Source organism: Protomyctophum bolini (genome assembly GCF_963924005.1).
Source record: "Protomyctophum bolini genome assembly, chromosome: 1".
Classification (NCBI taxonomy): domain Eukaryota; kingdom Metazoa; phylum Chordata; class Actinopteri; order Myctophiformes; family Myctophidae; genus Protomyctophum; species Protomyctophum bolini.
In genome coordinates, this window is record NC_137862.1 from 54,662,774 (window position 1) to 54,734,862 (window position 72,089).

General features: G+C 40.2%; 3 protein-coding genes across 6 annotated transcripts in view; 2 read left to right on the forward strand and 1 right to left on the reverse strand.

The window, feature by feature from the left end:
• Window positions 1–319: 319 nt before the first annotated feature.
• vrk3 (VRK serine/threonine kinase 3) lies at window positions 320–20,310 on the forward strand. 3 transcript variants are annotated; one of them, XM_080764658.1, is made up of 16 exons: window positions 320–459; window positions 2,094–2,308; window positions 3,471–3,593; window positions 4,860–4,979; window positions 5,558–5,746; window positions 8,824–8,967; window positions 10,267–10,313; window positions 11,792–11,858; window positions 12,169–12,253; window positions 13,918–14,017; window positions 14,943–15,035; window positions 15,914–16,046; window positions 17,523–17,640; window positions 17,853–17,911; window positions 18,841–18,977; window positions 19,164–20,310. In XM_080764658.1, the coding sequence occupies exons 2-15, from the start codon at window positions 2,095–2,097 to the stop codon at window positions 18,975–18,977; spliced, it is 1,629 nt and encodes a 542-aa protein (XP_080620784.1). In that variant the 5' UTR covers window positions 320–459; window position 2,094; the 3' UTR covers window positions 19,164–20,310. The 3 variants fall into 3 exon arrangements, with proteins under 3 accessions (XP_080620784.1, XP_080620785.1, XP_080620786.1); XM_080764660.1 differs by having other exon boundaries at window positions 349–435; XM_080764659.1 differs by having other exon boundaries at window positions 18,841–20,310.
• Window positions 20,311–23,714: 3,404 nt separating this feature from the next.
• LOC308316921 (uncharacterized protein) lies at window positions 23,715–32,388 on the forward strand. The gene is made up of 6 exons (XM_080765706.1): window positions 23,715–24,065; window positions 24,955–25,044; window positions 29,158–29,541; window positions 29,650–29,783; window positions 30,509–30,612; window positions 31,712–32,388. Exons 1-6 carry the CDS (start codon window positions 23,918–23,920, stop codon window positions 31,875–31,877), a joined length of 1,026 nt encoding a protein of 341 aa, XP_080621832.1. The 5' UTR covers window positions 23,715–23,917; the 3' UTR covers window positions 31,878–32,388.
• A 39,260-nt stretch (window positions 32,389–71,648) lies between these two features.
• The window catches only part of LOC308316227 (protein canopy homolog 3-like), a 16,634-nt gene continuing 16,193 nt past the window's right edge, over window positions 71,649–72,089 (reverse strand). For both annotated transcript variants that reach the window (XM_080764699.1, XM_080764698.1), the window contains one exon: window positions 71,649–72,089. This exon is cut by the window's right edge and continues 713 nt beyond it. The gene's annotated coding sequence lies outside the window, so the exon portion shown is untranslated.

Genomic DNA, 72,089 nt, shown 5'->3' on the forward strand with positions numbered 1-72,089 from the left:
TTGTGATGTAAACTAGTTCATATTTTTTGTCAATCAATCAATCAATCAATCAATCAATCAATCAATCAATCAATCAATCAATCAATCAATCAATCAATCAATCAATCACTTTGCAGATTTAGATTATTATTACAAAACATATGGGCTACAGTATTCAGACCTATATACGTTTTGTCTATTTTAAAATAGCCGATCTACAAGCTCACAATGCGTGAGCTTGTAGATCTGCTATTTATTTATATATTTTTGCAAGTAGCTAAATGTGAGTACTTATTTTCCATCACTTTTATTTTGAAATCTGCCGGACTTGTACAGGGAACCGGAAGTAGCCTTGACGCAGCACGCTGTTTACTTGACAGAGCATGTTTTTAATGTTTTTCTTTTGTTTTTAGTTCGTATAGTATGATTATTTGACTTGGTTTCCCACGCGACAAGGTGACACGCTAAACACAGACTAAAGTTAGTGGACCATGATGTTCTCACAAACTGCACAATTTACTACAATGGGTTTGTTATGCTGACATGCTCTATACTTTGCTGACGTCTGCTAAGCTAATGCTACGTTTGTTGAACTTGAAGTCATCGATTCTTGGATTAATAAATAACGTTATTAATGAATCAAGAACGTTCTTCATCTACAACATAGTTACAGGGCACGGGCGGGATCCATATTTTTTTATTTGCGTCATTTGCTAAACATTTGTTTAATTTGGTAAAGCTCGGCTCCTGCTTTATTATGGTAACTAAGATTGGCTTGTCAAAAAAGAACAGATCTATAAGCTATCAACGCCCTGCGTCTCGACGCGTCGTGAGCTTGTAGATCTGTTCTTTTTGACGGGCGAGTTGGCGACACAGCCACACTGCGACGTTAGATTGAGGTGCGCTGTCAACTAAATATTTGTTGTTGCTAAATGCATCAAATGTAATATGACTCGAATATTTCATCACAATGTTTTTTTAATAGTTAACTTATTGTGATTACTATTTAATTTCATACTTTGTTAGCATCCTTTTCTGTTTGTGTTAGCATCCTTTAGGTCCTTTTGATAGCTCTGGTCCATAGCCCTATATGCCCTTTGCTGCCGTTGCATTAAGGCATTAGAGCTATGAAAGCAGAGCTAGAAGGAAGTGACAGTGGAAAAAACTAGACATTTCATGTCTTCAAAATTGACATTATAATTTTACAATGATATAGCAACCAATGAATGAATGAAGAACATAATCAGTTTGCACTTAACATTCTGTGCGTTCTAAGTTTTCTGCTACCGATAATTTTGGAAGATTATGAATAGGACATCAGAATCAACTTTGTTACATTTATACTACTATACTACAAGTTTTCGGTGGTGAGGGGGAATAAGAGTGATGCTGTGCATTTTGTTTGTAGTAGCCTGGGTTTGACAGACATCACACAACGTGGATTTGAGTGAATCCACGTTGTCAGTATGGCCAACATAATCATTGCTCTCTGTGTTTCTTGTGTTTGTTTTTCCGTAAATTAACACCCTGGCCTACTAAGGAAAAGCATTTAAACTCTTTAATGACCAGAAAACAAAACAACCTATACTGTCATGCTACTAAACCTTAAACGTGTTAAGGAGATCCTGTCACATCACACCCATCTTGTTCTAGTTGCTCCCAGTAAATCAACTTTTTAATTCTTGTAATCACACACAGACACAGTACCCTCCATGGCCAGGCACCCCCATCCCTTTGTGACCTGCTCCAACCTTACGTTCCCAGAAGGTCTATTATATATCAGCCTTTACTAGTTGTTTCGCCCCCAGGCTATGGAACGACCTCCCCTACCACCTGAAATCTGTGGCCTGTACTGGCCTCTGTGGACCTTTTCAAAAAACTTTCAAAGACCCACCTTTTTCAGACAGGCCATTGTGACCTGGTCCTGTTTCCTGTATTGATTTCTTGATTTTTACCATCGCCGACTGTTCGTTTTTTTTTATGTCTCCTTGCTTTATTGTTTAACTGTCACGTTTTGCTTTGAGCGCCGTTAAGCACTTTGTGACCCCGATGTCTGTGAAAAATGCTCTATAAATAAAATGTACTTACGTACCTAATCCATGATGTCATTGCAGAATGTCGTTCAGCTTCTGTCCCCACTGCGGGACAAAGCTGCAGCCCGATTTCCGGTTCTGTCCGTCGTGCGGTGAGAAGATTCCCTGTCCCGTTGATGATAGTCCTGGACCAGCGGTGGACGCTGCTCCTGGTCCAGTGGGTGATTCCACGTTCAGCAGCTCAATGCACAACCCCAACGGAGGCAGCTCGAGCACATCTGGCACCGCACTAGAAAGTAATGGGACTGATTTATGTGGTTGTGTGCCGCGTGTCACGCATACTGTAGGGCTGTAGGGCGATTAATTATTGTCCTACAAATAATTGCTATTAACAATTAATTGTGTTTTTAACATTGGAAACATAATATGAATGTAATTTCTGTTTGGCCTGGAAACCTGGCATCTCTCCAGTACCGTTCCATTCGTTGTTATTAAAAACAAAAAGTGAAAATAGCCAATCTACAGACACGACACAACGCATCGCCATGCGTTGTCTTGTGTCTGTAGATTGGCTATTTTCACTACTCTTGTGCGACACTACTTTTTTTTAGGCTATTTATGCCTTTTATAGTCCCGCCCCCACGAGGGCACCGGAAGAGAATTCCCCATTTCATTTTCAGACGTTTCAGAAAGTATTTATTTAAAGACCTTTAAAGGGACACTTCACCCTTTTTGCAAAAAAATATATGTTAATGACGTTTAGGAGCTTTAGAACACTTTCCTGGGGGTCTTTATGTGTGTAATATGTGGTTTTAGATATTTTATACTGTAGCAGTGAGCCTGTTGTCTCTGATGTCATGGACACTGGGCTCACTTCCTTCCTGGACTACATTTTGTCTCAGTAAGACAGCTCTCCCCCCTTTCCACAAGGAGGAGCAGTGCACCAAAGAATTATGGGAATTGTAGTCCAGGAAGGTAGTGAGACCAGTGTCCATGACATCAGAGACAACAGGCTCACTGCTACAATCTAAAATATCTAAAACCACATATTACACACACAAATACCCCCAGGAAAGTGATCTAAAGCTTCTAAACGTCATTAACATATATATTTTTGCAAAAAGGGTGAAGTGTCCCTTTAAGCCTCGGACAAAGCCAACTTGGCTCCTGACAAATCATGACAATAAACTACACAAAAAAGGTGTACACGGTGTTGTACCCTGCCCTTTTTTCTTCTCTTCCGGTGCCCTCGTGGTCCTGAAAGGGGGCGGGACTGCGATGCTCTATTGACAGTGACGACATTACAGTAGGCTGACAGGAAATGGGTTGAGAGAGATGGGGAGTGACACGCGCCAAAGGTCGTCAGGATCGGGACTCAAACCAGGCCTATAGGTGCCCGGACCGACCGCTACACTCTTGTCTAGCGATAGTGATGTGCTCCTTCTCCTGTATTTCCAGTCGGCACCCGTCCTCCCCTGCGGAAGACCCGTGGCTCTGTTCGCCTCGTCCATGAAGAGAAACCCACCTTCTGTGTTCCACTTCCCACGTCTCCTTTCACTGTTGCATCCACACTCGTTTCAGGTAAAAGAAACCAATAAACTGAACTGAGTTGTTAACCCATTTAGGCCTGACGTCGAAGTAAATAAAAAGTCTTCTGAAAGAATATATATTCAAAGATTTGTGCCACATTTTCACGATTTTTCAAAAAATAGCAGACCTACAAGCTCGTAGCGTGCCACTCGGTGGCGTGCTATGAGCTTGTAGATCTGCTATTTTTCAATAGCTAAATAATGCTTAGTTTACCCATTCTGACCGGGAACCCATTTTGGTGTTTAGCATCATGTTATGCTTTAGCTATTTAAAAATAGCAGATCTACAAGCTCATAGCGCGCCACCGAGTGGCGCGCTACGAGCTTGTAGGTCTGCTATTTTTGAAAAATCGAAGAACGACTGACATTTTTTAGAATCTGATCTCAGGTCAGAATGGGTCAATCAGACCAGTGTGTGTCCAGTGGAAACCTCGTATGAATCTGATCTCAGGTCAGAATGGGTTAAAACACCAAAACGGGATGAGCTTGGGAAGTTGGGATGGACAGAAAATGTATATTATTATTAGACAGGTGGTCTGCGAACCCCAAAGTGGTCAGCGAAGCATTCCCTGGGGCCCCCGGGGCTCTGTGTATTCCTTAGACTCACAGATGTCTCTCTTTCTCTCACACACACACACACACACACACACACACACACACACACACACACACACACACACACATACGACACACACGTACGCACATGCTTGCATCCCATCAGTGGGTGTCTCACACACACACGCACATTCGCACGCTCGACCCGTCTCTGCTTGCTCGTCCTGTGTCCTGCTCAATATGTAAATAACATGCTGCTAGTGCTAACGTTGAGCTATACAGTATGTTGAGTTGCTAAATAATACTCCTCTGTGGCTGCGTGACGTGTTGCAGCTAAATTGTGGAGAGATGTGGTTTTGGAGGCGTCATGTCCATGACGAAAACTTTATGGATGGTAAACGTTAAACAGATTTTCCAAAAAACGCTAATAATACTTTTTGATAAAGTGAAAAAGGGCTTCGATAAGACCTCCCATTAGGTAATGGTCAATGTCTGTTGTGCCATGTCAGTTGTCCAAAGTCATTGGTGCAGCCGGTGAGGAGCAGCGACATGAATTCGACACAGTATTCCTTCGTACAGACATACAGACATTTCCTTGTTTATAGGTAGATATCAGTTTAGACCTATTTTAATTAACAGTGAAAGGAAAGCAAGATATTGACTGTGTGAGCTGATTACTTGCTCTTGTGTTTCCTCGCTGTAGATGGCTATACCGTGCCCCACACATCTCCTCGGAAGGTCACGTGGAACCTGAGAGAAGAGATGGAGTCGGCTCTGGAGTCATCTTCCCCACCTGTCTCACTCTCAAGGTCTCCTCGGTCAGGTGAGATCGAGCGAATATAAAAGGCAAAACACGTAGACATTTAGGGGTGCACCGACAAGCTTACAAGTTCGCGTTGTGAGCTTGTCGATCTGCTATTCTCAGCGAAAGCTTTCCCCACTTTAACAACAAAAAAGTAAAGTAGTATAGAGCCCTGAGGGTTTATCGAAAAAAGTATTGAAATAAAATAATAGATAGTTGCAGCCCTACACACATTTTCACATTCATAAAACCACGTCCATTAAAATAGCCAATCTACATCGACACTTCTATAAAGCATGTTGCCCACCGCTACAAGCTCACAACACGTCAGCTTGTAGATAAGATAGTATTTTCGGTTATTAGTCATTTGTAGATCAATCTAGCAATATAATACGTGTGTAGTAGAAGCGTCTTCCATAAACCTGAATGAACGGTCTCGGAAATGGGTAAAAAAGGGTAATGCCTGCCTGTGATTTCTTCCATTGGTTGGCTGTATGCAACATACAGCACGTTTTCGTTTTTAGATTATGTTTAGAATACCTAGACATCGTCATTAAACTTTCAGTCATGCGGTCTTATTTATTCCGTGTGTGTTTCAGTCATGGGAAAGGAAAGGCCCTTCAAACGTTTGAAGCAGCAGGACGAAGACCAGAAGCTGACTGAAAGAACATTCAGCAACGAGGAGAACATGCTCGTAGACAGCTCTTCAACATCGCTCCTGTGCTCACCCAGCTCCAGGTCTTCAACATCGCTCCCGTGCTCACCCAGCTCCAGGTCTCCCTCTAGAGGTCAGCCAAAAACACTTACTCTCTGGTCATGTTTAGTTCCAGAAAGCTGCATCATTGAGAGTTCTCAGTCACCACCACCACCACCACCACCACCACACAACTGTCCTTTCAGTCATTTAGACTCCATAGAATCCAACATGATTTATACTGTATACTTGCATACACACGCTGATGTCACACAGTCGTAAATGGCCCCGATCTACAAGCTCACAACCGAACAGTTGAATTTACATGCTTATTTATCTGTGTGACAGCGAGTATAAATCTGGCATAACCCTTATCCATGTGACTGGTCTAGCCGTACAGTATGTAAGGGATAATGTATGGCTGAGTGGTCATTGTTTGTAGATAAATCGCTGACGCGACAGCGGAGGTGGTTAATCAGCCTGAAGGTACATAAATTAATAAATTGACCCAAAGCACAACAAAACGACTCGTATTTCCTAGCTTGGTAATGAAAGTATTCCCAGCTGCAGCACAGTCGGAAAACAAGGAAGTGGGTTAGTTGATCAAATGGAATCCATTTTCGGGTACTGTTTCGTCTATTTCTCGCTCAAATGTTTTCAAAAACATTTTTGAGAGCAATGTTTAGCTGTAAATGACACTGTGTGTGTGTGTTTACATCGTTGTCATGTTGGAAACAGCAGTAAATCAGCGGAGCACAGCAGGTGCTCCGAGGGTTTGATTAGGCATTGGCCTGTTATAGAGCGGAGCGGTCTGTTATCAAGAAATAACAGACCAATGAATTAGGCGATTGACCAATCAGAATCAAGCATTCAACCAAGCCATGTAATAATGATAGATATTGTCTCTGTCGGGTGGAAAGAAAGAAAGAAAGTTACTATGTTTACCCAGCGTAACTGGACTAAGCTCAAGAACTTGTTTACAGCCAGGCCCTGCTCATAGAACATTTCATGGTAGGGGTTCAATGCCTTGAGATTTGCTTCAAATGTAAAGTGCGTTATAAATAAAATGTATTATTATTATTATTGTTTATGGAAACCTCATAATGTCAAACTGTGACTTTTCAGGAGCAGCTTTCTGCCCGACACCGACAATATTCTAAGATTAAAGAGTATTTGAATCGCTCAAACTAGTATTTAAAATACATGTTAAAGGGTAAGACCACTTTTTTTGAGGTTTGGGTTGTGTAGTTACTTTGCCATGATGCAACTCCAAATGTGGACAAGAAATAAAAAATAACTGCTCCAGTGATTAGAAATTGATAATTTAAAATTGCTCCTCATTGACTTACATTGTAGCTAAAACAGCTCTCAAAGTCACTCTTTTAGTACGTAAACAAACCCAAACAATGTTGATTCAGACAATATAGAGCATCACCAAAACTCATGTAGTTTTATTTTTTCATAAAAATGTTAGATTCCTGTTGATTTGTCAATTTTATTGGGAAGAAAACCCGGACTGGATCCGTGGATCCGGATCCAGATCTTCAAATAGTAAAATCAACAGGAATATAACATTTTTATGAAAAAATAAAACTACATGAGTTTTGGTGATGCTCTATATTGTCTGAATCAACTTTGTTTGTGTTTGTTTACGTACTAAAAGAGTGACTTTGAGAGCTGTTTTAGCTACAATGTAAGTCAATGAGGAGCATATTTTGAATTATCAATTTCTAATCACTGGAGCAGTTAATTTTTTTATTTCTTGTCCACATTTGGAGTTGCATCATTGCAAAGTAACTACACAACCCAAACCTCAAAAAAAGTGGTCTTACCCTTTAAGGAGATTTAATTTCCTGAAAAGTTACGGAACTCCACACTCACTGGTGTCCTGCCCCGGTTGTGCCTAAAAAGATGAACTTGGAGTTTATTTTTCCAAATAAGATGAACACTTTTTGAATATTGTCACCAAGGACCTTTTGATCCTTTAATAGTCAATTAGGGCGCCTGATGGAGGGGAAAGGAACTGGTTGGAATAACGTGTTCCTTCCACGCGCTACGTCCAACAGGGGAACTCCCCCCTGTCAGGTGTAAAGGAGCAACTTGGACACTCAGGCATGAAGGAAGCATGAGTTCAAGTCCGTTGCTCTCCCCTTGTCCCCCAATGGGGACTAGGTTGGTGGAGGGTGTGTAGAGCCGAGGATCACATTAGATGATTGACACAGGGGTGAAAAATGGGTTACAAAATCGTGGGATAAAAAATAAATAAAAAAATATATATGGTCAATTAGGGGCCGGTATGTCGAAGCCATTTGAACATTTGCTTCATGATTCATTATTTATTTGCTATGAATTATGAATTATGACTGATGAAATATGGTATGATGAAATGTTTTACCTTGGGCTTATTTTGTTTATTATTGCTTACCATCTGATTATGCTCAGTGATTATGGTGATGTGATGTCCAATACACATGGAGTGACGTTTACTTATGTAGGTGTCACTCTGATGGGTCTTCCTATGCTTTCTATGGCATAAGCCAAATTCCAATACCCAAAATCTCAGCCACTCGCTCACTCACACTCGGTCACTACAGCATGGCAAAGTATGGTGAAATTGGTGACCTGCCGAAATATGTTACCATCTTGTGGACTTCACACAACTACATGGAGGTCTTTAAATATGTGGCCTGAATACCGCTAGGTTGAACTTTGCTAATGAACAAACTGCAACGATTTTCATTCGGACACTGACATTATGTGATTTTCACATTATTTCAGCAGGTCACCAATTTCACCGTAACACCACCATGCTGGAGTGAGCGAGTGTGAGTGAGCGAGTGGCCGAGATTTGGGGTATTGGAATTTGGCTATAGGCAGCTCCCGGCAGGATCCGCCGGGATAATCTAGATGCAGCTGCGCGACATGAGACTAATTAATTAAAGCGAGAGAGAGGAGTGTGTGTGCGACTGTGCATCAATTTAACAAAGGTGCAGACGATCAGAAATCAGCAGAGAGTGATCGACGTTTGCGCTAATCTATGCGTCATGTTAATTGGCCATCATGTTAACACATGTTGGCTGTGATTGGCTGTCATGTTAACACATGTTGGCTGTGATTTGACCGTCATGTTAACACAAGGCAGATTGTGATTGGCTGTCATGTTGGCCACAGGCAAAGGGAAGGCCAAGAAGAACAAGCGCAGCGTGAACGCTCTGGAGCCGCTACAGGAAGGGGAGGAGCTCACCGACACCACAGGCAGGAAGTGGAGGCTGATGAAGCTGCTGAGCCAGAGCGCCACAGAACTCTTCTATGAAGGTGAGCATAATTGCCCCCTTGCATAAGGCAGTGATTCTCTGCCTTCTTGCATAAGGCAGTGATTCTCTGCCTTCTTGCATAAGGCAGTGATTCTCTGCCTTCTTGCATAAGGCAGTGATTCTCTCAACCTTGTTCGGGATCAGCTGGGTGGGCTCACTTGTAACATCTCGAAACACGGCATCTGGGACCCCCAAACTGCACGGTCAAATCCTCAATGTCAATTTATAGGACCACTTCACCACTTTTCAACCTATCTTCCTCATTAATAATCATGATAAAATGGCACGATTTTCTTCTACCCAGTCTGTGTCTCATAGGAGGGCTGTGGCCAGTTTAGAAACCGTCTTCCAGTGACATCATCATTAAGAAGATTTTTTTTACAAAAATGTTTAGATTTTCATTATCGTGAGAACGATGGCTTCCATTTTCGCATTGCCACTTTTCAGGACTAGAAAGCCTGCAGTTTCCATTAGCTTGTATTCCCCATCGATGATGTCACTGGAAGACGGTTTCTGAACTGCCCACAGCCCTCCTATGAGACACAGACATCTGAGTAGAAAAAGATTGCACCATTTTTTCATGATTATTAGTGAGGACCTATTATGTATATGAAGAAAAGTGGTGAAGTGGTCCTTTAAGTCAGAGTACAAATGGAGGGTCGATTTGGTTCCATCTATACACTCAGAGTTACAGACCTCTAAGGGTCCATTTGGTTAGATTTACAGACCCCGAAAAAAGTATTAGTATCTCCAACTCTGGGTGTAAGTCACACCGCCTTTACTTTGCACGATCATGCTAATGTCCGGTATTTGTAATAATTTGACATGCGTGAGAGATTTCTATTAGTTTGTCATCTAAATAATTTGTGTGTAGCTTACAATATGTCAGGCGTGGGAAACTTTGAAAATGGAGAGGGCCACTATAGTGCCACATCCACACCAGAGGGCCACTTAGAGTTTGAATTGGAAATGGAATCCTGAAAAGTAACATGTTTATTTAATTTCAAATGCAGTTTTAGGTCACTTTACTGAACTTAAATGCAAATACATTGGACATAACATAAAACATAAAATTCTAATACTAGTCATTCAGCTACTAATATAGACAGAAGTAATTTAAAGTCATTCAATTGTAACAGCTGAAATACATAATATATCAATATTTGGATAATATTGATATATTAAGTGAAGGCGGGGGCCGCCAGTTGCCCATGTATTTTGTATTGTTTTTCTCAACACTTGCCTTCGTCCTACATTACATATCACACACGTCTTCATGTTTCCCCCCCCCCCTCCCCAGTCGCATCGGTGTCTGGTTCTAAGGGTTCAAGCCATGTCCTCAAACTGGTAAGTTCATTCAGAAGGTATCACTTGATTGGAGTGCCCTGTTTCAGTCAATGAATTAGGACTTTTTGAGTGGTGCAACCGCTCCAAGGAAACAGCAATGTCTGTGTTTTAACCTATGTGACTTTAACCTATATGTGACTATGAGTAGCAGTAGGGGCAAAAGTGGCGCTGTTGTGCCAGAAACAGAGACAGAGAGATAGTGCTGCACTGTTGCCTGCTAATGAGAGAGGGGGGGGGGAGTTGCACTACTCAGTTCACACGGGTGTGATTTAAAAAAAATATTTAGGTTATTAAATAAACGTCATCATAAATTATTTAACCTGTTTAGACCTGAGGAAGTGTCTGTGTCACCTCATAGCTTTTAACCACTTTTAACCATTTTATGAAACTATAATTGTTGAAAAATAGCAGATCTACAAGCTCATAGCGTGTAAATTTGTACATTTCTGAATATATATTCACAGCGAACATTTTTAACTTGTATCTCTTTGCTTCTGGGGGGGTCCCTGGTACAAAACATTATACAGATGGGGGCCTGCCGGCCAAATACAGTTAATGTTTGGGGTTCTTGACATGAAATAGTTTGAGAACCACTGACGCATATATAGAAATGTTTTTCAGAATCTGGTCTCAGGTCTTAATGGGTTAATGGCCAAGTTGAGTTTAGGGGGGAAAGTTAAGTAAGGAGGCACTTTGATGGAAAGCAGACTGAAGGTTATTATAATTGTTTGGCATCGCTGAGCATCATTGGCCTTTAACCCATTCTGACCTGAGATCAGATTCATACGAGGTTTCCACTGGACACACACTGGTCTGATTAACCCATTCTGACCTGAGATCAGATTCTAAAAAATGTCACAGTCGTTCTTCGATTTTTCAAAAATAGCAGACCTACAAGCTCGTAGCGCGCCACTCGGTGGCGCGCTATGAGCTTGTAGATCTGCTATTTTTCAATAGCTAAAGCATAACATGATGTTTGTCACCAAAATGGGTTCCCGTTCAGAATGGGTTAAAGCGATATCACTTTCTAATATTTAAAAGCCATGAAGCCACGCTTGGAGATTGTCCTAAATACATCTCATCTTCTCTGAAGTGGGACTCTGAGCCCTATACCACCACACCCGGTCAAGTGGTTTCCCCAAATCCAAGGTACCAAAAGTTAGCTCTGAACTTGGTAGATCTGCTTTTGGCTTCTGTGGCCCCTAATACATGGAATAACCTGCAAACGACATTTGAAACGGACCACATTGGTACCCTTGAGTCGTTTAAAAACCTTAGTGAGCATACAGACCCCCACGATATGTAACTATTTTTTAGATCATTTTGAAATTTGTCTTAGCTTTCTACTTTTTTATTTGTAAACCTATGTAATTCACATATCTTTTATTTTTATTTTCCTGATCTTCTGATGTATTGTGATGCCAAGGCAATATGTATACAGTATAATTAAAAGTGAATGGCTGTCTCTGTTCCCTTAGGGAGCTAAAGACGGGCGAATCTTCAATGAGCAGAATTTCCTGCAGAGAGCTGCAAAACCTTCATCTGGTAACACTCACCATTTACTGATGACACAGTGTTTTAACACGAGTCCTTCTTCTCCATATGATTTCATCGCAAAAAGAAACCTCGTGTATACTTTTATATAATAATTCAAAACTTCACCCGATGTTCCCCTATTATTATGACATGACCAGAAAAGGGACGGTACGGTTCATGTGGTTAAACAAAGTGACTGGGTAAAGAGGCTGTAGTATGATTAAGTAGGGCATTAATTAACAAACAAAAAAGGTTAGAATATGGAGATAAGAGGTTTCTGCCCGACAGTGACAATCTGATGCTATTGATCTGTCTTTAGTGGACAAGTGGAAGAAGCGCCTCAAGATGGATTTCCTTGGCATTCCTTCGTGTGTGGGCTTTGGTCTGCATGCAGATAACTACAGGTTTGTTTGTCTGCTTAATGTTTTTATGTTTAGAGGCTGTGACGTCGAACTACAGGTTTGAGAGAGAGAGGTGTTTGTCTGCTTAATGTTTTTATGTTTAGAGGCTGTGACGTCGAACTACAGGTTTGAGAGAGAGAGAGGTGTTTGTCTGCTTAATGTTTTTATGTTTAGAGGCTGTGACGTCGAACTACAGGTTTGAGAGAGAGAGAGGTGTTTGTCTGCTTAATGTTTTTATGTTTAGAGGCTGTGACGTCAAACTACAGGTTTTAGAGAGAGAGAGGTGTTTGTCTGCTTAATGTTTTTATGTTTAGAGGCTGTGACTTCGAACTACAGGTTTGAGAGAGAGAGAGGTGTTTGTCTGCTTAATGTTTTTATGTTTAGAGGCTGTGACGTCGAACTACAGGTTTGAGAGAGAGAGAGGTGTTTGTCTGCTTAATGTTTTTATGTTTAGAAGCTGTGACGTCGAACTATACAGGTTTGAGAGAGAGAGGTGTTTGTCTGCTTAAAGTTTTTATGTTTAACCCTGTAAGACCCGAATATATTTCTACTTGCAAAAAAGAGATTTCAACCTTATACTACTACTTTGTACTACTAGGACTATGTAAAAAAAAAAAAAAAAAAGATGAAAATGTTATGCACATAATATATATAATATAATACATTAATAATTTACATTTGGGTGATATCTTTTACAATAATGAATAAAACATGTTCTAGACATTCTAATGATCACAAAAAAACATATTACAATTATTTTACTTACTTTTATTAGGGTTAAAGGTTAAAAATTGTTCAAAATTGCGTCCAGACATTTTTAATTTGTGTGAAATTCAGCCTCTGGGGGGTATTTATATGCAAATTACATGACCAATGGCATTGCAATGGCATGGCTATGAACATCACTGATGACGTTTAGGTGAAAAAAATTATAATAATTAAGTAATTAATTAAAATATATATGTTACCGAAAAGCAACGCTGGGTCTCACAGGGTTAAAGGGTGTGACACACCAAGCCCATGTTAGGCCTCATGGCGGGTACTGTAGCTATTGCAGTGGTCCCTAAAAGGCAATCTAATGAAAACCTCAAACAAATTGCAACAGAAACTCATTGGCGTTTTTTTTTCATAACTATGTTATTAACAACATAATCCCAGTGGTGGAACATATTGGAAAAATGCTAAAATATGATGGTACAATTAATATACTATCAGGCAACTCATATTGCCAAAATTTGATTCTGATTTAACCCATTCTGACCTGAGATCAGATTCATACGAGGTTTCCACTGGACACACACTGGTCTGATGAACCCATTCTGACCTGAGATCAGATTCTAAAAATGTCAGTCGTTCTTCGAATTTTTCAAAAATAGCAGACCTACAAGCTCGTATCGCGCCACTCGGTGGCGCGATATGAGCTTGTAGATCTGCTATTTTTCAATAGGTAAAGCATAACATGATGCTAACACCAAAATGGGTGCCCGGTCAGAATGGGTTAAGTAGCATGTGGCGTGTCAAACTAGGTGGTTTTCATGATTCTGAATCGATTGCAAGCATCTTGTTTTGCACGAAAAACAATCCTTGGGCTAAGAACGGCAATAGCCACTTGCCCAAAATGTGATAACCATTAACAACCTTACTGTATGTATATTCTATGTTTTTAGGTTTCTGATTTTCCCCAACATGGGCCAACCTCTCCAGTCTAGCATGGAGGATGAGGAGCTGCTCTCTGAGAAAGTGATTCTTCATCTTGCCTGTACAATAGTAAGTTGCTGTACTGCTGTTAACCCGAAGGGCTGCTAAAGACACATGGCTACTATGGCTGAAACTTTATTGATCACCGGTAGTTTGTTTTCATATCATTTTCATCTTCCATTAATTAAATAATCTGGGAAGCACATTTTTTTCCTGTTTTTTTGTATTTTTATCATTTTCATCTTCCATTAATTAAATAATCTGGGAAGCACATTTTTTCCTGTTTTTTTTTTTCAAATCAACAAATCAACAAGAACTATCAAAACCAGTTATTTTATTAGAATCAATTGTTAAAAAACAAACAAACAATTACATTGATTTGGCAGAGGCAAGGAAGCAACCAGGTGCTCAGGAGGTGTGCAGGTATAAAATAATGTAAAAATTGTAAAAAGGTGCTCCTGGGATCAATCGAGATAACACACATAGAACAAAGCGGAGATCCGGGCACACTCAATGTTAAAAAGGAGGAAAACTTTATTGAACCGACATGTTTCGACCTATTATGGTCTTCATCAGGGCTGAGTAAATTAAATTAAATTTGATTTGTTCAATTGAACTGTTGCACCCTTAATGTCTCTAAAATGTGAGGCCATTGAATGGTAGCCTCGGAAACCCAGACGTTTTTTATTTCCAGGGAGAAAAAAAAAAGTCTGGGTCTGAGTCCACTTCAATTCGGCATAGAGTAGCGCAAACATTGCTCACTCTCTGCTGATTTCTGATTGTCTGCACCTTTGTAAAATTGACATACACACGCACACATGTACACACACACGCTCCTCTCTCTCTCTGTCGCTCTAAGTAATTAGTATCATGTCGTGCAGCTGCATATATTCTCCCGGCGGATCCTGCCGGGAGCTGCCTATGCCATATAAAGCATAGGTGAGTTCCAGGCTAATTGAATGGTGTCCTTTATGTTCATGTTTTGCCCTCACAGTTGGATGTGCTGGAATACATCCATTCCAATGAGTACGTTCATGGGGACATACATGCAGAGAACGTCTACATCACGCTAGATGAGCACTCACAGGTGAGAGATATTCTCCATCATGTTACAACTGAACATCCCAAACTGAACTGTATGCATTGACTTCAGAGCCAGACTGATGCCATGATTTATTTTAGTCAGATGCTGATCCTGACCGCACATTTAGGCCTGAGTTAAAAACATTCACTTTGAAAGAATACATATTCAAAGATTTGCGCCACATTTTTACGATTTTTCAAAAATAGCAAAAGCTCGTGGTGCGCCACTCGGTGGCGTGCTATGAGCTTGTAGATCTGCTATTTTTCAATAGCTAAATTATAACATACTGTTTAAAACACCAAAAGGGGTTCCCGCCCTAAATGGGTTAAACGGTCTTAGAACAAGTGGTTCTCAAACTTGTTCATGTGAAAGTCCACCCAAAATTTATATGCATTTGGCCACGGACACCCACCTGAAAAGGTTTTGCCAGGGACGCATTTCTATATATTTTGAGAAAGTTCCAAAATAGCAGATGTACAAGCTTGCATTGCTGCATGAAGTGACTGCTGTGAGCTTGTAGATCTGCTATTTTGCATGAAGTGGTTACGATGACTGATGCTAAATTAACTACTTTTGCTGGGGAGTGGGGACCCCCCCCTGGAACACGACCCCCCCCCCCTCCATCTTTAGATAGACAAACATTAAAATGAAGTACATATCTTTAAAACTTCCAACATGAAAAGAACATTTAACTTTAATTATACATACAATACAATCAAGCAAACAAGTAAATATAAAATAAACGCATGAACTGAACTATTTAAAAACATATATCTAGCCGGTCTATTTAGCTGTTAGATCGACTCGAATAATGTCTGATTATGTATTGGCATAAACCGATTATTTGACATTCTTTGTGATCTTGTGTGTGTGTACTGTAGGTGTACCTTGCAGGATACTGCCATGCGTTCCGGTACTGCCCTGGTGGGCAGCATGTGGAGTACCGCGAGGCCAGTCGAACACTACACGAGGGTGCAATGGAGTTCATTAGTCTGGACTCCCATAAGGGAGCAGGTCAGTCTCACAAGAGTCATGCTGTCATATCTGTGTACGTTAAAGCAATAAGCCACACAAGGCCCTGGTTCAAAGACCCCCAGCAGAGTGGGGTGCCCGGGTGTCTACATTCTAGAACACTCCTATAGGGCGAGGTTGCGTACACGCATCCGCCAGGGTGACGGCAGACTGCTGGGCGAGCGCTGGCGCTTTGGCATGGGGAGGGGTCAGATCAACATATGGAATGAATTCTGTACTGGCCATATATGGAGCGTGTCTTGAGTGTTCAGGGTTTGATTATGTCATCAACATAATATGGAATGTCAGAACAGGAAGGACGGGTGGGGTAGGAACAACATATGGAATGTCAGAACAGGTCAGCTCCATATATGGAGATCCTTTTTTTTTTTCATATATTTTTTATCCCACGATTTTGTAACCCATTTTTCACCCCTGTGTCAATGTGATCCTGGGCTCTACACACCCTCCACCAACCTAGTCCCCATATATGGGGGACAAGGGGAGAGCAACGGACTTGAACTCATGCTTCCTTCATGCCTGAGTGTCCAAGTTGCTCCTTTACACCTGACAGGGGGGAGTTTCCCTGGTTGGCGCGTGGAAGGAACACGTTATTCCAACCAGGGGGGAGGCAGTTTATATATATGGAGATCTAAGGGTTTGAGGTCCGATGTAGAGTTGCTGGCCGGCTCCATATATGCAGATCTAGGTGATCCAGTCTTCTCCATGTATCACAACACTGACCTCATCTAGGGTTAGATGAGGTCAGTGTTGTGATCTTCATATATGGAGATGGCCATACTGTATATGATGGCGTGACGTGTCACGAGGCGTGTTGTCACGAGGCGTGACCATGGAGGCGTGATGTCACAAGTCGTGACCATATATGGAGGGCTTTGGAGGCTTGACTAGCGGAAAATGCGACCTATGGTCGCAATCAAGAATAACTAGTTTCACTGTTTACAGACACAGGACTATAGAGCGTCGCAGTCCCGCCCCCTTTCATGACAACGCCCAGGAAATGAATCCCAATGCATTTTTCCCATAAACATTTCAAAACTTATTTATTTAAAGACCTTTTTTAAGCGTCGTACGAAGCCAACTCTTGTCGTGACAAACCATCACGACAACACACACAATATTTTGGACCAAACAAATAATTATAAAGAAGAAAAACAACCAAAAAAGTGTCGTAACCTGCCGTTTCTTTCTACTTTCTAATTCTTTGTTTGGCCCGAGTTTTTGTTGTCATGATTTGTCACGACAAGAGTTGTCTTTGTCCGCGGCGTAAACGTCTTTAAATACCGGTAAATACTTTTCTGATAAGTCTATGAGGAAAATTAACGGGGATTTCTTTTCCGGGTCTCTCGAGGGGGGCGGGACTGCGACGCTCTATAGCTGTCCACCTTCTAAGCAGAATGTCTTCTAGGTACAGCATGCTGTGCACTGCAGGTTAATATCAGTCAAAACATCTTGCAGGGCCATCTCGACGCAGCGACCTGCAGTCTCTGGGCTACTGTCTGCTCCGCTGGCACACAGGAACACTGCCGTGGACGGCCTTGACCAACGCTGACCAGATAGCCAAAGAAAAACACAGGTGAGAATACGAGTTGTGTAACGGTATAGCATTCATGGACTGATGCCGTAAAACGAGAGAGACAAAAATGTACAGAAACGGTAAAGGAAGATAGTCACATATACAGCTTGCGTCACAGCGTGTTTCGGAGCTTGTAGCTTGGCTATCTTTGGTATTCGTCGTGTACACAATATAATGGGTTTTAAGTGGTTAAACGCTCCTTTATATTTTAGGTACATGGATGACGTCTCTGCACTCTTGAGTCACTGCTTTGGGAAGAAGAGAGTTTCGGGTGAGTTTAAAATATGCATTTATTTATTTGATTGATTCAATCAATGCTTTATTAGTCAGAAATGTAAACGGCATAGTACAGTAAGACATTTAGGCTAAAAGTATAACGCACAAAAAAAGGCATGGGGAATGTATTCAATTCATCAACATAGCATAAACAATTAACAATAAAACACTGTTATGTACAAAGGAGAAAAAGGGATGAACGGCGGCAGTGAATGGCACCTCTTTTCTATGGGAATGGCAGGCCAGTTCTTTCTTTTGTGGCTTTATTTTATTTTATTTTATAGAGGGATAGGTATACACAGTAGGCTGACAGGAAATGGGGAGAGAGATGGGGGGGTGACACGCAGTAAAGGCCGTCGGGATCGGGAGTCGAACTCGCGGCACACTGCCAGACTGGATTACCAGCCAAGGTGCCATGATTTACATGATTTACATCCTTTGATGGAAGGTGTCGGCCATTCCACATTTGGTAGTTTTACAAGGTGTTCGCTTTGCCTATATCAGTGGTTCTCACCTTTTCAGTCTGTGACCCCCAAAAAGATTCCTATTTGAACTAGGGACCCCCACCCCACTCTGACAAGCGCTTGGAAATGTAAGAGTCGAGGCGTTCCAATTTGTTTGTCTCAGTTCCACAGATAAATATTGCTGCAAGGCGTGAGCTTGTAGATCGGCTATTTTCTTCTATTTTTTGCTTCTTATTTATTTGACAATTTGGCCAATGTTTGACCAGTGTTTTTGTAGTACAAACAACTTCATAAATAAAAAGAATAGAAAAAGAAATATACAATAAAAAGAGTTCCAGAGTTTGCTTAGAAGACCATACAGACAAGTGTGCCAATGGTTCCACAGTCTAGAGGAGAACCTGACTGTGTCTGTGTGTGTCTGTGTCTGTGTCTGTGTCTGTGTCTGTCTGTGTGCGTGTAGCTGCTCTGCAGACCTATCTGACGTCTGTGATGGCTCTGGACTATTCGGAGACACCAGACTACACTGGGCTGAAGGCGGGGCTTAGTGGAGCATTGCTGCAGCTGGGGGGGTCGCTGGAACAAAAGCTACATTTCTAAGTGAGACCCACACACACACACACACACACACACACAATAACCGAGAACAGTTTTTTATGTCAACAAATCACCCGCTAAAAATACAAACACACCTAACAATGTGCTGCATCCTGATATTTTATCGGCTATTTTATGGATGTTGGTGTTTATTTTTGGATGTTTTTTTGTTGTTTTTCTTGTTTCAAGTCTCAACTTGTGGAGCAGATGGCGTGTGCTTATTGGCAGGATACGGAACCCATTTATATTTCAATGAAGCACTAGCTGTCTTTATAACATGACAGGCTTAATGTTCCTTCAAAACGGCAAAGCCTACGTTCTACACATCAGCCTAAAACACGTGCATGAAACTTGAACATCAAGTGTGTTGTTGCCGTCCAGATAATTGTGCTTCCATTTATGTTCATTATGTATAGCCATCGATTTTATGGAATATTATAGTTGCATAGTGAACACAGGCTAGGTTATGGCATGACATTATGTCACTATTTATGTCACTGGTGTCAAACATCAGGTTCGGGGACCATCAGCCATGGGTGGCCACTGGCATATCTCTAATTCTGAGGGCCCTATCTTGGGCCTAAACCTTTTCGGCATTTTTACATTTTGTTTTTACAAAAATAGTTAAAATAGCAAGCTCACAACCTGTCGATTGGCTATTCTTACCGTTTTAAATGTTTTTCAAAATAGTTAAAAACAGAAATGGCCCTAAAATGTTTAGGCATAAGGACGCAGCATGGAAGACCTCAGAGTATACTACAGATGGAACCAATTGAACCCTCACGGTTCTCTAACTCTGAGAATGCACAAATGGAACCAAAATGGACACTTACGGTTCTATAACTCTGAGAGTGTACACTGTACAGCATATGCAACCATTCTGTACACGTGTAGATTAGGTCATTGAGATGTGTAGAGTAAGTAAGTGGTACCAATGGGGCTTTGCAGTCATCAAACTGGTGGTGGTCCTTGGAATAAAAAGGTTGAGAATAACTGTTCTATGTCAGCAGAATGTAAAGTATTGTGAAGAATGAATACTGTTAGATATTTTTTTTCTAACTTGTTTATGGTGATTCGTCGCACAGGCTAGAGTGTATTGTCACTTTACTGCGTGAGGGGCAGGTTTGGTTAATGCATCAATGTTTTAATACTCCATAATGTCATGCACTATTCACTAAACCCATTAATAGGACCGTTGGGTGTAACATTTAATTTGTGGTGATTTTATGGTTCATTAGTGTTATTGAAGTTACAAAGTTATTTTTTTGAATTTTAAACGAGTGTTTTTTTCTGCTATTGCTGTGATGTTAAGATTAAAATGTTTTACATGAATATACGTTCTTATGTTTGTCTGGTCGTGTCCCACACTGCTTGCATGAATAGTACATATAAATGTACTGTACAGTTTGTACAGTACATGTAGCACTATATCCTGACCATAGATCACTAGAATAGGTCATACATGGGGTCTAGGGACCATGCAGGAGTCCAAATGGACTGTGACGGGTCTCTGAGAGAACCCAGAGTTAAAGGACAACTTTGGGTTTTTTCAACCAAGGTTCATGTTTTAGGTTGTTATTAGAGAAACTAAAAGGTGAGTCTTAATTTTCTTTCATTTGCTGCTTTCTTTTGTTTTGGGTATTTTAGCAGTTTTTGACAGGGGGGCGGGGGCATTCGAGCATGGGGCTAAATATGTATTGTTTTACAAAATATTATGGCGATTTATTATTTTATTATTTACTATAGTCCTAATAAACCCCAAGAAATTACATCTGACCACATTAGATAACAGGATCTATTGAATGTGACAAACTGACATATTGAGCCTATACACACAGTATAAGCCTTCCCCCAGTAGGTAGATCACATTCAGTAGATCCTGTGATCTTCTGTGGCCAGATGTAATTTCCTGGGGTATATTAGGACTATAGTAAATAATACAAAAATAAATCACCATACAATGTTATATATATATATAAATACATATTTAGCCCCATGCTCGAATGCCCCCCCCCCTGTCAAAAACAGCTAAAACGAAAGAAAGCAACACATGAAAGAAAATTAACACTCATCTTTTAGTTTCTCTAATAATAACCTAAAACATGAACCTTGGTTGAAAGAAACTAAAGTTGTCCTTTAAATTAAAACGGAGTATATTACTGTGTATATTGGGGTCGAGATGGGAAAAGAAAAAGGGCACAAACTGGGGGTCATTGAAATGGAAAAGGTTGAGATTCACCGGTACAGTAAAATACTTGTTTTTCACTGTTCATTTATTTTGGACCTGTAGAGTAGACTTGAAGATGATTGCTCCCATCCAAAGGAGAGATTTCTGATCCAAATGGACAACACTACCTCATACCTGGGACTTGCAAGTAAATTACCTTTAATATTTGATGAATTTCCTCTTTCAAACCAATGGTTTGTTGACCAACATCAAAATGAAAAGAAAAAAATGAAATGATAGGCTAAAGGCTTTTTCATTATACATTACAAACCGTACACACTAGATTTGCTTTGAAATATATATATATATATATTTTTTTTTTAACTTTAACTTTTTATAATTCAGTTTACTGTGGATTGTGGAAACACATTTTTATTTTGAAATGTTTTGTAGTTTTTTAGTTATTTAACTTAAACGTCCAATGCAATTACATCCAGACAGTGTATTACTCGTTTTAAAAAATAGTTCTGTAATCAACATCAGCTTTGTTTGGATTAACGAGCAGCTATGCGAGACATGGCCAAAGCATTTCAGAGGGTCCTGTTGAGGACCCCTGTGTTAAGGGGTTAGTACTAGTGTCCTGTCATAGACAGACTGGAAAACTGACGTTTTGCCGCCATCTAGTGTTCACCAGGCAGACACTGCATGTGTCTGAAGATAATTTTGTGTGCTGTAAAATAAATCAGTGATCCTCAAACCTTTTCATGTCAAGGCCGGCCCCCAAATGAATGTATACTTTATAATTCTCCACTGACCCCCATCTGGAAATATATTGTACCAGGGACCCCCAGAGAAGATTTATGTTAAAAGGATCCAAAAGTCCAAAAGTCCAAAGGCCGCAAGCCCCTAAAATGTCAGTATTATTTTGAAACGATTACAATTCTATTTTGTAACAGACTACACGACTAGTCTAAAAACCAAGGAAACAAACGGTTAAAAACCACATTTCCAACTTAGGCCAAACCTCAATGAACAAAAACATTGTTGATTAATGATGAAGTTACAAAATGAGTCTTCATTCACACAATGTGAAGAGAACATAATAACAAACAGATTATCACAGGTGGAATAAATATGTAAATGGTTAATACTCATGGGGCCATATCACTTTCTCTTGGAACAAGCAATACCATACCTGCAATCTTGTTCAAAACAATGAAAATAACTAATTATATTTTGATTAGTATGACCATGACGGGCCGCAGATACATTACGCAGGGGCCGCATACGGCCCACGGCCAGCCTGCTTGCTCAGGGGATAAATTGAATCTTGACCTCCAGGCCAAAATTCCTATCAGATCCTGTGTCTAGCTGACACGTGACTTTTGACACGATCAAAATGTCTCAATAGAAGAGCAGGCAGACAAAATACAGGCACTCCAAGTTAATATTGTATTAACATAATGTACTCTACCATACATATTGTATTTAAGTTATATTGTATACTATTAACACATTCTACCATACAGATTGGACACAATTACATTTCATTCATTTAAAATAAAAGTTAGGCTACATAGTGCTGGTTTTAAAATAATGGATATGTGATTAATAGATGAACCATGAGAATGTTTGACAGTCAGTTTCACAGAGGTGGCCAACATACTTTTCACAAGAATACATTTTATGAAGAAAAGAGACAAAGTTAAAGTACAGTACAACTTGTACAAGTGACATTTGTCAAATAATGTGGCTATACATTCCGTGTCGTAGGCCTACTTTTTAGTTTTACTAGTTTTTAATCCTAGAATTTTCACCCGGACAATTATATTTTTGTCATTTTCATAATGTTGCTCATGTGTGAGGTATGGGTGGGTCTTTCAGTAGGCCTACCAGGAATGGGACATGTGTTTTTCAATAGCTCCAATAGTTTTTCACCGATTTTGCCAACCTATGATATATATTTTTTTTGTGAAAAGTCATGATGAAATATTAAAGAAGAATACCTCAAGTTGCGCTGTATTGCTGTACGTTTTGATGAGAAGTATTTTTATGGAATATTTTGTAACATATTGGGTAAAATATACCTGTGTTTAGTGATGGTGTGACAAAAAAGGATGTTTAGTTTTCTGGGCTTAAATGTGTACATTTTGTCCTCATCCTCACAGAGACTCCAGCCAACGGGAGGCTGATGGTATCAATTTGCCTCGGCCGCGTCACGTGACTCGCCTTCAACCATTAAAACCAAGGCAGTGGTGGAAAAAGTACTCACATTTTGTACTTGAAATACTCTCGTTACTAGTAAATGTCTGGACAAGTCTGTAGCCAAACCAAAGCCAGTAACCAAAGCTTTCTAATAATTTCAGTGGAGTAGAAGTAAAAGTATTTGAAATTGGAAATACAATACAAGTAAAGTACAAATACCTCAAAGTTTTACTTAAAGTACAGTAGCCTACTCGAGGCTCGAGCGCATGTGCTTAGTTACTTTACAATTACACCACTGAACACATGCATGGCAGTCACCCAGCCAGCATGAGGGACAGGGGAGAGAGAGAGAGGGAGAGGGAGAGACAGAGAGGAGAAAGAAAGGGACCACTTTCTGACAAAACCCAGATTATGTGAACTCACTGCACTCCCGAAAGGGGAAAAAAAAGAAACAGAGCAGTGAAATAATTGGGTCGAGTGGCTAAGAAGTGTGTCATGAAGAAAGAGGTGGCCCGTATGTGTTCACACATATAGCTCCAAGAAGCGCTGGAGTCACACAGGTGTGGAAACTATGGCTGTGGTCGGGCGTTATGAACACCTTGAGCTCCAGACGAACGAAGAAGAAGAAGAAGATGTGGACTCCGGAAAGACCTGCCTCGACTTGAATCTCCAGACCGAGAATGCGGCTGAGAAAGATCCGCAGCATATACTGCAGTCCGGTAAGCGACGTCATCATCGATTGATTGAACTAATACTTTATTAACAGTTTGCAAAAAGCACCGTGGTACGATGATGTTAAAAGGATAACATAAAAAAGCGCAGAGTTTCCATTGTGGTCCTATTGTTATTAGAATTATGAATCACAAAGCTATGTGCAGGTCCATGAAACCCATGTACAATGTTTTATGATTTGCTCATAAAACCACTTAAAGTGATAAACAATCACAATAATGCCATCATGACAACAATAATAATTATAACACATGAAGCCTCACTGTGATTATCAATGTTTCAATACATTATAATAATGTATGATGGCTTCATGATCACTGCTATAATGCATTGCGGTGTTATTGATAGTTACAAGTGGTCATTTTGTTGCTCTATAAGTAAAGGGATGACATTCTGGGAGGTGCAGGCATTAACATTGTGTATTTGTTCTGCAAGTTTCTTTTAATGCAATTATTTTCCACTCTGCTTAAAACGGCCAATGACCGCTTACTGTAGTGGCTTTATCATTATGATAACACTTCTATGCATTATGCCAGTGATTAGAATTATCAGTTTCCAGCAAGTATGACATATAATGACATTTGATCAGTTAAAAGTTATCATCTTGAATGCTTTATAGTGTGTTATAATTAGTAATACATGCTTACAGTATATATATGTAGACAGTGTTAAGACGTAGGCTTCATAGAACGTTTTACCAAAAGGACTGTTTTCATACAAAATGTTAAACTCTTTAAATTGATCTTATTTCCTATTGTCTCTCTCTCTCTCTCTGTGTGTGTGTGTGTGTGTGTGTGTGTGTGTGTGTGTGTGTGTGTGTGTGTGTTTGGTGTTTGCGTGCGTGCGGGCGTACATGCGTGTGCATGTGTCCACCAGATATAAGACTATATGGGCGGGTTGGTGTGGGTGTTGGAGTGGTCTGTGCCGTTCTAGCGCTCCTCAACATTGTCATCCCACTCTATCTCTGTAAGTCAATGTTCCATACATTTGGCAGCAATGCTATATATATATATATATACTGTATATGTATGTGTATAGAAAATACTAGTACTAATAGCGGTTTTGGTAGTAAAGTAGTACTAGTAGTGTTGTTGTCATTTTCTGTGTGTTGTTAGCTGTGTACAGTGTATTTAGCTTTTAGATTTTTTTCTCCCTCTGCAGCAGTTTGTAAATATAAATTAATTGGTTAATTGGATTGGACATAGTAGAGTATAGCCTAGTAGTAGTGGTGGTATAGCAACAGCATTGGTAGTCTCTCTAGGAGATACGGTAGGTAGGTAATCCAGAAGGTCATGACCTGCACGCATTCTTTAACTCTCAACTGTACTGTAAATCCCAAGCCGTTTTATCGACTGTCCCTCATGCCACATTTGCCACACCTCCCCCCAACCCGCCCTCCACCCTCGTTATACATCTCGTCTCTCGTATAGGGTGGTAACCTCATGTTATACAACAAAACTGTTCATTCTCGGGATTCAGATTCAAACGTGTCGGAAAGTAGCAGATCTATACAAGCAGCTCGGAACGGGTCGCTTTGCGTTTCGAGCTTGTGGATCTGCTACTTTTGATGCCTTCGTGTGACGCTGTGGTGTGATCAAATAGGGCTTAAAAAAAAACAGGGACACTTCACCCTTTTTGCAAAAAAATATATGTTAATGACGTTTAGGAGCTTTAGAACACTTTCCTGGGGGTCTTTATGTGTGTAATATGTGGTTTTAGATATTTTAGATTGTAGCAGTGAGCCTGTTGTCTCTGATGTCATGGACACTGGGCTCACTTCCTTCCTGGACTACATGTTGTCTCAGTAAGACAGCTCTCCCCCCTATCCACAAGGAGGAGCAGTGCACCAAAGAATTATGGGAATTGTAGTCCAGGAAGGTATAGTGAGACCAGTGTCCATGACATCAGAGACAACAGGCTCACTGCTACAATCTAAAATATCTAAAACCACATATTACACACATAAATACCCCCAGGAAAGTGATCTAAAGCTTCTAAACGTCATTAACATGTATTTTTTTGCAAAAAGGGTGAAGTGTCCCTTTAAGAAACAGGGTTGTATTATGGACTATATGGAGATAAGAGGTTTCTGCCTCAGAGCCACGATCTGTCGGATGAAAGCAGATGCTTTTTGTCAGCCGTCAGAGACGTGCATGTAGAGACAAGCAGATGTGCATTCATTCCCCCACGTACAGTACTGTATATGTGCGGGCCGGGCAAGCACGTTCTGCGTGCATGCACGTGTTTTTTCCAGACATGTTACCCCACCGTAGAAGTTTGCCTTGCCCATTCATTTCCTTGCTACACGTGCTGCTGCTGCTGCTTTGTGCTGGTCTTTTGTGCACTTATACGTGTCTTGATTCAATATTTAGATAAGTGTATATGGTTTTATATACTATATACACATTCATTCTTGTCCTTCCCATATGAAGCCATTGTAACAAATACATTTTTTAAACCATGTTAGACTCTTTGCGGGAAAGAAACACATAGACGTCTGGTTCTGGTGACTGATATTGTCCTTCTAATGCATGAGGGTGTTGTGTTTTTCAAATACTTTTTCCTTTCTTGTGGTATATCTGTCATGCGTGTATGGACTAAGAAACCAATCAGACTTTGGAATCTGTCTCTCTCTCACACACACACACACACACACACACACACACACACACACACACACACACACACACACACACACACACACACACACACACACACGCACACACACACACACACACACACACACACACACACACACACACACACACACACACACACACATCTCACCCTACAATGACATTACTGTTTCATCTACTTAGTTACTTAACTTACTTTCCACCCCTGCTAATGAGCTGCAGGCGTTACAAGGCTCCCATAAAATAAATAAATAAATAATTAAAATAAACGCTGCTTCAGCAGTTTTATGGGCGTGACTGGGCAACAAAACAAAACATTGTGCACATCTGCCAGTGGTTTATAGTTGCGGAGGCACTACTGGCCTACTTTTCATGCGAGGCAGATATCGTAGAGTTGAGACTGCAACAGTGGTGTGTGAAGCAGTACGTTTTCAACCCTTCTCACATCGAGGCCCATTTATTTATTCAGCATTTTGAGCCATAGGAGAGATAAGGCAGATGTCGATAAGAAGGATTTTACATGCTCTGATTGTGTCTAATTGTGACTTCTTGTAAATTAAGTAGCCCAATGCAGGTGTTTAACAATAATTTAACTCTCGACGGGTCCATTTTGTTTTATTTTACACTCTCAAGAGTTGAAGATCTAATAAGGGTCCATTTGGTTACCAACTCTCCATCATTCAGCTGGGGACCCCCCCAATGATAGAACCGCATAATGTTCGGTTAATTTACGATTAACTGTTATTAACTGTTTAAGTTTAACAGACTAATTTCTTAACGGCGATTAATCGATTGACTATTAACATCCCTATACAGAGTAATTCTACATTGTAGTATTGATACTTTAAGAAACCCTGACCCACTTCTCAAAGTGGGTCAGCACTCAGCAGTCCTTGAGGGATTTCCGGGGGATCCCCATGCTATTAAAAATCCAAATGGATAGATTTCCTGCAGGGCTGTAACTAAACAGTCTTAGAGAGTGGACACAATGAACCGCATTTTCTGGTTCCATTCGTACATTCTCTGAGTCACAGACCTGGATATCTATCCATACTGTACGTTCTTAATTGACATAAGGAGCTCACAATCAGTGAGTGTATACAGAAAGTGTATACATTGCAGAGATATGTTAATGACATACATGTTTGTGTGCATGTATGTGAGAGAGAGAGAGAGAGAGAGAGAGAGAGAGAGAGGTAGACAATGAATAGGCTACACATTCATTGGCCAATGAAAAAGACAGAGGGAGGAAGATGATGTACTGATAGGGTTGTCCAGCTCTGATCACGTGATCGGAAATCGGGGACAATCACGTCATTTTCAAATGATCTGAATCGGATCAGGAGCAAAAAGAAAAAAAAAAAACGTGATTTGGACATCCCAATCACGTCAATATTATATCCATATCATGAGGATATTGTACTGTTGTGTATTATATAAGTATTTTATAAAATTATAAATATCGGATCGGGAAAATCGGTATCAGCAGATACTCAAAATCAAATCGGATCTGGAAAAAATAAATAAATGTGATCTGGACATCCCTATAACTACTGATGACCAGTAAGACGCGCAAACGCGGGAAGCGAACGCAGCTGAGACCCTGCAGATGAGGCCCCTTTTGTGCCCATATATGGAGCTGAGTGGACCTGGCCCCTTTTGTGCCCATATATGGAGCTGAGTGATTGCTGATGCAACACACTCCATATTTGGATAGCGGGACAGACACACGGACAGACAGACAGACATGATCTGCTAGGTCTCATAGTAAGTGCTCACTGCGTTCACAATCACTGCGTTCGCAATCACGCTCATGGTTGTACAGTGGGTAGAAATGCTTGCATTACATCAGCATCATTATTAGGTCACGCCTCCTGGTGGAGATTTGCTCTCTACTGAGCGCTCCTTTCTGGTTGGACAGTCAGTCAGTAGCGGCAGTGTAGCTGTAGCATCAAATATTAATGTTACTGCAAGGTTACTCAGTTATGTATTGGCGTCCACCTAAAGCGAGTCCAAGTCATGACCAAGTGCGAAGCCGAGTCCAGACCTATGTGGGAGGGGGTCGAGTCCGAGTATAGAGACCGAGACCGAGTTGAGACCAAGACCAGATTTGTTTTTCTTTTTTCTCATTTGATAGGTACAGAAAACACTGCAGGCGTTACATTCTGTTACTTAACTCCTTCAGCGTGCCATCTGCCATCGGCGTGTGAATGGGTGAATGTAATGCACAGTATATGTAAAGACGCTCTATAAATGCACCATTTACCATTCAACCACTGAGCCGCCATGGAACCCAAAGTGTTTTGTTAATCCATCAAATTATTTACTTACAAGTGATACATTATGCTAGCATGACATACGTTGTCAGCTGCTTGCATTTGACCTGCTGCAGTATGTGTAAAAAAAAATACTATTAATTTTGTAAAATATTGTTTCCACACAGATCGTTCCTACATGGAGGCGAGGGACCAACTAGTGGTCAGTTACAACCAACTACTGGCCAACAACAGCAAGCTGACCGAAGACAGACACCAGCTGCAGAGCGGCTTTAACCAGTTACAGAACAGACACGACCGACTGACTGAGCAGAAAGACCAGTTACAGACCAGTTTGGAGCAGTTACAGACCAGTTTGGAGCAGTTACAGAACAAACATAACAACTTAACTGAACAGAAAGACCAGTTACAGACCAGTTTGGACCAGTTACAGACAAGCCATAACTACCTAACAGGACAGAGGGACCGGCTGCAGACCAGTTTTGACCAGTTGCAGACCATGTACAACAATGTGACTGAAGAGAGAGACGAAATGAAGAGGAGACTCTGTGGTCAGTGAGACAGGTTTTATTCACGTCGTTCAATCATTAATTAAGTTGTTAATTTGATCCAATTTAAGAACATTGGCTGATGACATGGCTTTATCGTTTTGTTGTCAGAATCACCTGGATGGCAGAAGTTAGACAGCGGTTGTTATTACATCTCTACCAAGACAAAACCCTGGGAGGAGAGCAGACAGTGGTGTAGAGACAGACAATCTGACCTCATCATCATAAACAGCCAAGAAGAACAGGTATGGTATGGTGTGTGCGTGCATTGTGTACGTGCATGCGTGTGGCTGTGTAGGCTACACATTAGTGCACGTTTTGTAACTTCAACTTTTGTAGCTTCAATGTCATTGTAACACAAATGTACAGGTGTAAAGGGAAGTGAAGTTATTATGTTTTTGTACAATTTCCCAAAATGTAGCCTTTTCAAGAAAGGTTTCAATACTCTCTATGGTAAAGAGTCAAGACAAGGGGAACAACGAAGGCACTGCCATTTCAAATCTGCAATGTCAAAAATGAACACGGTGCATATGGCCAAAAAAGAGAAGACAAAAGTATTGCTGCACGATTAATCAAAAAAAGGTTGCGATCTAGATTCAGACACCTATGCGATCTCATTTCTAAATTTGAGCAAGAATCGTGCCGCACTAGTTTGCTGTCCAATTCATTTTAGTTGTGTTTTACTACAAGAGAGAGACATTAAGAGAGGATTAAGTCAAGCAATTTGATGTTGTCTCTTTAAAGCCACAGCAGTTTGCTCCAGGTGCATTTTGAATGCAGAAAGACGATACATATTTTCATGGGGGGAAAGAAGATCGTGTGAGAATTGTGATCTCAATTCTTGTGGAGGAAAATCGAGATTCACATTTGAGCAAGAATCACTAATACAAAGAAAGGAAGAAATGCAGTGCTTCTTTGAGGAGACGCAAATCTAGTTTGTGCATCAGTAACCAGCAGCTTTTCTGTCCAGGACTTTGTGGAACGTTTAAACCACAGAGTGTGGCTGGGTTTGACCGACACAGAGGATGAAAGGACGTACAAGTGGGTGGATGGAACACCACTGACAACACCGACGTAAGACCCATCTTCATTTCACCTTCATTCTAACAAATGCTCCCAGCAAGCCAAATGGAATACTGGACAACTCACCCCGGTGCTTGCCCGTTTTTCCTCCCGGAAATTTCACCATAACTTTGTAATATGCTATTGGCTGTTTGTATTCTTTTTGGAAAAATATAAAAAAGATACTCCTGTGGAAAGGCTATATTATTTTACTTATATTGACCCTATAAACAATTTAGTATTATTTATTAGTAGCCTAAGGTTTTGCCCACTCAAATGGTACCTCGTCAGATAATCCCCACATATCCTATAACAACTTCTGTGAACAGACTTCACTGTAGTAGCTTTTCATAAATTATATTTGTACTTAGGCTGTTCTGCTGTCATGAAAGTTTATAGTTAGAGAAATTCAAAGTCCAGCCGTCTGCTGTCCAGCCGAGCTCCCACCCCTTCACTGGGGAACATTCTGGGAGGAAAACAGAAACGGGGTGAGTTGTCTTGTTACCGCCAAATGACGCTATGGTGACGTATGTTCAGGACATTCAGGACTAGGCCAGATCCCAGCCCATATGGGATTGATCTTTACGTAATTTCCAGGACGTCTTCCCCTGACCATGCTTGCTGGGGTATTAAGGGAGGAGCTGATGATTGACAGACAATAGCGCCACACTTCCAATAGTATAGGACATTTTGGTATTACAAAGCCAACAGCCGAGTTGACAAACCACTAAAAAAAGGGCAGGGTGTAACACCTTTTTTTGGTTTTTCTTCTTTCTAATTATTTGTTCGTATACCAAAGAAATGTGTTTATTTTCATCATTCGTCAACTCGGCTGTTGGCTTTGTCCGAGGCTTACAGGTCTTTAAATAAATACTTTTTGAAACGTCTATGGGGAAAATGTATGGGAAATTGGACTGCAACACTCTATTTTGCGTGTCTTAAGTACCAGCTATTATGACTTATCTGACCTGCAGGTGTGGCCATTGCTGGATGTGTACTATAGCCTTTGTTTGTTTGCTATCACTTTGGAGATTTTTGTATTTTATAGATACTTTGAGGTTTATCATGGATGCACTGATTGTTTATAATTGAAGTCTTGTTGCTCCTCCAGGTACTGGCTTCCTGGCCAGCCTAACAACAGGGAGCCAATCACGCACGAGCAACAGGACTGTGTGGAGTATCACATCTTCAACGGGACGTCTGTTCCAACACGGGGATGGAACGACAAAATCTGTAACGCATTCAACCCGTGGATCTGCGAGAGAGCTCTGGGCTGAAGCCATGTCAACCAAAGAAACAAGATTCCTGTACACTATACAGGATCTCCTCACTGGTCAACAAAAACACCTTGAAGACCCTATATAGTCTCACGTAGCCAGACAACTATATTCCACAATCTCCGAATGCTATATATAGCAATAACAGTTTATTATTTTTTGGGCATTTTTGGACCAGGTTGAAGTCGGACTGTAAAAGGTGTTGAATTTGGTGAATGCTTTTATCAGAGGCATAAATAACTCCTGCTCCACTTCCGCTTTATATTTTACTCGTGATAGAGCTTCCGTTGCTCCAGACTGTATGACGGAAGCATTTGAAATATGCGAGAGGCAACAGTCTGGCAACGCAAGACTATGAAGACCCTAACGTGGAGCCCTCGTAGTCTACAAGGTTTCTTCGACTACCGCACACATAGGCTAAAGGCCAGGGAAACCAGGGAAACCCTGGTATTACTTTTGTTTGTTTTTTTGTTTTTGTTTTCATAAAATAAAAATAACAAAAATAAACACATTTTGAGCTCGTAAATCTGCTATTTTTGCAATTTCATTAATTGGAATCATTAATTATTTATCTATTTATTTTTATTGGAATCCTTAAAATACATAAAAATACTATAGTCATTAAGCTATAGACTGAAGCAATTAGAGCAGGTCATGTTTGGAATAGTAACAGCTGAGATCAACAATATATCAGAATTATTTAACCTGCAGGCCGCCTTAAGTGAAGGTGGGGGCCGGGCCGCATGTGGCCCTCACGCCACGCAGAAGACATCGCCACCTTTTACACTAGGAACATAACTACACGATAAAACACACAGTTCATGACAGTAAAAGTACACCGTTCATGACACGGAGAGTGTATGTCTGATCGATGTAATGTTTGTGAGAGTTCTTGCTGTTATACATCACAGCCCCTGAGCCCCAGCATTGCAGACCACCACTGTAATAGCACCACTGACGAGGGAAATCAAATGAATGGAGACGGACACAGACAGCTCAGGTTCACAGCTCCACAGGTCGCTGTCACAGCAAGTGAGGCTTTTTATTGAACACACCCAAAACATATACACGCCCACCTGCAGGTGGCACTGAATAATAGTTTGCCTCTGTACACAATAGAAGTTACACGTAAGAGCATATCTTAAAACTTGCCTTGTTTATGAATCTTATTTTGCCCCCAAAAAATTAAATCCAAAACTGAAACAGCTCTGCAAGATAGTAATGGAACACACAGACAAGTGAGATAAGACTAGCTCTCCCTCTCTCTCTTCCATTGAATTCAAATGGGCTTTATTGGCATGACATGAGAAAACATCTGTTTACATTGGAAAAGAGAACGTGGAACAAAACAGCCAAAACAAAATAATGTATAGGCCTACAGACAGTACAATTGCTGAAAATCTTAAAGCTCACAATATAAGATGCATGGTGACACCCAGTGGCGTTTCCAGGAATTACATTTTGGGCAGGCAAGAATTACATTTTGGCATAATCAGTAGCACTAAAGGTTTTCAAATAGATATAGGCCTACCTGCCAGACAGTAGGATACAAAGGCTGAAAGGCATTCGGATGGGTGATTGAGGGTCGCGCTGTATACGCGCAACGACCAATCCACTGTCTACTATAGTTAATCTCAGGTCTTGTTTTTGTCCTAGTGTATGGATTTTGGCCAGGCAGAAAATGGATTTGGACAGGCGGACGCCTCTGGCTACACCAGCAGTCTGGGCCACGATCATTTCATTTTATCTCTCAGATATGTCTGATCGACATAATTATGTTTGTGAGAGTTCTTGCTTTGGTTATCAGCTTTGACTTAATTGTTCTTATATTTGTCCCAATTTTTTTAACTTAAATTAAATGCCAGACTGGAACAGCTCTGCGAGAACACACTGAACAGACACAGACAAGTGAGATAAGACTCAGCCATCAAACAAGACTGTCTTGTCAAACCTTGTGAGAAGTTGAGACAAAACTGACAAAACTACTATTCCCATGATTCAACCATTCACACAAGCTGATGCCAGATTAATTTGTTTGCGCGCCGAGTCGCTCACCAGAAATAGCAGATCTACAATCTCACAACACGTTGCATTGCGATGCGTTGTGAGCTTGTAGCTCTACCATTTCCCACAGGCGCGATTCGCGCGAGCTAAAATCATGACTACTTCCTCCCCATCATCAGCTTCCGATGCCACTTGCACTACCACCATTATACTAGCAGGTAAGTTAATATGTTAATGACTTGTAAACCATTCTTCATGTGATTATTATTATTTCATCAGACATGAATCCCACTTCTAGCAACTTTTTATAACGTCATCATGGAGCGCTAGCCTAGCGAGCAGCTCCTTGTTGTGAGTCGTATTCGTATAACACATGGCAACCAAACAGTGTGCAACCACTTTATCATTAACCTTTACCCTGATATACTAATTTCGTTGTACGACGATGTAGGCTATGATATAATCTAGAGATATGCTATAAATTGTGAACTTGCAGAAAATAGCAATTTTCGGCGAGCGACAAGACAGGTGTAGTTCGCGACCACCATCATGACATGAAGCATTACACACCCACCCAGGCACCCACACCACATGCATTTTGTTTTCCTCGGCGGTGGTCTGCCTGTCTTATCCACGGATGTATTCAAATCCAATGACGCAGAAATGTCAGAAATATAAAACTATACCTAGACCTGCATTTGTGTTAATGTAGCCTACCTGTAGCTACTTCCAAAACGTTGAATCAACTTCACAATCACAACACCAGAGGGAGCTCGAGCTTTGTGGACTGTCAGTGTCACTGGATCCAGTCAGTCCACAAATCACGTTCAAACCTATGCGTTCAACCCAGATTCCCCACTTCCCTGTTCCCTAGTTCAGTGCCAGGTTCCCAAACTTTTTCATGTCAAAGACCCCCAAATGGACACTAATTAGCCCGCGGACCCCCATTTGAAAAACACATGCCAAGGACCCCCATAAGAGAAGAATGTTATGGCCGCTCTAGCAGTGATTCTCAACCATTATAATTTCAAGGACCGCCAGTGTGACATGCATTAGGCTACGGATCCCCATTTAATGACATTTTTAGATCTGCGACCCCGATTTATATTGTAAAATCCCTGTTAATTTAACTCTGAGAGTGAACAAATGTTTTTTACACTCGAACGGGTCCATTTGGTTCCATTTGTACACTCTCAGAGTTACAGACCCACAAGGGTTCATTTGGTTCCTAACTATCAATTAGCTGGGGACACCCTGGAACCCAAAAGGGGTCCCCTTTGGGAGCACTGCCCTAGTCCCCCCCCCCCCCCCTTTGCTGTTTCTACTTGTTTATATCATGTTTTTGCATAGTATTTAATATTTGTCTATCATTAAATGTTTTGATGAATTGAGCACATAAGGACCGCAATGGAAACAAGCCAATAGGCTTTCTTGGAAAACAACTCTTTTTTTAGCAGACCTTATTACTACTACAAATAGTTTTTATATGAATATGACAACCAGAAGACACTGTTTAGAAGGCTGTGTTGAGGCTGTGTTGAATTTGAAGGCTATATTACTGACGTACTTTCTTCTTTTTGACAGGTCGCGTTTGTTGGTGGTTATTGAGGAGAAAATGGAGGACTATCAAAGGTACAGTAGCTATTGATTTGATTATTGTTTATTTCTCAAGGACAATGCAAGTAGTGTTTCACACTCCAGGGGTCCAGTCCAGGGGTCTTCAATGTTTTTCAGATGGAGCACGGACCCCCTATTACATTATTGTATACAATGTGTTGCAGATTAAACCTTTTTATAGATTTCATGAATAATTTCATACACTTGTTTGACAGCACTATCATCAATCTTGTGTACGGTAATTTACTAATTTTGTATTTTATTTTATTTGTTACACATTAGCATCTCTATATTAATGTATTTTCAGACTTTACCACTTAAAACCCTCAATGCTTAGTAAACCTTTGGCTTGTACTACTCTATTATTTGTTACACATTAGCATCTCTATATTAATGTATTTTCAGACTTTACCACTTAAAACCCTCAATGCTTAGTAAACCTTTGGCTTGTACTACTTTTGCAGAAAATAGTCGATCTGCAATCTTCAGCGAATGTTCCCCCCAGAATATGGTTGACGTTATGGTCGAAGTGGTTAATGATGTAAAATAATAATAATAATAATAATATCCTATAAAGAGTTGGTGGATGGTGGCCCCTCTGTAGTAACTCTGAGGACCCCCTAGGGTTCACTGACCATCCTGGGAAAACCTGACAAATCTGACACAGAAAAACAAAATTCCTGGGCAGATTGGTCTTTCACTTCTCAGTTTGAATTACATTTAGTCGACTAGCAAAACGGTAGTCGACACTGTAAATCAAAAATCAAGTAATCGTTAATATTAATTTTAATATTTGTTTTGCTTTTTAGATTTTTTTTGCTTTTCTACAGCAGACATGCAGCTGTGAGCTCTGTTGTTTTGTTGGTAGTTCGCCAACTTCAGTACTAATCCATTCCTGGCTGATTGTTTTCATATCATATACAAGCCTACTGTACGTGGGTTTTGCCGTCACCCTCACTCGTGTAGGTGCGGTGGGCGGCGGTTGCACTAGCAGCATTCAAGACAGATTTTCTTTTGGAAAAGCATATGCGATATGCCTCATAGGCTCATACGCTCAATGGGGACAACTACAGTGTGTAAATACTTTGACTATTGGTGAGTTTATTACTGTAGTTTGTTCAACAAGTTAGATTGCAGATGTGTCGCCGTGTCGTCCGGTACAGTAAAGTATAGCAGGAGTTCCTCCTCACTCTGCCCAATATTATCCAGTTTGGTGACAGTCAAACTACAGTAGCTCTTGCCGTGATTTCCTGTTTCTTCATGCTTATCCAACAAAAGTGCAGGTGTGCAGCATTAACAAAAACAAACAGCTATGCCTATGCCGCACGATCATAGTTATAATAGTCGCGATGAAGTTAAGTAGTTGATCATCTTCATAGCGTGGCAGCCTGCTAGCTAGCAAACCTAGTATGTAATCATAACCTCCTCCTAGCTTGTAGCTCCTTCTAAAAACCAAAGGAACTGTGGTTGTAACTTGTTGTTGAACATTTAGGGTTGTATGAAAAACATCGCATCGTTCAGTCCTCCTCCTCCTCCCCGCTCCAGTCTGAGAGTCTCCACTCTCCAACTGAACAAACATTGTGAACAACGGAACATGCTATGCTGCTCCGTAGAAAGGTCTTGCGCATAAAAAAAATAGCAGATCTACAAGCTCACAACGCGTCCATCCGTGAGTCATTGTGGACTTGCAACTTTGATTTGAAACAGCTGAGCTAATTTCGGCCAATCAGAGCGGCATTCAGCGTAATCTAGTAAGAGAGTTGACTCCCACTGTAACAATGGAATGCGGAAGTGCTCATTCTATCTCAATGGGATAGTTCCAATGGTTGGAACTATAGCCCATAGGTTGGTACCCGCTTTGCGGTGAGATCAAAGTGTGTCGCCACTCTCTTACTTTACTATTCCACTCGGCCTGCATTCACCGGCTCTGTTTTGCACTTAATCCTTCACTCGCTGGCTGTTTCAGAACACGATGTTTTAATGCTTGATTGGATGGAAAAAATATCATATTTTACCGCCGACTAATCGACTATAAATCGATTTTGATGGTAGTCGAGTCGACTATCAAAAATCACGTTTGGTTAATGCCCTAAAAGGGAGACGTTTTTGCTGTGACATTGGAATCTGTTTGTAACCGCCCCTTTGGAAATACATCTTCCACACCGAAGTTCCAGACTAATATCTTCGCAGTGATAGCCAGTAGTATAAAGTAAAATAAATAAATAAATAAGTGAAAGTCTAGCTGAAAACCTGAATCCCTGGAAAAGAAGATTGATTTGATGTGAAATCCAAACATTTATGACTTTTTAAATTTATGTAAGTGTGTAGAGTAGACAACCATCATGCCATGATGGAGTCACCGTTTCTTTGGCGGTGGGGAGTTTCAACGGGACAGCAATCTACACTATTATAATTTTTCCCAGAAGTCTGTTTGAAATGAAACTCTTGTTACAAAAAACAGTTTGAGCTGAATACAAGGATACTTCCGAGTTTGCAGCTGCACATGTCAACTGTACCAGATCAGAAATATCTCAAAAAATATATATATATCTCTCTGAAAAATAATCTAAAATGTACTAAAGTGCACTGTTGCGTTGACAACTTAACTGCTAAAGTGTAATTTATACTCTGGTACAGCAGTGTGACATCATGTGAAAAGACTGAGTGTGGCGAACTAGAAAACCCCAAACCAGATTACGCATTCTGATGTTTTAAAAAGTGTATATAAATTTTGAATTTACTATTTGAAATTGAATCATCACATATTAATGAATCGATAACCATATTGTAGCTAATACACAATTATGTATTTCTTTTCCAGAAACATGGAGGATGGAAAAGACGCCGCCAGTAAGGGAGATATGTCCAGAGCACTGCAGTCATTCCAGCGGGCATACAATATCCTTCCCAGCCAGAAACTTGAAGGCAGAATAAAGAAAATTGAGAACCTGATGGTTCAACTTTGCGAGGGATCTGAGAGTGAAGACGAACTTTGCGAAGGACCCGAGAGTGAAGTCGGACTTTGCGAAGGACCTGAGAGTGACGTCGGACTTTGCGAAGGACCCGAGAGTGAAGTCGGACTTTGCGAAGGACCCGAGAGTGAAGTCGGACTTTGCGAAGGACCCGAGAGTGAAGTCGGACTTTGCGAAGGACCCGAGAGTGAAGTCGGACTTTGCGAGGGATCTGAGAGTGAAGACGAACTTTGCGAAGGACCCGAGAGTGAAGTCGGACTTTGCGAAGGACCCGAGAGTGAAGTCGGACTTTGCGAAGGACCCGAGAGTGAAGTCGGACTTTTTGAAGGACCTGGGAGTGGAGACGAGAGTGAAGATGAACAGTTTAGGGACATCAGTGGTCTGTTGTTGTTCAGAGATGTGCACGACAAACTGTACGAATACCAGCGAGACGGTGTGGCGTTCCTATACAATTTGTACCAAGATGGGGAAAAGGGCGGCATCCTGGCAGATGACATGGGCCTTGGAAAGACCATCCAGATCATCTCCTTCCTGTCGGGCATGTATGATGCAGAACTAGTCAAACACACACTCCTCCTTGTGCCGATGAACCTCATCACAAACTGGACCAAGGAATTTGCCACGTGGACTCCTGGGCTGAGAGTGAAGGTGTTCCACGGTGCATATGTAGCAGATCGAAACAGAAACTTGGAAAGAATCCAGAGTCAAGGGGGCGTGCTCATCACCACGTACCAAATGCTGATAAACAACTGGCAGCTGGTGGGGTCTTACCGCGGCCTTGAGTTCATGTGGGACTACATGATCCTCGACGAGGCACACATGATAAAGAACACATCGACGAAATCTGCCCAAAGTGCCTATGCTATACCGGCGGAAAACCGCATTCTCCTCACGGGAACCCCCGTGCAAAACAACCTGCGAGAGATGTGGGCTCTGTTTGATTTTGCTTGCCAGGGCACTCTCCTCGGCACGTACAGGACATTCAAATCGGAGTACGAGAACCCCATCACGCTGGCCAGGGAGAAGGACGCCACTCCGGGGGAGAAAGCCCTGGGATCCAGGATGTCTGAAAACCTAATGGCCATCATCCAACCGTACTTCTTCAGGAGGACCAAAGCAGAGGTCAAGAGGTCAGAAGAACAAGCCAGTAAAGAAACCAACAACAGAGAAGAACGTGTAGACGTCAACGCCGGCCATATCACAAGTAATCCAACCAACGCGGGAACGGCAGTCATGCCAAAAATGACGAGGAAGAACGACCTGGTCGTGTGGACATATCTGAGTGCAGTTCAGGAAGACCTGTACCGCAAGTTCCTCTCACTGGACCACGTCATGCGTTTCAACGCCTCAGCTCTCCTCGAACTCAACGTCCTGAAGAAGCTGTGTGACCACCCGAGGCTGTTCTCCACCGCGGCCGTCACTCCGCTGGACGAAACGCCGGAGAACCAACAGGCACGTTACATGAACATGTGTGCAGGCGCAGCAGGCGCAAGCAGCATCGACAACGTACCTGACGAAACGCTGGTCTCAGAGTCCGGGAAGATGGTGTTTCTCGTCGAACTCCTCGGAAGGCTCAGAGAAGAAGGTCACCGCACCCTTATCTTTGCACGCGTCCTGAAGATACTGGACATCCTCCAGCGAGTCCTGGGCAACAGAGGCTTCAAGGTTTGAATATTTATTATTGACTATTTAGTGTGTTAGATTGTTAGATAATAGATTTAGATATATTATACTTTTTTGTTGTTTGCTTGCTCACGGATACCATGAGTGAAGTTACATAACTTACATGTAAAAATGGATCATGTTATGATATTATAACAGTGTGATTTTTAGATAGATGCTAGGTATGTTTACTTGCTATTTTGTAGTATATACTTAATAGGACTAATTGCTTGACCATTTATCCTGTTGTAAGGTTTTGAGGCTCGACGGCACAGTCCACTTCGCACAGAGGGATCAACTCATCTCTACATTCCAGACGGACAGACGCTACTCTGTCCTCCTGCTGACGACCCAAGTGGGGGGCGTTGGCCTCAACCTGACCGCTGCCGACCGGGTGGTGATCTTTGACCCCAGCTGGAACCCTGCTACTGATAACCAGGCCGTGGATCGCGCCTACCGCATCGGGCAAACTGAAAATGTGGTCGTCTACCGGCTCATCACATGCGGTACAGTTAGGGATGGGATGATAATCGTTATTATCGTTTATTGTGATAAAAAAAAAAACAGACCAATAATCGTATCGCAGAGATTAAAATTTATGGTGACATTTTCTTCTGGTTTACACTAGGATGAATTGGCTTTTGTTGAGCCTACGTTTTCTGAAAAACTTAATTAACTGATATTAATGCAATAATGTCCCAAAAAGAAATGTTTCTAATAGCAATAGCTAATGTTACTCAAAAGTGATCCTGGATTGAAAGGTATAACAAGAGTTTCAGGTCTAAATGGATTAAGATAACGTCAAACACAATTACTTTTGGCACAATAATCGTGTCAATAATCGTGTCATTTTCATATCCTCCCAGGTACAGTGGAGGAGAAAATCTACAGGCGGCAGGTGTTCAAAGACTCGTTGATTAGACAGACCACCGGTGAAAAGAAGAACCCTTTCAGGTACGTGGAATTGTCTTTTGTGACAGTTAAGGTCATTACACACTGGCGAATTAGCGACGCGATGCGAATAAGCGATCTGAAAATGCGAAATATTTGCCCGGCGAATTTATTCGCGTTTGGCTATACACCGTACACATCTATGCGACGCGTATTGTGCGATTATAGCTCCTCTCCTCTCCCTCCTCCTCTCCTCTCCTCCCCCTCCCGCTTTGGTATCCTTTCTTTAATAACCCCGTATCCAGTACTTCACAGATGGAGGGGTCCAATTAATTCGTACCGGCGCACATAGGTATACAATTGGTACCGGCCGCGCCCGTGCATGTGGGCATATATTCCGGTTATAAAGTCTTTATTTTCGGGTCAAAAACGGGTCTGCACAGTAGAAATAGCCTAGTGCAGATCTTAGCTTTTTGATGAGCCTGTTCACTGGTCATTTTAACTTTTTTATATATTTTTCTTTGGTGTTGGTGAATAAAAATCCACATGGATGTCTTCATGCTTATGTTCTTCATTAGTTTGCATCGTGTTTAGACGGAATTCACGTTCATTCTGGTCTGTAAGCAACGGCAAAGAAAACTTCGGAGGGAGGGTCAATTGTAACATGTGTTACAAATGGTCCGCTTCCATTCAATGACATTATATGTAATATTTACATATTTGACATATTGGCCAATATTATATGTTCTAAATTTGTATTGTATTGTGTAGTGTATTCTAAAATTAGTTTAGGGTTGTATAACATTGTACAACTCAATCAATCAAACGTTTGTTTAATCAATGTATTTCCCCATTGAACTGAAAAAAAGCCCAAACTGGTACACCCGATACTATTTAATATTTCCCAATATGTTTGATACATTTTCTTATCACATCCATGGTATGAAAACAATGCTAAGGAGTTGCTTCAATGAAATATAATTGCTTTAAGCTGAAAACGATATGTTTAATGGTGTTTTTTTTAGCGTTGTTACATTTATACTCCATGCTGTTACAATTAGTCCGACAGGCGCAACAAATGTAACACTGGAACAGCGTCCACTTTCGGTTTAATAACTCCCGACCTGTTTGATCAATTGAAAAATAAAAAGTGGTTTATGGAAGCAGACAAGTGTAGGTCCGTTGCCTGAAAATATTACATATGTAGATAAACGGATCTCCGAGTAAAAAAATGAAACGTGCAAAATGTTACATCCGTGGCGGCTCTCCCCTACTGTTAGCACACCCATGTGCCATGTCCACGCTGCGCTATCCCGACCTGCGTAGCCGGACCGACGGCTGCTCTGTTGCACACCCATGTGCCATGTCCACGACACGCACGCACGCTCGCGCAATGCGCATGCACACGCGAGCGCACACACACCCAACAGAGTTGTAGGAGGGGAGGTGTGCTACAGTGTGCTGCTGTGCTATCCCGACCTGCGTAACCGGACCGGCGGCTGCTCTGTTGACAGCTACTGTACGGTACGCCGCTGTTTATACACAGCAACAAGTTTGGGATGCATTCTGATTGGTCAGAGCCGTTGAATTTCGCCTGCGAATGTCTGCAAAATTCGACACCAGAGCGAACAAATAAAGAGCGAAAACTGTCGCATTTTCGCACATTCGCACATTCGCCACTGATGTGGAAGCTTCCATTGACTTCAATTGGTTTTAAAAAAATGCGAATTATTCGCGTCGCCAATTCGCGTCGCCAATTCGCCAGTGTGTAATGACCTTTATGCTTGTAATATCAACTGACTCAGATGTTGCTCATATCCACATATATTATTCCCATGGCGAAGACGTTGGACAGACATTTCGGCTATTGTGCTTTATCATAATATGAACATAACATAACCGGCTGTGGCTGCCTATGATATATTTACACAATATCTGTCTACGAAGGGAAATTATTTTATATACAAACATTCCCATACTGTAGATGTGAAAATAAATTATTTTATCATTATTCACTCAATCAAACAGATTCCTGTCCATTTTGGACAGGAACTCATCTGTGTCACCTTAGCTCTTAATTTAACCATTATTTTAAACTTTAGCTGTTGAAAAATGGCAGATCTACAAGCTCATAGCGCTGCACAGAGTGCTGCGCTACAAGCTTGTAGATCTGCTATTTTTGAAAAATCATGAAAATGTGTGCAAATCTTAGAATATATATTCTTTTAATAAATATTCTTTTAACACTTAACTCAAATGCTTGCTTCTGGGGGGTCCCTGGAACAACATATCTTGTGTTGTCCAGGGCCAATTACATATCATTCTGGGGTCCACATGGGGTGACATGGAATAGTTTGAGAACCACTGATATAGAAACATAGGTTTTTCTGAAAACTGTCATGATGACATTTGTAGAATCAGTTCTCAGGTTTAAATGGGTTAAACTATTTAGATACTGTGGCGACTGGTACACACACCCAGGAGACAGAAAGACGTTTGCCTATTCCAAGGCGTTTAATCACAGAGTCAATTCGACAAAACAGCAGTTTATCAATCACTTTCATGTGATGTCAATGCAGAGCTGGTTAAAGACAGGCCAATGTTCAGTTCCTCTTTCTCCCACACGATGGTGCTCTTGGGTTGTCGTCACGGGACCAAGTCTCTGGACTTCAACTTATAGCATTTAAAGAAGAATTCCATACTAAAAGGCTTTCTTACCTTTCTTTGTAGTTGTTACGTCCCCATCAAAGAGGTCCAGGTGTTATTTTGTGCAAAAGCTCCTTATTGGCTATTTCCCCTACCATAAGCCCTAAATGAATTGCATTACATTGAATGGGATGTATGGGGTGTTGTGCTAATTCGCTTATTTCCATCGAAATAAGTAGTAAAGTGTGCCGCTTGGGTTATTATTTACATTATGAAGAGAGGATATATACATTTTTTTTTTTAATTTTGAGCTTTTGAAATAAGCAAATTAGCACAACACCCCATACATCCCATTCAATTCAATGCAATTCATTTAGGGCTTATGGTAGGGGAAATAGCCAATAAGGAGCTTTTGCACAAAATAACACCTGGACCTCTTTGATGGGGACGTAACAACTACAAAGAAAGGTAAGAAAGCCTTTTAATATGGAATTCTCCTTTAATATCTCAGAAAGGAATGTTCTTGGTGAGTACAACTCAGGCAAGGCACGCTCTCCGCAGAGCTTCCGGTTGGATACTGGAAACGTGATTAAACACCGTTTGTCTTCCGCCCTCTGACATTCTATATAAACACGGGAAATATCGCTACTCAGCTTGGGGACGTGGGTGTGCTTACCTGTTGGGCGGTGTTCTGCCATCGAGACGCCACAATACTAAAACAATACACACAATAATACAATATTAGAACTTAAGTATTAAGTACTGTAGGTCGACCATAAGTCTTCATCAGGCCAAATGTATAATGGTTGGAAAATTGCCCTTGTAATTAAAGTTTACAAGGGCAAACTTCAATTACAAGCCCAAAATGTCATACCGGTAGTCATATTTTACCAGCTGCACGCACCACACGCAGTGCGTGTGCGCGCGACACACACACACTAGTGGGTTGTTGCTGGCTGCAATGCTATCCCATTAGCTGAGAGGTCGGCTAGAGGCAAAAGGTGTCTGGTTGCCTACAGACGAGGCAGCCAATCGGAAAGATAGGTGACTGCGGCAGCCAATTAAATTATTAGTTGCCAGTTGCCACTACGATAAGTTGAAAGAAAGAAAGAAAGATATGCCCGCACACTGAAGATCTGCTCGGTACAAGAGTGTTACATTTATTGAAGGCAACGTTTTCGGTCCCTACGGACCTTCGAACAGTATATTCCCATCAGTCATTAGGCTACGTTTGATATCAATTGCTGTTATTTGACTCTGACTGTATGTATGTAATCACTCAGAATATATATTTTCACCCCCCATAGCCCCATGACGTTTCATAATCACAAGCCATCCCAAAACAATTGTTGTTATCAGTATTGGATAGTTGAGTACAGTATGTCTTACTGTCATTGCTGGCGTGCAGTGTAACCTAAAGCCTCCAACTCTGTGGGATGATGCGGCTCTGTTGTAAGGTTTTGAGGCAGATGAAAACATCATGATTCCACATGGAAGTGGTAGTGGGTGCTGAAAGCACTCTTAATTCCAAATGTCTTAAAATTGTTAATTGGCATTTTAGTCTGACATTTTGGAGACCGACCAAGAATGGTTCTGTGACCCACTTTGGGTCCAAAAACAATACTTTTTAGAAAGGCTGAAAAGCAGAACTGAGCTGATTATCAATATTTGTGAGTAGTATGTATTTATAACTAATAGTCTCTGCTTCAAAACAATGAAAGCATGATGAAAGCAGTGACATGCCAACGTGAAAAGCAGGCCTGTGTGACTATTAGTCCTGCCCCCACATGTTGTATGGTGTATTATCTTTGTGTTGGGCATATCTGTGTGTGCATGCGGATACTCGCCGTTTACTCCATTTAACCCATTAAAACTGGGATATTTTAGATTTGAGCCACTTGTATATAGCCAAGTACCATACCTGGGGAGAGAGGGATTTCTCTGTTGCTGCACTGCACTCCCTCTGGAATGCACTCCCCAGCTATCTCAAAGATGACCCCTGTCTGGTTAAGATGTCCCCCAACCCAAGCTTAACCTTTCATCTTTTTAATCGGTTAACTGGGTACTTAGAAAAGCGCTGTATAAATCTGAGTTATTATTATTATTATATTATATAGCAACTTTACTCTTAGGATTTAGAACAGTGTTTTAGAACAGTGGTTCTCAAAATAGCTCACACCACGTCACTTTGTGCCGCGATGCAACCTTGTGCATCTGCTATTTCTGAACATTTTTGAAAAATCTTTAGTGTTTTTATTATTATTATTATTACATTATTATTTCCATTGGAATTTTGAAATCTTTTCTACTGTGGATCCCTTGAACAAAACATTTTCAGGTGGGGATATTTTGGGGGTTGTCACGAAAATGTAAATCTACTGATTTAGAAGGCATTGATAAAATGTAGTAAAGTCAGCAGCAGGTCTTAGTAATAGCAATAATACATTTATTTTGCTCTTTTCTAGGTACGCATAGTCTCTTTACTACTAGTAACATCGGTTAAAATCTATTAAAGAAAGGTAAACAAAAGAGGGATGGGATTTATGTGGGGAATGCAAGTCTTAAAAGGTGCGTTTTGAGTGTGGTTCTAAACGTGGTGAGGGCGGGGGCAGCTTTGGTGTGAGTTGGGAGTGAGTTCCACAGTGAGGGGGCGGCCACCGAGAAGGCCCTGCTGTCACCCCAGGTTAGGCCTGACAAAATATGTATGTTAAATTTTATTGGCATTTGGTGAAAAATAATAATAAAAAGAAACTCAAAATCCGACCGAGTTTAGTTGATCACTAAAATTATCTCGCGAAGTCAAGTTTTCTTTCAGGCTGTCAAAGTTAATTCATTTTAACGGCGTCAATTTATAACGCAACGCACAGTGAAGAGAGTCTACGATAGCCCCTCCTCTCTCTCTCTCTCTGGGCTCTCATTCAGCACTGCAGCGTCAGAGCTGCAGAGCAGAGCAGCCATTGTGGTTATTATTAATTATTGCTCCACGTGTAAGATCAGATTCTCTTTGAAGTGGGCATTGGTCAGAAACAAAAGCTCTGACAGTTTTATTTGAGGGTTTTTTGAGGGGGCACAAAGGCAAAGAGGTTGATTTAAGGGCGCTAACATCCCCTTTACCCCCCCGTGGTGCCGGGCCTGCTTGAGAGGCAATGATTGATGTAAACTGCTAGCCAAGCTTGCACAGTGCCGTGCCGTGTGCACGGAGCTTCTCGGAGCGGAGGACAGTTCTCACTCCGGAAGTCAATCTGACCCATTTAAAAACCCGCTCCGCGCTCACGTCAAATTCCCCCCACTCCGCTCCTCGCTCCGCTCCGCTCACATGCTCTGGTTCAAGTCAGTGCAAGAACCACCAGTGGCTGAGGGAGTTCTCTCTGACCCCTCTCTGTCAGCCCCAGCCTGTGCTCTACATCTATTCCTCTGTCTATCATTCCTCTCATTCACTGGTGGTAAAAAAAAAAAAAAAAAAAATCCTTGCTACCCATCCTTCCCACGAAAAGGGAAAAAAAATCCCTACCTACTCAGCCCAAAAATGGAGGTCACCAAGGTTGCAAACTTGGCGAGAGGGTGACAGTGGAGCCATCAATATTGAGGGAAAAGTTATGGGTGGAGCGGGTGAGGGAGTCTGGGCCAATGATGAGGATTTGAGTTTTAGAAAGTTTGCATCCATGTTTTTTTTTAAATGATTTGTACTAATCGTTTTCTTCTTTTTATGTAAAAGACATTGGCACAGACAAAGACAGAAGATGTCGGTCAGTGGGTTAAGTCGCTCTGGATAAGAGCATGTGGTCAATTCCAAAATGTATAAATGTAAAAATTTGCATTCAATATATTTCTTGTAGGTACTTCACCAAGCAGGACCTGAGGGAGCTCTTCATCCTGGAGGAGACGCGTTCTTCCAGGACTCAGCTGCAGCTGCAATCCCTCCACTCGGGGCACCGGAGGACAGACCATGAGCTGGATGAGCACATCGGACACCTCCACTCCATGGACATATACGGCATCTCTGACCATGACCTCATGTTCTCGGAGGAGGACAACTGCCACGACGAGGACCCTGAGGATCAGGAGTCTCAGCGCTACATAGAGACAAAGATTCAGAGTGCTCAGGAACTGATGAAGACAGAGTCAGAAGAGAACGACCAGCTGGTAAGTATGGGCTCAAGCATGGAAGCACTCTGGCTGAGACATCAGACAGGAAAATCAAAGGAGAAACGGAAGAAAACAACTCCACATCCTCCTGCCCCCTTCTCCTTGCCTACTGTGGGGGAGGAGCACAACCAGTCTGGTCCTGCTGACGAGGAACACGGTGGTGGGCAGAATCTAAGCATGCAGGTGATCTTTGGAACTCTAGATGAAGGTTTTGGGGAGAACCAGGTTGTTGGAAAGGTTGAAGATGAAAATTGGTCATTGATCAAAGATGATTCACCCAGAGATGTGCCCTTCCAGTCCGGAAGATCATCAGTAACACAGGATGGCAGCCTTGTCCTGCTGGGGGAAACCAGCATATATCTTGAAGATAAACAAGAGTCTTTCCTGCAGATAAATGAAGAGACATCTTCTAAAGAGAAGGCAGAACTCACACATGTCTCTGTGATGGATCCGTCAGTGCACTCATTTACAACACCCAAGAAGAGGGAAGCAGCTGTGTTGGTTTACGAAAGTGATGAAGAGGAAGGTGACCACATGCACAAGCTACCTAATAGACAGTTTGAATACTCTGTTGAGTCTGTTTCTCCAGTGCTGGGAACTTACAACTCCACCGCCCTTGAATCCAAGAAGACCTGTGAAAGAAATGGCACTCCCATGAGTCCCATCGGGTCCATGGTTGAAGAAACAGATAGTGAAGGAGGAGACTTTGAGGATACTGAGGAAAAATTGTTACCCAGAGATGTGCCCTTCCAGTCCGGTGAGAAGGAACATGGTTTTGGGCTAGATATAAGCATGCAAGAGATTTATCAACCTCCACATGAAAGTGTTGCGGAGAATCAGACGGTTGAAAATGAGACTGTTGAGATAGCGGACGCCTCTCTTCAGGAGATCATGGACCCATCAGTGACACAGGATGACAGCCTTGTCCTGCTGGGGGAAACCAGCCTGTCTCTTGAAGATAAACAAGAGTCTGTCCTGCAGATAAATGAAGAGACATCTTCTAAAGGGCTTGACGAACAGGAGATTGCAACACAGGAGAAGTTGCTGTCACAATCATATCCCCTGTTGGATGGAAGTTTGGATGTAGACGAGTCACTTTCTGTGGGAAGAGAGAATGCAGAACTCACACATGTCTCTGTGATGGATCCGCCAGTGCACTCATTTACAACACCCAAGAAGAGGAAAGCAACTGTGTTGGTTTACGAAAGTGAGGAAGAGGAAGGTGACCACATGCACAAGCTGCCAAATAGCCAGTTTGATGACTCTGTTTCTCAGAGCTTACAACTCCACAACCCCCAAACAAATGCAAATCCTCCTGCCCCCTCCTTGCCTACTGTGAGGGTGGAGCACAACCAGTCTGGTCCTGCTGAGGAGGAACATGGGCAGAATATATCCATGCAGGTGATCTCTGAAACTCTAGATGAAGGTGTTGGGGAGAACCAGGCTTTTGGAATGGTTGAAGATGATGTTCCCTTCCAGTCCGGTGAGAAGGAACATGGTCATGGGCTAGATATAAACATGAAGGAGATTTATCAAACTCCAGATGAAAGTGTTACAGAGAGTCAGACTGTTGAAACTGAGACGGTTGCGATAGTGGACGCATCTCTTCAGGAAATCATGGACGCATCGGTAAGACAGGATGCCAGCCTTGTCCTGCTGGGGGAAACCAGCCTGTCTCTTGAGGATAAAAAAAAGTCTGTCCTGCAGATTTCCACTGTGAAAATAAATGAAGAGACGTCTTCTAAAAACACCAGAGGGCTTGATGAACAGGAAATGGCAACCCAGGAGAAGTTGCTGTCACAGTCTCATCCCCTGTTGGATGGGAGTTTGGATGTAGACGAGTCACTTTCTGTGGGAAGAGAGAATGCAGAACTCACACATGTCTCTGTGATGGATCCGCCAGTGCACTCATTTACAACACCCAAGAAGAGGAAAGCAGCTGTGTTGGTTTACGAAAGTGAGGAAGAGGAAGGTGACCACATGCACAAGCTGCCTAATAGACAGTTCGAATACTCTGTTTCTCCAGTGCTGGGAACTTACAACTCCACCGCCCTTGAATCCAAGAAGACCTGTGAAGGAAATGGCACTCCCATGAGTCCCATCGGGTCCATGGTTGAAGAAACAGATAGTGAAGGAGGAGACTCATTTACAACACCAAAAAAGAGGAAAGCAACTGTGTTGCTTTATGAAAGTGAGGAAGAGGAAGGTGACCACATGCACAAGCCGCTAAATAGCCAGTGTGATGACTCTTTTTCTCAGAGCTTACAACTCCACAACCCCCAAACAACTCCACATCCTCCTGCCCCCTCCTTGCCTACTGTGGGGGTGGAGCGCAAACAGTCTGGTCCTGCCGAGGAGGAACACGGTGGTGGGCAGAATCTAAGCATGCAGGTGATCTCTGGAACGCTAGATGAAGGTGTTGGGGAGAACCAGGTTGTTGGAATGGTTGAAGATGATGTGTCCTTCCAGTCCGGTGAGAAGGAACTTGGTCATGGGCTAGATATAAACATGAACGAGATTTATCGAACTCTAGCTGAAAGTGTTACAGAGAACCAGGCTGTTGGGATAGCTGAAGATGAAGAAGACATCAAATATGATTCACCCAGAAAGGAATCCTTCCACTCAAGACCTACTGAAGCAGACCACGATTTTGGACAAAGACTAAGCATGCAAGAGATTTATCAAACACCAGACGAAAGCTTTGCGGAGAATCAGACTGTTGAAACTGAGACGGTTGAGATAGCGGACGCCTCTGTTCAGATGATCATGGACGCATCAGTAACACAGGATGCCAGCCTTGTCCTGCTGGGGGAAACCAGCCTGTCTCTTGAGGATAAAAAACAGTCTGTCCTGCAGATTTCCACTGTGAAAATAAATGAAGAGACGTCTTCTAAAAACACCAGAGGGCTTGATGAACAGGAAATGGCAACCCTGGAGAAGTTGCTGTCACAGTCTTATCCCCTGTTGGATGGGAGTTTGGATGTAGACGAGTCACTTTCTGTGGGAAGAGAGAATGCAGAACTCACACATGTCTCTGTGATGGATCCGCCAGTGCACTCATTTACAACACCCAAGAAGAGGAAAGCAGCTGTGTTGGTTTACGAAAGTGAGGAAGAGGAAGGTGACCACATGCACAAGCTGCCAAAAAGCCAGTTTGATGACTCTGTTTCTCAGAGCTTACAACTCCACAACCCCCAAACAAATGCAAATCCTCCTGCCCCCTCCTTGCCTACTGTGAGGGTGGAGCACAACCAGTCTGGTCCTGCTGAGGAGGAACATGGGCAGAATATATGCATGCAGGTGATCTATGGAACTCTAGATGAAGGTGTTGGGGAGAACCAGGTTGTTGGAATGGTTGAAGATGATGTTCCCTTCCTGTCCGGTGAGAAGGAACTTGGTCATGGGCTAGATATAAACATGAAGGAGATTTATCGAACTCTAGCTGAAAGTGTTACAAAGAACCAGGCTGTTGGGATAGTTGAAGATGAAGAAGACATCAAATATGAATCACCCAGAATGGAATCCTTCCACTCCAGACCTGCTGAAGCAGACCACGGTTATGGACAAAGACAAAGCATGAAAGATATTTATCAAACTCCAGATGAAAGTGTTACAGAGAGTCAGACTGTTGAAACTGAGACGGTTGCGATAGTGGACACATCGGTAAGACAGGATGCTAGCCTTGTCCTGCTGGGGGAAACCAGCCTGTCTCTTGAGGATAAAAAACAGTCTGTCCTGCAGATTTCCACTGTGAAAATAAATGAAGAGACGTCTTCTAAAAACACCATAGGACGTGACGAACAGGAAATGGCAACCCAGGAGAAGTTGCTGTCACAGTCTCATCCCCTGTTGGATGGGAGTTTGGATGTAGACGAGTCACTTTCTGTGGGAAGAGAGAATGCAGAACTCACAAATGTCTCTGTGATGTGTCTGAAAAAAAATGCTTTAATGTATGTATTGTGAGTCATGTCTCCAGCTAGTCTCCTCATGCCTAACTCAACTTGGAAAATGCTGAACTATAGTTATATCAAGCTGTTTTTATTTTATTTATTTTTCTTTTCTTTTCATGTACTGTATTTTTTGTTTCTTCTGTTTTTTGTTTTCATGGATATGTGTCATTGTTTGACTGTTCATTATTATTATTTGGTGTAAAAAAAAAAGAAAGAAACTTTTGAATAAAAACAAAATGTCTCTGTGATGTAAACTGTTATGTAAATATTCTGCTCCTTCATACTGTATGTCTGACAATTCATTTGCAGTATATAAAGAACCATCAGCTGATTTCATATTGACAGTGTGAAGCTTCATTTTGTACCATGGTGGGAAAAGTACTATTTATTTTGTTACTTAAGTAAAAGTATCAATACTGCAATGAAGAAATTGGCATCAAATTATACTTATATCAAATCATTTTCACAAAAAAAAAATAGCAGATCTACAATCACAACACGTATTGTGAGCTTGTAGTTTGGGATATTTTATTTTAAAAGTTAAAATGAGGCTGAAGTGCTTAATGTCTTTTTTTATAATTCACTGATTCAGATCTACAAAGTAACTAGAAATGTCGTGTGTGTGTGTTTGTATATATATATACACAGTATATATATATATCTCAGATAGGCTTATGATCCGTTTTTCTTTCTTTTGTTTTGAAAATTTGTGCAAGAACAAGATTGCTGTCACTCAAAATTCGGCACACGTTCACACATGACACCCAAAATCAAATATGCCTGCACATTTCATTATATCTTTGAATATTGTTTAGGGGGACATTTTAAACACACATCTTTACTTCTGGGAGAAGATGGGCGTCCATGGGCATGGCTAAATTCATCGAGGGTCCTTTACATGAAAAGGCACTGGAATAGTTCAATAAACACTTGTAAGTCACTGGATAAGAACATCTGAATGTCATAGTTGTAAATTGTTGTCTCTTTCAGTTATGACTACTGACCCTGAAGTATACATTACAGTCGACAGTGCTGCAAACTACATTTGCAATCACAAACTAGAAAAAGGTCACAATTTTTCAAAATTGCAAAGTGTGGTTGCCGCTAGCCTGGGCACCATTTCATTTAGGGTATATGATCCTATCTCAATAAAAGCTACAGGCTACGAGAGCTTTTATTGAACCTTCCTTTTCCCTCAAAGTTGCCGCCTGTTGTTCCTGCCTGTCGACTACAAAACAATACTACAACATGACGTAACGATATCATCCGCTCCCGACAGGATCATACAGACTTTTGAAACGGAGACCAGGCTTTCCTCCGAGGTGGTGGAAAGCCTGGTGAGGCGAGGTTAGCAGAGAGCAGACATCATTAGTTTACACAACACCACCACCAGAGGGCCAATAAATAATATAATTGAATATAAGGATTTGGCTCCTACAGTCCTCATTGCTCTAATGTACTTCAGGTTAAAACCTTTTCAGACCTCGAAATGCAGAAGATGTATAAAATCAATGATTTCATTAATTGTAGTACCACACATGTGGTCTATCGCCTCACATGTCCCTGCCCTGATGTCTTTTATATTGGCGGAACCAAGCGCCGCCTAAGAGACCGCCTGGCTGAGCATAAATATGCCATTCGAATTAATAATGTTAATTGCCCTATAGCCAGACATTTTACTCAGTGTCATGATAATAATGATACTTTGTTGAGAATCACAGGAATTGAATATATCAAACCCCTCACCAGGGGGGGGGGGGTGATCGCATCAGGAGACTGAACCAGAGAGAAACATTCTGGATTCACACCCTGGCCTGAATGAGGACATAGACTTCATGTGCTTTTTATAGGTTAATTTGGGCTCTATATTAACCTTCGCTACTATCACTCCGATGTATACATGTAGATTATTTTGCATTTATATCTGTTTTTAATGGTGTAGCCTCTCAATGTATGTATTTATATAGCTGTAAGTGTCCTCTTCTCCTTTTTTCTACTTAATGATTGCCTGATTGTTCCTATGTAATAACAATGTAATGAGTTGAACCTTTAATAATTAGGGTAATCTGAAGACACACTCAATGATTCATACGGGGGGAAAACCCTTTACTTGTACCGTCTGTGGCAAAGGGTTGAGTGACATATGTCTAATTTAAGTAACAAAGGCACACACATTACAGGCGAAGGGCCTTTACCTGTAGAGTAGCTATGGTATGTGACAATGGCCAAAAAACAAGTAAAGTGTAATGAGCTTCTGTCAAAATGGACAGAAGCAGCCCTTCATGGAATAGCCTACATCTGTACATTCTGCTATTGAGAGTCTGGTGAAGAAAACACCCAATACAACTACAATGAGAAGTTGAGAACTCACTATTAACACATTAAACTGACATATTATAGTTGAATTTATTGCATTGAGAAGTTTGTCGGCGAAATACCACGGATTTGCAAATGCATAAGGTCAGCCCACGATCAGCCAAGGGGGGGTCAGCCCTCCCCAACAAAATATACCCCAAAATCTACACTGACATTCACATGCACACTCACTCCCACCTGGATGGGAAAGTAAGTACATCAGCATCAACACATTCATTTTCAGTGTTAGCCAGCATTTTATATGGACTGTATGAGCGCTGGACTAAACGCAGAGACGTGCTCTTTGGTAATGTAGCTGGAATTGCTCTAGAAACTGTTAAACTGTGCCAAACTTTTTAATTGCAGAGTGTTGCGGAGTGTTGCGGAGAAGAAAAAAAAACGATGGGTTATAGCCCATCGTTTTAAAAAAAAAAAAATTATTAAAAAATTATTATTATTGCGGAGTGTTGCGGAGTGTTGCGGAAGAAAAAACAATTTGAAAAAAAAAAAGATGGGTTATAGCCCATCGTTTTTTTGAATTGCGGAGTGTTGCGGAGGAAAAAAAACAACCGATGGGTTATAGCCCATCATTTTTTTTATTTTTATTTTTTAATTGCGGAGTGTTGCGGAGTGTTGCGGAGCAAATTGCGGAGTGTTGCGGAGGAAAATTCAATTTTTTTTTTAAACGAAGCGTTGCGGAGGAAAAAAAAAACGATGGGTTATAGCCCATTTGAATTGCGGAGTGTTGTGGAGTGTTGCGGAGCAAATTGAGGAGTGTTGCGGAGGAAAAAAAATTGAAAAAAGAAAACGATTGGTTATAGCCCATCGTTTTTTTTAATTTTTTTGAATTGCGGAGTGTTGCGAAGTGTTGCGGAGCAAATTGCGGAGTGTTGCGGAGGAAAAAAAAGTGAAAAAAAACGATGGGTTATAGCAGTGATACTCAACCTCAGGGCCGCGGGCCACATCAGGCCCGCGGGACCATTATGACTGGCCCACCAATGAAAATCTAAAAAAAAGAAGAAAAAAAAATCTGGAAAATGAAATAAAAATAAATAAATCTGAATGAAGTTATCTTTAATTACATTATTATAAGTAATACTATTAGAGTTGTACTATTACTCGAACGAAAATAAAAGCTTGGGGGGGGGGGGAGATGCAATGCAAATGAAAGACATATACTCTGTATCCCTATTCCCTGACATAATTTTATAGCTAAACGGACAGAATTCTATTTTATTTGAATGATGAAACCCAGCTGCCATTAATAGTTGGAAATGGAAATGGAAATTGCGGAAATTGCGGAAATGGAAATTGCGGAAATTGTAATTGCGGAAATTGCGGAAATGGTGGAAATGGAAATTGCGGAAATGCGGAAATGCGGAAATGGAAATTGCGGAAATTGCGGAAATTGTAATTGCGGAAATGGTGGAAATGGAAATTGCGGAAATTGCGGAAATGGAAATTGAGGAAATTGCGGAAATGGAAATTGCGGAAATTGCGGAAATGGAAATTGCGGAATGGTAATTGCGGAAATTGCGGAAATTGCTCTTCACTTATAGCTATATATTTTCAGGTAGATTGTTTTATTTTACTCAGTCAGCCATATCACTACTCATTTTTTTTCATGAAAAAGGTCATAGCTGGGTAATCTATTTTCAGGCAAATTGTATTTATTGTATTTTATTTTACTCAGCCATAACAATTTATTTTCTGTTAACCAACTTGCTGGCTGGCAGGCAGGCAGACAGCTACTCATAGACAGGCAGACAGACAGACAGCTACTCATGGAGAATTGGACAGGCAGGCAGTCAGACAGCTACTCATAGACAGGCAGACAGACAGCTACTCATGGAGAATTGGACAGGCAGGCAGACAGCTACTCATGGACAATTGGACAGGCAGGAAGGCAGACAGCTACTCATAGACAGACAGACAGCTACTCATGGACAATTGGACAGGCAGGAAGGCAGACAGCTACTCATAGACAGACAGACAGCTACTCATAGACAATTGGGCAGGCAGGCAGACAGCTACTCATAGACAGACAGACAGCTACTCATGGACATTTGGACAGGCAGGAAGGCAGACAGCTACTCATAGACAGGCAGACAGACAGCTACTCATGGACAATTAGGCAGGCAGGCAGACAGCTACTCATAGACAGGCAGACAGACAGCTACTCATGGACAATTAGGCAGGCAGGCAGACAGCTACTCAGACAGGCAGACAGACAGCTACTCATGGACAATTGGACAGGCAGGCAGGCAGACAGACAGCTACTTATAGACAGGCAGGCAGACAGCTACTCATAGACAGGCAGACAGTAAGACAGCTACTCATTGACAGACAGACAAATAACTACTCATGGACAGACAGACAGACAGGCAGGCAAGCAGGCAAAGAGCTACTCATGTTATTTTATTATGTTATTATAACAGCTACTCATGTTATGTGCAATAATTTGTGCAGTTATGGAAACAGCTCTTTGTGTTTATGCAAGAAAATGTAACACATTTATTTATTTACATATTGTGTGCATGCACAACATTGTACTTTGATACATTTTGCGAAAATAAAGCAATTGAAAGAGAGAAGTTATCAAGTATCATTAATGTCGTAATTTTATCTACTGGCCCCTGGCCCCTTGCCATTTTTGTAATGTGGCCCACAGGTAAATCTATTTGAGTATCCCTGGGTTATAGCCATCGTTTTTTTTTTTTTTTAATAATTGCGGAGTGTTGCGGAGCAAATTGCGGAGTGTGTAGCCAATCGTTTTTTGAATTTTGATAAAAAAAAATTTATCCAAATTTTTTCATCATTTTGGACCATGGGCTATAGCCTTTCGCTTTTCCACGATTTTCACCTTTTTTTAAATCCTCAACAATGATGAAGACTATAGCGATGACCTCTGAGACCATGGACCAATGAACCATGTAAATACAACAAATTGAGCAGGGCACTGCAGGGAGTTGCACCCCGTTCCGGTAAACCAGAAGTACGACACCAGTGCCTTAGTTTTTGTGTTGTCATTTACAGGTCCTTTCGTTGAATGTAAATTTTACATTTCAACAGTAAAGTAATATATAAAGAAGAGAAACAGTACAAAAATAACATTTCCGAAATACCTGTATTTGCTTTGATTTTTTAAACTTTCTCTAACCATTATTTGACACTTTTGGTTGTTGAAAAACAGCTTCTAACCATTATTTGACACTTTTGGCTGTTGAGAAACAGCTTCTAACCATTATTTGACACTTTTGGCTGTTGAGAAACAGCTCCTAAAACATTATTTGACACTTTTGGTTGTTTCAAAATTTAAAAAAACATGGGCCCATCGTTTTTTTCATTTTTTCATTTTTTCCAAATCCTCAAAAATGATGAAAAACGGCGTGCTATAGTATGCCGTACGATATGGGCTCCCGTAGGATTTTTGTGCTAAATTTTTTTTGCAGATCTTGGTTCTATAGAGTCCAAACTATGAGAAAATGATGGGGTTCAAATTTTCCCGACCCCCACCCCGTTTCTTGGGGGGTCATCTATTTGGGACCTCCCAGAACAGTATGCCAGCCAGTTAATGTCCGATTTTCATAATATTAGAATTGTTTTGTATGTTTTAAAACATTCTGAGTTGATTTCTTAAACTTTTAAAGTGGTCAGAATAATTTTTTGACTTTTGGTAGGGGTGTTTCCTCACCTGGGACCTCCCGGACTGACCGCTGGGCCTATTCCAGTTCTCATTACATTCCTCGCTCTGCTCCTGCTCCAGAATAACGTCAAATTAGATCATAAACTAGAACTGCAGTTGCACTCTGCCGAGTGCATAAATTTTGAAAAAAAAAGTTAGCCTCGTTTCTCATCATTTTGGACCGTGGGCTATAGCCCATATCGTACGGCATACTGTGGCACGCCGTTTTTCATCATTTTTGAGGATTTGAAAAAAATGAAAAAAGAATTCCGCAATTTCCATTTCCGCAATTTCCGCAATTATCATTTCCAGAATTTCCATTTCCGCAATTTCTGCAATTTCCGCAATTTCCGCAATTCCGCAATTTGACAAAAACTATGGGTTATAGCCCATGTTTTTTGAAATTTTGAAAAAAAAAGTTAGCCTCGTTTCTCATCATTTTGGACCGTGGGCTATAGCCCATATCGTACGGCATACTATGGCACGCCGTTTTTCATCATTTTTGAGGATTTGAAAAAAAAGAAAAATGAAAAAAAACGGTGGGTTGTAGCTAGGCCTGTCAAAAAAAATCGATTCGAGTTAGAATCGCGATTCTAATGCCGTCCGATTCAGAATCGATTCTCATTTTCCAAAAATCGATTTAAAAAAAAAAAAAAAATGTACCTGTGCATGCAATGCATTATGGCCTGGGTTTCTGCATAGTGCATTTACTACCAGCTAAGCCTGCCAATTGTATTTATTTTACACCTGTTTTAATACTAATGTATTGTTCTGGTATTGAGTGAGAAGAGATTTTGTAACTTTTGTACTGGTTCAAATTTGTGCAAGCTAAAGAAATGAAGAGTAAGAAATGTTCTTACTCTTGGATTTAACCTTTGTGTATTTAAATCATTCAGTTGATAAAACCTTTACAATTATACAAGCTTTTTACTAAATGTACTAAATGTACGTAATTCTATTTAATTGTTTTTAATAAAATAAAATAAAACTGCTTTAGAATCGGAAAAAAATCTTTTTTGAATCGAGAATCGGAAAAATCGAAAAGATCGTTTTTGAATCGAATCGTCACCCCAAGAATCGGAATCGAATCGAATCGTGGGACGCCTAAAGATTCGCAGCCCTAGTTGTAGCCCATGTTTTTTGAAATTTTGGAAAAAAAAAGTTAGCCTCGTTTCTCATCATTTTGGACCGTGGGCTATAGCCCATATCGTACGGCATACTATGGCACGCCGTTTTTCATCATTTTTGAGGATTTGAAAAAAATGAAAAATGAAAAAAACGGTGGGTTATAGCCCATGTTTTTTGAAATTTTGAAAAAAAAAGTTAGCCTCGTTTCTCATCATTTTGGACCGTGGGCTATAGCCCATATCGTACGGCATACTATACTATACTATTTTTTTTTTTTTTCTTTTTTTCTCAAATGTACCTGTGCATGCAATGCATTATGGCCTGGGTTTCTGCATAGTGCATTTACTACCAGCTAAGCCTGCCAATTGTATTTATTTTACACCTGTTTTAATACTAATGTATTGTTCTGGTATTGAGTGAGAAGAGATTTTGTAACTTTTGTACTGGTTCAAATTTGTGCAAGCTAAAGAAATGAAGAGTAAGAAATGTTCTTACTCTTGGATTTAACCTTTGTGTATTTAAATCATTCAGTTGATAAAACCTTTACAATTATACAAGCTTTTTACTAAATGTACTAAATGTACGTAATTCTATTTAATTGTTTTTAATAAAATAAAATAAAACTGCTTTAGAATCGGAAAAAAATCTTTTTTGAATCGAGAATCGGAAAAATCGAAAAGATCGTTTTTGAATCGAATCGTCACCCCAAGAATCGGAATCGAATCGAATCGTGGGACACCTAAAGATTCGCAGCCATAGTTGTAGCCCATGTTTTTTGAAATTTTGAAAAAAAAAAGTTAGCCTCGTTTCTCATCATTTTGGACCGTGGGCTATAGCCCATATCGTACGGCATACTATGGCACGCCGTTTTTCATCATTTTTGAGGATTTGAAAAAAATGAAAAATGAAAAAAACGGTGGGTTATAGCCCATGTTTTTTGAAATTTTGAAAAAAAAAGTTAGCCTCGTTTCTCATCATTTTGGACCGTGGGCTATAGCCCATATCGTACGGCATACTATACTATACTATTTATTTATTTTTTCTTTTTTTCTCAAATGTACCTGTGCATGCAATGCATTATGGCCTGGGTTTCTGCATAGTGCATTTACTACCAGCTAAGCCTGCCAATTGTATTTATTTTACACCTGTTTTAATACTAATGTATTGTTCTGGTATTGAGTGAGAAGAGATTTTGTAACTTTTGTACTGGTTCAAATTTGTGCAAGCTAAAGAAATGAAGAGTAAGAAATGTTCTTACTCTTGGATTTAACCTTTGTGTATTTAAATCATTCAGTTGATAAAACCTTTACAATTATACAAGCTTTTTACTAAATGTACTAAATGTACGTAATTCTATTTAATTGTTTTTAATAAAATAAAATAAAACTGCTTTAGAATCGGAAAAAAATCTTTTTTGAATCGAGAATCGGAAAAATCGAAAAGATCGTTTTTGAATCGAATCGTCACCCCAAGAATCGGAATCGAATCGAATCGTGGGACACCTAAAGATTCGCAGCCATAGTTGTAGCCCATGTTTTTTGAAATTTTGAAAAAAAAAAGTTAGCCTCGTTTCTCATCATTTTGGACCGTGGGCTATAGCCCATATCGTACGGCATACTATGGCACGCCGTTTTTCATCATTTTTGAGGATTTGAAAAAAATGAAAAATGAAAAAAACGGTGGGTTATAGCCCATGTTTTTTGAAATTTTGAAAAAAAAAGTTAGCCTCGTTTCTCATCATTTTGGACCGTGGGCTATAGCCCATATCGTACGGCATACTATACTATACTATTTTTTTTTTTTTTTTTTCTTTCTCAAATGTACCTGTGCATGCAATGCATTATGGCCTGGGTTTCTGCATAGTGCATTTACTACCAGCTAAGCCTGCCAATTGTATTTATTTTACACCTGTTTTAATACTAATGTATTGTTCTGGTATTGAGTGAGAAGAGATTTTGTAACTTTTGTACTGGTTCAAATTTGTGCAAGCTAAAGAAATGAAGAGTAAGAAATGTTCTTACTCTTGGATTTAACCTTTGTGTATTTAAATCATTCAGTTGATAAAACCTTTACAATTATACAAGCTTTTTACTAAATGTACTAAATGTACGTAATTCTATTTAATTGTTTTTAATAAAATAAAATAAAACTGCTTTAGAATCGGAAAAAAATCTTTTTTGAATCGAGAATCGGAAAAATCGAAAAGATCGTTTTTGAATCGAATCGTCACCCCAAGAATCGGAAATCGAATCGAATCGTGGGACACCTAAAGATTCGCAGCCCTAGTTGTAGCCCATGTTTTTTGAAATTTTGAAAAAAAAAAGTTAGCCTCGTTTCTCATCATTTTGGACCGTGGGCTATAGCCCATATCGTACGGCATACTATGGCACGCCGTTTTTCATCATTTTTGAGGATTTGAAAAAAATGAAAAATGAAAAAAACGGTGGGTTATAGCCCATGTTTTTTGAAAATTTGAAAAAAAAAGTTAGCCTCGTTTCTCATCATTTTGGACCGTGGGCTATAGCCCATATCGTACGGCATACTATACTATACTATTTTTTTTTATTTTATTTTTTTCTCAAATGTACCTGTGCATGCAATGCATTATGGCCTGGGTTTCTGCATAGTGCATTTACTACCAGCTAAGCCTGCCAATTGTATTTATTTTACACCTGTTTTAATACTAATGTATTGTTCTGGTATTGAGTGAGAAGAGATTTTGTAACTTTTGTACTGGTTCAAATTTGTGCAAGCTAAAGAAATGAAGAGTAAGAAATGTTCTTACTCTTGGATTTAACCTTTGTGTATTTAAATCATTCAGTTGATAAAACCTTTACAATTATACAAGCTTTTTACTAAATGTACTAAATGTACGTAATTCTATTTAATTGTTTTTAATAAAATAAAATAAAACTGCTTTAGAATCGGAAAAAAATCTTTTTTGAATCGAGAATCGGAAAAATCGAAAAGATCGTTTTTGAATCGAATCGTCACCCCAAGAATCGGAATCGAATCGAATCGTGGGACACCTAAAGATTCGCAGCCCTAGTTGTAGCCCATGTTTTTTGAAATTTTGAAAAAAAAAGTTAGCCTCGTTTCTCATCATTTTGGAACATGGGCTATAGCCCATATCGTACGGCATACTATGGCACGCCGTTTTTCATCATTTTTGAGGATTTGAAAAAAATGAAAAATGAAAAAAATGGTGGGTTATAGCCCATGTTTTTTTAAATTTTGAAAAAAAAAGTTAGCCTCGTTTCTCATCATTTTGGACCGTGGGCTATAGCCCATATCGTACGGCATACTATGGCACGCCGTTTTTCATTATTTTTGAGGATTTGAAAAAAATTAAAAATTAAAAAAACGGTGGGTTATAGCCCATGTTTTTTGAAACTTTGAAAAAAAAAGTTAGCCTCGTTTCTCATCATTTTGGACCGTGGGCTATAGCCCATATCGTACGGCATACTATGGCACGCCGTTTTTCATCATTTTTGAGGATTTGAAAAAAATGAAAAATGAAAAAAACGGTGGGTTATAGCCCATGTTTTTTGAAATTTTGAAAAAAAAAGTTAGCCTCGTTTCTCATCATTTTGGACCGTGGGCTATAGCCCATATCGTACGGCATACTATGGCACGCCGTTTTTCATCATTTTTGAGGATTTGAAAAAAATGAAAAATGAAAAAAACGGTGGGTTATAGCCCATGTTTTTTGAAATTTTGAAAAAAAAAGTTAGCCTCGTTTCTCATCATTTTGGACCGTGGGCTATAGCCCATATCGTACGGCATACTATAGCGCGCCTTTTTCATCATTTTTGAGGATTTGAAAAAAATGAAAAATGAAAAAAACGGTGGGTTATAGCCCATGTTTTTTGAAATTTTGGAAAAAAAAGTTAGCCTCGTTTCTCATCATTTTGGACCGTGGGCTATAGCCCATATCGTACGGCATACTATGGCACGCCGTTTTTCATCATTTTTGAGGATTTGAAAAAAATGAAAAATGAAAAAAATGGTGGGTTATAGCCCATGTTTTTTGAAATTTTGAAAAAAAAAGTTAGCCTCGTTTCTCATCATTTTGGACCGTGGGCTATAGCCCATATCGTACGGCATACTATGGCACGCCGTTTTTCATTATTTTTGAGGATTTGAAAAAAATGAAAAATGAAAAAAACGGTGGGTTATAGCCCATGTTTTTTGAAACTTTGAAAAAAAAAGTTAGCCTCGTTTCTCATCATTTTGGACCGTGGGCTATAGCCCATATCGTACGGCATACTATGGCACGCCGTTTTTCATCATTTTTGAGGATTTGAAAAAAATGAAAAAAACGGTGGGTTATAGCCCATGTTTTTTGAAATTTTGAAAAAAAAAGTTAGCCTCGTTTCTCATCATTTTGGACCGTGGGCTATAGCCCATATCGTACGGCATACTATGGCACGCCGTTTTTCATCATTTTTGAGGATTTGAAAAAAATGAAAAATGAAAAAAACGGTGGGTTATAGCCCATGTTTTTTGAAATTTTGAAAAAAAAAGTTAGCCTCGTTTCTCATCATTTTGGACCGTGGGCTATAGCCCATATCGTACGGCATACTATGGCACGCCGTTTTTCATCAAAAATGAAAAATGAAAAAAACGGTGGGTTATAGCCCATGTTTTTTGAAATTTTGGAAAAAAAAGTTAGCCTCGTTTCTCATCATTTTGGACCGTGGGCTATAGCCCATATCGTACGGCATACTATAGCGCGCCTTTTTCATCATTTTTGAGGATTTGAAAAAAATGAAAAATGAAAAAAACGGTGGGTTATAGCCCATGTTTTTTGAAATTTTGGAAAAAAAAGTTAGCCTCGTTTCTCATCATTTTGGACCGTGGGCTATAGCCCATATCGTACGGCATACTATGGCACGCCGTTTTTCATCATTTTTGAGGATTTGAAAAAAATGAAAAAAATGAAAAAAATGAAAAAAGAATTCCGCAATTTCCATTTCCGCAATTTCCGCAATTACCATTTCCAGAATTTCTGCAATTTCCGCAATTTCCGCAATTCCGCAATTTGACAAAAACGATGGGTTATAGCCCATGTTTTTTGAAATTTTGAAAAAAAAAGTTAGCCTCGTTTCTCATCATTTTGGACCGTGGGCTATAGCCCATATCGTACGGCATACTATGGCACGCCGTTTTTCATCATTTTTGAGGATTTGAAAAAAATGAAAAATGAAAAAAACGGTGGGTTATAGCCCATGTTTTTTGAAATTTTGGAAAAAAAAGTTAGCCTCGTTTCTCATCATTTTGGACCGTGGGCTATAGCCCATATCGTACGGCATACTATGGCACGCCGTTTTTCATCATTTTTGAGGATTTGAAAAAAATGAAAAATGAAAAAAACGGTGGGTTATAGCCCATGTTTTTTGAAATTTTGAAAAAAAAAGTTAGCCTCGTTTCTCATCATTTTGGACCGTGGGCTATAGCCCATATCGTACGGCATACTATGGCACACCGTTTTTCATCATTTTTGAGGATTTGGAAAAATGAAAAAAACGGTGGGTTATAGCCCATGTTTTTTGAAATTTTGGAAAAAAAAGTTAGCCTCGTTTCTCATCATTTTGGACCGTGGGCTATAGCCCATATCGTACGGCATACTATGGCACGCCGTTTTTCATCATTTTTGAGGATTTGAAAAAAATGAAAAATGAAAAAAACGGTGGGTTATAGCCCATGTTTTTTGAAATTTTGAAAAAAAAAGTTAGCCTCGTTTCTCATCATTTTGGACCGTGGGCTATAGCCCATATCGTACGGCATACTATGGCACGCCGTTTTTCATCATTTTTGAGGATTTGAAAAAAATGAAAAATGAAAAAAACGGTGGGTTATAGCCCATGTTTTTTGAAATTTTGAAAAAAAAAGTTAGCCTCGTTTCTCATCATTTTGGACCGTGGGCTATAGCCCATATCGTACGGCATACTATGGCACGCCGTTTTTCATCATTTTTGAGGATTTGAAAAAAATGAAAAATGAAAAAAACGGTGGGTTATAGCCCATGTTTTTTGAAATTTTGAAAAAAAAAGTTAGCCTCGTTTCTCATCATTTTGGACCGTGGGCTATAGCCCATATCGTACGGCATACTATGGCACACCGTTTTTCATCATTTTTGAGGATTTGGAAAAATGAAAAAAACGGTGGGTTATAGCCCATGTTTTTTGAAATTTTGGAAAAAAAAGTTAGCCTCGTTTCTCATCATTTTGGACCGTGGGCTATAGCCCATATCGTACGGCATACTATGGCACGCCGTTTTTCATCATTTTTGAGGATTTGAAAAAAATGAAAAATGAAAAAAACGGTGGGTTATAGCCCATGTTTTTTGAAATTTTGAAAAAAAAAGTTAGCCTCGTTTCTCATCATTTTGGACCGTGGGCTATAGCCCATATCGTACGGCATACTATGGCACGCCGTTTTTCATCATTTTTGAGGATTTGAAAAAAATGAAAAATAAAAAAAACGGTGGGTTATAGCCCATGTTTTTTGAAATTTTGAAAAAAAAAGTTAGCCTCGTTTCTCATCATTTTGGACCGTGGGCTATAGCCCATATCGTACGGCATACTATGGCACGCCGTTTTTCATCATTTTTGAGGATTTGAAAAAAATGAAAAATGAAAAAAACGGTGGGTTATAGCCCATGTTTTTTGAAATTTTGAAAAAAAAAGTTAGCCTCGTTTCTCATCATTTTGGACCGTGGGCTATAGCCCATATCGTACGGCATACTATGGCACGCCGTTTTTCATCATTTTTGAGGATTTAAAAAAAATGAAAAATGAAAAAAACGGTGGGTTATAGCCCATGTTTTTTGAAATTTTGAAAAAAAAAGTTAGCCTCGTTTCTCATCATTTTGGACCGTGGGCTATAGCCCATATCGAACGGCATACTATGGCACGCCGTTTTTCATCATTTTTGAGGATTTAAAAAAAATGAAAAATGAAAAAAACGGTGGGTTATAGCCCATGTTTTTTGAAATTTTGAAAAAAAAAGTTAGCCTCGTTTCTCATCATTTTGGACCGTGGGCTATAGCCCATATCGTACGGCATACTATGGCACGCCGTTTTTCATCATTTTTGAGGATTTGAAAAAAATGAAAAATGAAAAAAACGGTGGGTTATAGCCCATGTTTTTTGAAATTTTGAAAAAAAAAGATAGCCTCGTTTCTCATCATTTTGGACCGTGGGCTATAGCCCATATCGTACGGCATACTATGGCACGCCGTTTTTCATCATTTTTGAGGATTTGAAAAAAATGAAAAATAAAAAAAACGGTGGGTTATAGCCCATGTTTTTTGAAATTTTGAAAAAAAAAGTTAGCCTCGTTTCTCATCATTTTGGACCGTGGGCTATAGCCCATATCGTACGGCATACTATGGCACGCCGTTTTTCATCATTTTTGAGGATTTGAAAAAAATGAAAAATGAAAAAAACGGTGGGTTATAGCCCATGTTTTTTGAAATTTTGAAAAAAAAAGTTAGCCTCGTTTCTCATCATTTTGGACTGTGGGCTATAGCCCATATCGTACGGCATACTATGGCACGCCGTTTTTCATCATTTTTGAGGATTTGAAAAAAATTAAAAATTAAAAAAACGGTGGGTTATAGCCCATGTTTTTGGAAATTTTGAAAAAAAAAGTTGGCCTCGTTTCTCATCATTTTGGGCCGTGGGCTATAGCCCATATCGTACGGCATACTATGGCACGCCGTTTTTCATCATTTTTGAGGATTTGAAAAAAATGAAAAATGAAAAAAACGGTGGGTTATAGCCCATGTTTTTTGAAATTTTGGAAAAAAAAGTTAGCCTCGTTTCTCATCATTTTGGACCGTGGGCTATAGCCCATATCGTACGGCATACTATGGCACGCCGTTTTTCATCATTTTTGAGGATTTGAAAAAAATGAAAAATGAAAAAAATGGTGGGTTATAGCCCATGTTTTTTGAAATTTTGAAAAAAAAAGTTAGCCTCGTTTCTCATCATTTTGGACCGTGGGCTATAGCCCATATCGTACGGCATACTATGGCACGCCGTTTTTCATTATTTTTGAGGATTTGAAAAAAATGAAAAATGAAAAAAACGGTGGGTTATAGCCCATGTTTTTTGAAACTTTGAAAAAAAAAGTTAGCCTCGTTTCTCATCATTTTGGACCGTGGGCTATAGCCCATATCGTACGGCATACTATGGCACGCCGTTTTTCATCATTTTTGAGGATTTGAAAAAAATGAAAAAAACGGTGGGTTATAGCCCATGTTTTTTGAAATTTTGAAAAAAAAAGTTAGCCTCGTTTCTCATCATTTTGGACCGTGGGCTATAGCCCATATCGTACGGCATACTATGGCACGCCGTTTTTCATCATTTTTGAGGATTTGAAAAAAATGAAAAATGAAAAAAACGGTGGGTTATAGCCCATGTTTTTTGAAATTTTGAAAAAAAAAGTTAGCCTCGTTTCTCATCATTTTGGACCGTGGGCTATAGCCCATATCGTACGGCATACTATGGCACGCCGTTTTTCATCAAAAATGAAAAATGAAAAAAACGGTGGGTTATAGCCCATGTTTTTTGAAATTTTGGAAAAAAAAGTTAGCCTCGTTTCTCATCATTTTGGACCGTGGGCTATAGCCCATATCGTACGGCATACTATAGCGCGCCTTTTTCATCATTTTTGAGGATTTGAAAAAAATGAAAAATGAAAAAAACGGTGGGTTATAGCCCATGTTTTTTGAAATTTTGGAAAAAAAAGTTAGCCTCGTTTCTCATCATTTTGGACCGTGGGCTATAGCCCATATCGTACGGCATACTATGGCACGCCGTTTTTCATCATTTTTGAGGATTTGAAAAAAATGAAAAAAATGAAAAAAATGAAAAAAGAATTCCGCAATTTCCATTTCCGCAATTTCCGCAATTACCATTTCCAGAATTTCTGCAATTTCCGCAATTTCCGCAATTCCGCAATTTGACAAAAACGATGGGTTATAGCCCATGTTTTTTGAAATTTTGAAAAAAAAAGTTAGCCTCGTTTCTCATCATTTTGGACCGTGGGCTATAGCCCATATCGTACGGCATACTATGGCACGCCGTTTTTCATCATTTTTGAGGATTTGAAAAAAATGAAAAATGAAAAAAACGGTGGGTTATAGCCCATGTTTTTTGAAATTTTGGAAAAAAAAGTTAGCCTCGTTTCTCATCATTTTGGACCGTGGGCTATAGCCCATATCGTACGGCATACTATGGCACGCCGTTTTTCATCATTTTTGAGGATTTGAAAAAAATGAAAAATGAAAAAAACGGTGGGTTATAGCCCATGTTTTTTGAAATTTTGAAAAAAAAAGTTAGCCTCGTTTCTCATCATTTTGGACCGTGGGCTATAGCCCATATCGTACGGCATACTATGGCACACCGTTTTTCATCATTTTTGAGGATTTGGAAAAATGAAAAAAACGGTGGGTTATAGCCCATGTTTTTTGAAATTTTGGAAAAAAAAGTTAGCCTCGTTTCTCATCATTTTGGACCGTGGGCTATAGCCCATATCGTACGGCATACTATGGCACGCCGTTTTTCATCATTTTTGAGGATTTGAAAAAAATGAAAAATGAAAAAAACGGTGGGTTATAGCCCATGTTTTTTGAAATTTTGAAAAAAAAAGTTAGCCTCGTTTCTCATCATTTTGGACCGTGGGCTATAGCCCATATCGTACGGCATACTATGGCACGCCGTTTTTCATCATTTTTGAGGATTTGAAAAAAATGAAAAATGAAAAAAACGGTGGGTTATAGCCCATGTTTTTTGAAATTTTGAAAAAAAAAGTTAGCCTCGTTTCTCATCATTTTGGACCGTGGGCTATAGCCCATATCGTACGGCATACTATGGCACGCCGTTTTTCATCATTTTTGAGGATTTGAAAAAAATGAAAAATGAAAAAAACGGTGGGTTATAGCCCATGTTTTTTGAAATTTTGAAAAAAAAAGTTAGCCTCGTTTCTCATCATTTTGGACCGTGGGCTATAGCCCATATCGTACGGCATACTATGGCACACCGTTTTTCATCATTTTTGAGGATTTGGAAAAATGAAAAAAACGGTGGGTTATAGCCCATGTTTTTTGAAATTTTGGAAAAAAAAGTTAGCCTCGTTTCTCATCATTTTGGACCGTGGGCTATAGCCCATATCGTACGGCATACTATGGCACGCCGTTTTTCATCATTTTTGAGGATTTGAAAAAAATGAAAAATGAAAAAAACGGTGGGTTATAGCCCATGTTTTTTGAAATTTTGAAAAAAAAAGTTAGCCTCGTTTCTCATCATTTTGGACCGTGGGCTATAGCCCATATCGTACGGCATACTATGGCACGCCGTTTTTCATCATTTTTGAGGATTTGAAAAAAATGAAAAATAAAAAAAACGGTGGGTTATAGCCCATGTTTTTTGAAATTTTGAAAAAAAAAGTTAGCCTCGTTTCTCATCATTTTGGACCGTGGGCTATAGCCCATATCGTACGGCATACTATGGCACGCCGTTTTTCATCATTTTTGAGGATTTGAAAAAAATGAAAAATGAAAAAAACGGTGGGTTATAGCCCATGTTTTTTGAAATTTTGAAAAAAAAAGTTAGCCTCGTTTCTCATCATTTTGGACCGTGGGCTATAGCCCATATCGTACGGCATACTATGGCACGCCGTTTTTCATCATTTTTGAGGATTTAAAAAAAATGAAAAATGAAAAAAACGGTGGGTTATAGCCCATGTTTTTTGAAATTTTGAAAAAAAAAGTTAGCCTCGTTTCTCATCATTTTGGACCGTGGGCTATAGCCCATATCGTACGGCATACTATGGCACGCCGTTTTTCATCATTTTTGAGGATTTAAAAAAAATGAAAAATGAAAAAAACGGTGGGTTATAGCCCATGTTTTTTGAAATTTTGAAAAAAAAAGTTAGCCTCGTTTCTCATCATTTTGGACCGTGGGCTATAGCCCATATCGTACGGCATACTATGGCACGCCGTTTTTCATCATTTTTGAGGATTTGAAAAAAATGAAAAATGAAAAAAACGGTGGGTTATAGCCCATGTTTTTTGAAATTTTGAAAAAAAAAGATAGCCTCGTTTCTCATCATTTTGGACCGTGGGCTATAGCCCATATCGTACGGCATACTATGGCACGCCGTTTTTCATCATTTTTGAGGATTTGAAAAAAATGAAAAATAAAAAAAACGGTGGGTTATAGCCCATGTTTTTTGAAATTTTGAAAAAAAAAGTTAGCCTCGTTTCTCATCATTTTGGACCGTGGGCTATAGCCCATATCGTACGGCATACTATGGCACGCCGTTTTTCATCATTTTTGAGGATTTGAAAAAAATGAAAAATGAAAAAAACGGTGGGTTATAGCCCATGTTTTTTGAAATTTTGAAAAAAAAAGTTAGCCTCGTTTCTCATCATTTTGGACTGTGGGCTATAGCCCATATCGTACGGCATACTATGGCACGCCGTTTTTCATCATTTTTGAGGATTTGAAAAAAATTAAAAATTAAAAAAACGGTGGGTTATAGCCCATGTTTTTGGAAATTTTGAAAAAAAAAGTTGGCCTCGTTTCTCATCATTTTGGGCCGTGGGCTATAGCCCATATCGTACGGCATACTATGGCACGCCGTTTTTCATCATTTTTGAGGATTTGAAAAAAATGAAAAATGAAAAAAACGGTGGGTTATATATAGCCCATGTTTTTTGAAATTTTGAAAAAAAAAGTTAGCCTCGTTTCTCAGCATTTTGGACCGTGGGCTATAGCCCATATCGTACGGTATACTATGGCACGCCGTTTTTCATCATTTTTGAGGATTTGAAAAAAATGAAAAATGAAAAAAACGGTGGGTTATAGCCCATGTTTTTGAAATTTTGAAAAAAAAAGTTAGCCTCGTTTCTCATCATTTTGGACCGTGGGCTATAGCCCATATCGTACGGCATACTATGGCACGCCGTTTTTCATCATTTTTGAGGATTTAAAAAAAAATAAAAAAATTAAAAAAGAATTCCGCAATTTCCGCAATTTCCATTTCCGCAATTTCCGCAATTACCATTTCCAGAATTTCCATTTCCGCAATTTCTGCAATTTCCGCAATTCCGCAATTTGACAAAAACGATGGGTTATAGCCCATGTTTTTTGAAATTTTGAAAAAAAAAGTTAGCCTCGTTTCTCATCATTTTGGACCGTGGGCTATAGCCCATATCGTACGGCATACTATGGCACGCCGTTTTTCATCATTTTTGAGGATTTAAAAAAAATGAAAAATGAAACAAAACGGTGGGTTATAGCCAGTGTTGGGACCGTTACTTTTAAAAAGTAACTAGTTACAGTTACTAGTTACATCATTTCAAAAGTAACTTAGTTACTTTACTGTTACTTAAACCAAAAAGTAAAGCGTTACTGTGAAAAGTAACTTTTTAGTTACTTATTTTTATTTCTCCGCAGTTTTTGTAAGACTTTTTTCACCCAATGTTTAACGTTTTAGTTACTTAAAAAAGGGCTCCCATATAACCTTAATTTCACTATTGTTATTGCATTGGAGAATAATACAATCTATTGATCAACTTGACGTGCATTTGCATCACTGAACTCTTCTAAACAATCTGGGATATAAAAAACACAAAGATATGTTTCAAAGTGCCAAATTTATTTCAAACTTGATGGCCTATACAGGTCATAGTTGGATCTTCTAGTCCACACACCCACAGTCACACACGAAGGAGAACATGGTGTGACAGCTTGACTGGGCTCCTGGAAGTGCGTGCACACACACACACACACACACACCTTGGCGAAGGAGAAAATGGTGTGACAACTTGACTCTGGGCTCCTGGGAAGTGCGTGCACGTGTCTCTCACACACACACACACACACACACACACACACACACACACACACACACACACACACACACACACACACTGTGTACATGACAGTCAGCAACACACCCCATAAGACTGGACTGTACAGAATGACACCAAAATAATGAGTTGAGAACTTGAGATGATAATTAACTGTAAACCTGGCTTTGCTTAGTTGCCATGTAAAGAAACTCAAATCTAACAATGTATAACAATTTCAAACACAAAATAAATCTTATTTTCCTCAAGACAATCTGAAATAATAAT

Coding starts and splice junctions, on each gene's coding strand:
- vrk3 (XM_080764659.1), top strand. CDS start 2,095: ATGTCGTTCAGCTTCTGTCCCCACTGCGGGACAAAGCTGCAGCCCGAT. Junction 2,309..3,470: donor ATCTGGCACCGCACTAGAAA/GTAATGGGACTG, acceptor CTGTATTTCCAG/TCGGCACCCGTCCTCCCCTG. Junction 8,968..10,266: donor CACAGAACTCTTCTATGAAG/GTGAGCATAATT, acceptor CCCCCTCCCCAG/TCGCATCGGTGTCTGGTTCT.
- LOC308316921 (XM_080765706.1), top strand. CDS start 23,918: ATGGCTGTGGTCGGGCGTTATGAACACCTTGAGCTCCAGACGAACGAA. Junction 25,045..29,157: donor TGTCATCCCACTCTATCTCT/GTAAGTCAATGT, acceptor GTTTCCACACAG/ATCGTTCCTACATGGAGGCG. Junction 30,613..31,711: donor ACACCACTGACAACACCGAC/GTAAGACCCATC, acceptor TTGCTCCTCCAG/GTACTGGCTTCCTGGCCAGC.